This window comes from Schistocerca cancellata, chromosome 2 (genome assembly GCF_023864275.1).
Source record: "Schistocerca cancellata isolate TAMUIC-IGC-003103 chromosome 2, iqSchCanc2.1, whole genome shotgun sequence".
Lineage (NCBI taxonomy): Eukaryota > Metazoa > Arthropoda > Insecta > Orthoptera > Acrididae > Schistocerca > Schistocerca cancellata.
In genome coordinates this window covers 456,529,615-456,601,703 of record NC_064627.1, presented here as the reverse complement: position 1 = coordinate 456,601,703, position 72,089 = coordinate 456,529,615, and positions in this window count along the sequence as shown.

The following is a 72,089-nucleotide window of genomic DNA, read 5'->3' as shown; positions in this document are numbered from 1 at the left end:
ATCTACCCTTCCTACCAACTGTAACCCCACCTTCCTCCTGCCTCCTCCTCAGGGCTCCCTTTCCTCCTCCTTCTGAGTAGCTTTTCCCTCCTACTACACCTCCCTCTCCTGTGCTCCACTTCAGTGTCTCTGCACTCCCTCCTGCCTTGTCATCCCTCTTCATCTCCTGCCCCACCGTCTCCTGCCTCTTGGTGCACCCGCTGACGCCCCTACTCTTTTCATCCCATCCCCTCCCCCACTGCACCTTGCTCTCCCCTCTCTTTACATCCTCTCCAGCCTCTCACTCGGCAGGTCCTACCTGGCAGTTTTACTCTTCATTGTGTGTGGTCCAAGTGGGTTTAAAGTGTGTTGTTCTGGAGTGTTTTTAATACTGTGGCAAACTTTTAACCTGTGTGCATGACTTCAATGCCTTTTTTGTGTTCTACGAATAGCCAAACGAGTTTTTTAACTTTATGTCGACTTTCTTAATTTTTAATTGTGCCCAATGAACGTCTCTAAGTCAGTGTATTTTTACCTCCATTATCTCCCCTCACTCTCTTTTATGTCCCCTTTTTTATTGCCTTATATGTAACATTTTCTTCTAGTATTAGTTGTCATGTCACTCGTATGAAGAGCGGCGGATTGTGCCGCAGACAGCCCTCCCCTGTCCATATGTGGTAGGGGAACGAAATCACAATAAAGAAATACAATTGCTGTAACATCACAGATTGTTTCTAATAACGTCCATGGTAGGCCTAGTGCAATAATATCATGGTCAAGTAATGCAAAGAAATACTATTCAACGACATACATTGTGTCAATGTTTTAAAGCGTTTAGCGTGTACTAATCATGTATGCTTTTGAATTTGTATCGTACTGATTATGAGGACTTCTTATTCTGTAACTTACTGAAATTGTGTACATACAAAGGATATTTTGTCTTCTTGGGAAAAATATTTTATAATTTCATAAATTGTGCATCTCATGGTTTCACTTTTTTGCCTCATGACAGATCTGATGATGTCATCTAGGTAAAGTGCCTAATTAGTAACAAGAAATAAAAAAGTATAGCCAAGACAGAAAAATGTTGTGTGTGTGTAAAAAATTTGTTTCATCTAAATCTTTTTGATACACATAATTTGGTTTTGAAAACGTATTTTATTTGTGGTCAGTTACCAAAACTAATTTCTGTGCCTTCCCCTACTATAGCTTTGAAATCTGCCATGGTTATCAGATTTTCATTTTCCATTATATACTGAGTTAGCTGTGCTGTGTCTTTATATTTTCTATTTTTTCAGCCTCTGCTTTTGATGTCAGCATATATAAGTGAAGTGTTGCTGTAGGTGTTGGTCTGCTGTAGCTTCTGCTGAAAGTAAAGGTACCAATGACCAGAGTATCCCAATCTTTGCACTATCTTCCCATTCCTTACAAAACATTCGTGCTTTATACTTCTTTCTGAACTATGCTATCCTATATTCATGTGACCAGATATCTCCTTTCCATTTCATTTCATTGACTCCTGCTAGTCTAGACTGAGCCTTTGGTTTCCCTTTTCAGGTTTTACATTTCCCCTACCACATAAAACTTCTGACATTCCACTCTCCGACTTGCAGTGTGGTACAGCGTTGTTGGATTTTCAACCTACTTCTCATTGCCTCCTCTTCTGTGACAGTCAACTCCCGGATATCCTAACCTGAGGATTAAGGTTACTTGCCAACGTGGAAATGTAGACAGTTTTCCTGCTGCAGGAGATATATTTTCTGCGTTCTTACTATGTGTCTTTAACTGTGATTTTCGTTGCCTTCTGCATCCTCATACATCATCGCTGGTTTTTCCGTCTTTACTGAGTTTCCCACCTCCAGAGTAGGCCAGTATCCTGAAATTGTATCCACTCACTTGCTGTCTTTGCTGAGGCCACTGGCATAATGAGGGCGACTTCTTATATCTGAAGTTTTCGGCCACCATAGCTGCAATTGTTTTTATTCGTAATTCAGGTATTGGCTAGAATTTAAATCGGCACATTCTAGTTGGCAGTCGGAGAAGCTTCACGTAGACAGCCATTACATACTGGTAATTCGGAAAAAACAAATGAGAGAGGAATAAGACTCCTTTGATTCTGCAAGAAATATCCGCAGGTAATAACAAATACACTGGTCAAGAATCACAAAAGAAGGATGTATACTTCTAAGAGACCCGCTAACTCGGTAAGTCACTAACTTTATTGGTCAAGGTCAGACAGAGAATCAAAAATCAGGTATTGGAGAGCAGGGTGATCTAAGGGGTGATTTATATTCATAGAACAATTTAGTAACGGTGAAGAGTGGGCTGAAGTTCAAATGAACCAACGGAAAGAAGCAGTGCATAAGGAATTAGGCTACTGAAATAATGAGAAATGATTACATGCATTTGAGGTTCTCTGTGCGTGCAGAACCTCACATAGTGGAAGATATAGCAGATCATTGACATCAAAAGGAATGCGCGTCTCTAAAAGTAGACTATCATAGAAACTGGATACACGAATACAGGTAGAAGGAAAGTAATACGACTTACAGTTAGAAGGAAAGTATTTACGACTAAATCTGGGACAGCAAAAGAATTATATTAAGTAGTCAACGAAAGAAAAGCAAAAAATTTCAGTAAGGAAGGAAATACATTGTAGTAGGTCACTTAATTACAAATTCAACAGGAAGTGCAGTGAAGCTGAAGCTAAACGCTTGCAGGAAAACGAAAAGAAAGCGGTCATCGGATGAGCAGATTCATCATATAGAAGAGTCAAAATAATTCTCGACGAAATTATAGGGGTTAGATATTAAGAGCGCTAGAGCAACGTCTTCTTCGAAGATGTGCTTAGAGGTACTAACCAATCTAAAGAACATACTACTCCTAATAGCATTATTAGACAGCAAATGAAGTAAATACTGATGTAATGTTCTTCTGGTTGGATGGTTTGGAGAGTAAAGGGACCAAACAACAGGGCCATCAGTCTCATGTTGTTCCATACACCTTCCTCAGTCGCCAGGAAAAATATCTGCTTTTAAATCCATTACAACCATACATGAGCCACGGAGAACCAAAGTGGTCTAAGTCTAAAAATTTTAGTTTTTGAGCTGTACCACTCACTCCCACCGAAGCCATTTGAGAGCTCCTAATGATTTCTTCCTCTCATCCATGAGTGAAGTGCGTTCGCGTGAATAGTGACACAACTCAAGTATAAAAAAATCAAAAACTTATTTTAACATTGTTAGTAAGTACTGGCATTGTACGACGCATAGTGGCAGCGCGGTCTTGGGCCCCTTGCCACGGTTGGAGCGGCTCCCTCCGTCGGAGATCCGAGTGCTCCCTCTTGCATGGATGTGTGTGTTATTCTTAGGGTAAGTTATTTTAAATTAGATTAAGTAGTGTGTAAGTCTAGGGACCGATGACCTCAGTAGTTTGGTCCCATAGGAACTTACCACAAATTTCATAAATTAGCATTGTTTTCTTTCTTTAGATCTGTAATATCCAGACGTTATTAAAGCAGAAGTTGTCTTTGTAAGGGATGTTGGTACTCCATGTTGAAGTGTAGGTTAAGGCCTACACGAAGGAAGGAGTGATGTCTCACATTAAATACGTAAACCACAAAACTCGTCCCTCTCAACAGTGCTGCGCGACCTGTCACAGAGGCGAAAAGGACAGACGTGATGACACTTGTCCCGTACATCCGTCCAGTGCACCACGCTTTCTTCAACCAACTGACAACTACAAGATCGGCTCAATAATATGGACCATTTTACAGAGAAAGATGATCTGGAAGTAAAATCGAGTAAACAGACAACAGACATGCTCCATTATAAACCCTCTTGATATATCAACATGAGAGGAACTACATTTTAAGAAATTTTGACTTTTAGAAATAACAATTTATTTATAATCCGTAGATGAACGCACTGGCGAATAATTGGACGGACTCAGTAGGTAGTATTCTAGTAACTAACAAAAATAATGCAATTATTTTAGCTCAGTTTGTGAGAGAAAAATTCATAATGTGAGCAATAAGTGCTGACTCACATTTAATGTATCACCTTATGTCTATCTTTTATAAATAAATTGCAGTCATGGAGATTAAAAGGCAGCATATTCCTTCTCATGTGTTGAACTTCACCAAAACGTTTATACACTCCTGGAAATTGAAATAAGAACACCGTGAATTCATTGTCCCAGGAAGGGGAAACTTTATTGGCACATTCCTGGGGTCAGATACATCACATGATCACACTGACAGAACCACAGGCACATAGACACAGGCAACAGAGCATGCACAATGTCGGCACTAGTACAGTGTATATCCACATTTCGCAGCAATGCAGGCTGCTGTTCTTCCATGGAGACGATCGTAGAATGCTGGATGTAGTCCTGTGGAACGGCTTGCCATGCCATTTCCACCTGGCGCCTCAGTTGGACCAGCGTTCGTGCTGGACGTGCAGACCGCGTGAGACGACGCTTCATCCAGTCCCAAACATGCTCAATGGGGGACAGATCCGGAGATCTTGCTGGCCAGGGTAGTTGACTTACACCTTCTAGAGCACGTTGGGTGGCACGGGATACATGCAGACGTGCATTGTCCTGTTGGAACAGCAAGTTCCCTTGCCGGTCTAGGAATGGTAGAACGATGGGTTCGATGACGGTTTGGATGTACCGTGCACTATTCAGTGTCCCCTCGACGATCACCAGTGGTGTACGGCCAGTGTAGGAGATCGCTCCCCACACCATGATGCCGGGTGTCGGCCCTGTGTGCCTCGGTCGTATGCAGTCCTGATTGTGGCGCTCACCTGCACGGCGCCAAACACGCATACGACCATCATTGGCACCAAGGCAGAAGTGACTCTCATCGCTGAAGACGACACGTCTCCATTCGTCCCTCCATTCACGTATGTCGCGACACCACTGGAGGCGGGCTGCACGATGTTGGGGCGTCAGCGGAAGACGGCCTAACGGTGTGCGGGACCGTAGCCCAGCTTCATGGAGACGGTTGCGAATGGTCCTCGCCGACACCCCAGGAGCAACAGTGTCCCTAATTTGCTGGGAAGTGGCGGTGCGGTCCCCTACGGCACTGCGTAGGATCCTACGGTCTTGGCGTGCATCCGTGCGTCGCTGCGGTCCGGTCCCAGGTCGACGGGCACGTGCACCTTCCGCCGACCACTGGCGACAACATCGATGTACTGTGGAGACCTCACGCCCCACGTGTTGAGCAATTCGGCGGTACGTCCACCCGGCCTCCCGCATGCCCACTATACGCCCTCGCTCAAAGTCCGTCAACTGCACATACGGTTCACGTCCACGCTGTCGCGGCATGCTACCAGTGTTAAAGACTGCGATGGAGCTCCGTATGCCACGGCAAATTGGCTGACACTGACGGCGGCGGTGCACAAATGCTGCGCAGCTGGCGCCATTCGACGGCCAACACCGCGGTTCCTGGTGTGTCCGCTGTGCCGTGCGTGTGATCATTGCTTGTACAGCCCTCTCGCAGTGTCCGGAGCAAGTATGGTGGGTCTGACACACCGGTGTCAATGTGTTCTTTTTTCCATTTCCAGGAGTGTAGAAAGAGTGGCAAAACTCTTTATTTATGCCACTTTAAGTATCACTATTAGTGAATATCTTAAAGGAAAAGCATTACTACAACTTTTAGGGATTGTAAAAAGAAATTTAAGGTAAATATAACTAAGATGTCTGTAGTAACTACGATATTTCGTTCGTCAATTTCATCATATGAATCACGAATTACTGTAAAGCGTGAATTTACATGAAAAGAAACGAAAAATCTTTCATTTCTCAGAAATAGGAAAAACTGAGTAATACCACTTTGGCTCTTAGTGGCTCATATATACAGGCTCATTCTTATTAACGTCTGAAAACCTCAAAAGTAATGTGTATGATGCTGAGTCAAGCTCGTAATTGGACATAGACACGTCGGATCACAGATAACCGAAAATGCCCGAAAAGTGGATGACAAACGTTGAACATGTGGCATCATCACATGACGTCCCTCAGCTCAAGTGCTGCGGTTGAACCTATCAATCCGTTGCATTTGATCATCAAAACCAAAACCAAATGTTCACATCGGTGTGGCTTTGCGCCCTGTGCGACGCTTTACAGCGTGGAGCACAGGGTTCGAATTTTGCGTCTGGCAGGCATTATGTTTTTCATTGCGTTAGGCAGTTACGTGTTTGCACTGGGTAATGTTTATTATTTCTTATTTACCGGTCTCGCTGTCCCCGTTGGTTTATTTCAGAGTACAGTACAACGAAAACTACCGTATTGCGTCTCAAGTACGTGAGCATCACTTTCCGAATTACGTCTTTATCAAATAATGTCTGTACAAAAAAGAAAGAAGTAGTGACAAAAGAAAAGAAATACAAAAAGAATAGCTTTAACTTGGTTCAACGAGGATGATAATTTTGTAACTTCTCCGGGCGGGGACTACTCAATAGGACGTCGTTATCAGGAGAAAGAAAACTGGTGTTCTACGGATCGGAGCGTGGAATGTCACATCCCTTAATCGGGCAGGTAGGTTAGAAAATTTAAAAATGGAAATGGATAGGTTAAAGTTAGATATAGTGGGAGTTAGTGAAGTTCGGTGGCAGGAGGAACAAGACTTTTGGTCAGGTGAATACAGGGTTATAAATACAAAATTAAATAGGGGTAATGCAGGAGTAGGTTTAATAATGAATAAAAAAATAGGAGTGCGGGTAAGCTACTACAAACAGCATAGTGAACGCATTATTGTGGCCAAGATAGACACGAAGCCCACGCCTACTACAGTAGTACAAGTTTATATGCCAACTAGATCTGCAGATGATGAAGAAATTGATGAAATGTATGATGAGATAAACTAAATTATTCAGGTAGTGAAGGGGGACGAAAATTTAATAGTCATGGGAGACTGGAATTCAAGAGTAGGAAAAGGGAGAGAAGGAAAATTTATAGGTGAATATGGATTCGGGGTAAGAAATGAAAGAGGAAGCCGTCTGGTAGAATTTTGCACAGAGCATAACTTAATCATAGCTAACACTTGGTTCAAGAATCATAAAAGAAGATTGTGTATATGGAAGAATCCCGGAGATACTAAAAGGGATCAGATTATATAATGGTAAGACAGAGATTTAGGAACCAGGTTTTAGATTGTAAGACATTTCCAGAGGCAGATATGGACTCTGACCGCAATCTATTGGTTATGAACTGTAGATTAAAACCGAAGAAACTGCAAAAAGGTGGGAATTTAAGGAGATGGGAACTGGATAAACTGACTAAACCAGAGGGTGTACAGAGTTTCAGGGAGAGCATAAGGGAACAATTGACAGGAATGGGGGAAAGAAATACAGTAGAAGAAGAATGGGTAGCTTTGAGGAATGACATAGTGCAGGCAGCAGGGGATCAAGTAGGCAAAAAGACGAGGGCTAGTAGAAATCCTTGGGTAACAGATGAAATATTGAATTTAGTTGATGAAAGGAGAAAATATAGAAACACAGTAAATGAAGCAGGCAACAAGGAATAGAAACGTCTCAAAAATGAGATCGACAGGAAGTGCTAAATGGCTAAGCAGGGATGGCTAGAGGACAAATGTAAGGATGTAGAGGCTTATGGCACTAGGGGTAAGATAGATACTGCCTAAAGGAAAATAAAAAAGACCTTTGGAGAAAAGAGAGCCACTTCTATGAATATCAAGAACTCAGATGGAAATCCAGTTCTAGGCAAAGAAGGGAAAGCAGAAAGTTGGAAGGAGTATATAGAGGGTCTATACAAGGGCGATGTACTTGAGGACAATATTATGGAAATGGAAGAGGATGTAGATGAAGATGAAATGGGAGATATGATACTGCGTAAAGAGTTTGACAGAGCACTGAAAGACCTGAGCCGAAACAAGGCCCCGGGAGTAGACAACATTCCATTAGAACTACTGACGGCCTTGGGAGAGCCAGTCCTGACAAAACTCTACCACCTGGTGAGCAAGATGTATGAGACAGGCGAAATACCCGCAGACTTCAATAAGAATATAATAATTCCAATCCCAAAGAAAGCAGGTGTTGACAGATGTGAAAATTACCGAACAATCAGTTTAATAAGTCACAGCTGCAAAATACTAACACGAATTCTTTACAGACGAATGGAAACACTGGTAGAAGCCGACCTCGGGGAAGATCAGTTTGGGAAATTCCGTAGAAATGTTGGAACACGTGAGGCAATACTGAACTTACGACTTATCTTAGAAGAAAGATTAAGGAAACGCAAACCTACGTTTCTAACATTTGTAGACTTAGAGAAAGCTTTTTACAATGTTGACTGAAATACTCTCTTTCAAGTTTTAAAGGTGGCAGGGGTAAAATACAGGGAGCGAAAGGCTATTTACAATTTGTACAGAAACCAGATGGCAGTTATAAGAGTCGAGGAGTATTTTAGCAGTGGTTGGGAAGGGAGTGAGACAGGGTTGTAGCCTCTCCCCGATGTTATTCAATCTGTATATTGAGCAAGCAATAAAGGAAACAAAAGAAAAATTCGGAGTAGGTATTAAAATCCATGGAGAAGAAATAAAAACTTTGAGGTTTGCCGATGACATTGTAATTCTGTCAGAGACAGCAAAGGACTTGGAAGAACAGATGAACGGAATGGACAGTGTCTTGAAGGGAGGGTATAAGATGAACATCAACAAAAGCAAAACGAGGATAATGGAATGTAGTCGAATTAAGTCGGGTGATGCTGAGGGAATTAGATTAGGAAATGAGACACTTAAAGTAGTAAAGGAGTTTTGCTATTTGGAGAGCAAAATAACTGATGATGGTCGAAGTAGAGAAGATATAAAATGTAGACTGGCAACGGCAAGGAAAGCGTTTCTGAAGAAGAGAAATTTGTTAACATCGAGTATAGATTTGTCAGGAAGTCGTTTCTTAAGTATTTGTATGGAGTGTAGTCATGTATGGTAGTGAAACATGAATAGTTTGGACAGGAAGCTTTCGAAATGTGGTGCTACAGAAGAATGCTGAAGATTATATGGGTAGATCACATAACTAATGAGGAGCTATTGAATAGAATTGGGGAGAAGAGGAGTTTGTGGCAGAACTTGATTAGAAGAAGGGACCGGTTGGTAGGACATGTTCTGAGGCATCAAGGGATCACAAATTTAGCATTGGAGGGCAGCGTGGAAGGTAAAAATCGTAGAGGGAGACCAAGAGATGAATACACTAAGCAGATGCAGAGGGATGTAGGTTGCAGTAGGTACTGGGAGATGAAGAAACTTGCACAGAATAGGGTAGCATGGAGAGCTGCATCAAACCAGTCTCAGGACTGAAGACCACAACAACAACAACATGTTTCCAATAGACCACATTTACGAAAGGAGTTTGAAATTGGCATCGTTTGCTCTAATGCAAGTACTGCATCGCTCAGTCACCCAATCGCTGCACGCGCGGCGATGAGTGTCATATAGTGATATCACAGGTTAAACCCTTCTCATCCATTTTTTGTGGTATTTCCCGACATTTACGAACTCATGAGTCTTACATTAAATTACTTATCTCAGCAGAGTTTTTAATGGATAATAAGTTCCGCGTAACACATATGTAAATATGTTCTTAGGAGGAGGGTCAATATCCAGAGAAATATCAGGAACGCTCACATGAAGCAGAAAACATCATATGGACATGTGCCGTGTCCCGAGAGGTTTCCGAGATAGAAGGCATATAACGCGCGTTTGCTTCCGTGCTAGTGGCTCGTACGTATGTGTCTTGCTCTTATCACTTGATTGGTTGTGATAGTACAATTAACTGGCAACCATAATCGCCAGTCATTACACCTTTACATTTTTGACTATGGGGATGGACGACGTCTGACGTGTACAATCGAAAGGGGCATACGTGAGATGAACTACTTGATAACATCATGGGGGCTGCTGTCCTCATTAACGAACGTGCAGGGCCACTTAGATACGCAACAATTTCTCCTAAGAATGCACAAATGCACAGAAGTTGACGGTTGGATATTTAAATATTTATACTGATCTTTACAAGAGATGTAATATGACGTGCATCTTTCAACTGATGCTTTATACGAGGGACATTTCATAAATAATGCGCTGGTTGGTATTACTGCGGATTTTTGAATGGAACAGCAATTAAAACTACGTCAATTGTAGTTGGGAGTTTGATGAAGAAGCACGCGTTTTCGTTTCTTCGCTGTGTACTCCGACATAACTTTGGCGAGAAGTAGACATGGACCCTGCAGGGGTCTAGGGTACTTTGTCGTACATCAAGCTATATGTGACAAGAACAGGACAGAAATCCATCGTGCGTTAGTGAAGTTTGTGGTGAGTTTATAGTAGTGTGTAGTGCACTTTCACATTGGATTAATCGTTTCCGTGGTGGTCGTATGAGTACAGACGATAATCCAACACCCGGAAGCTCAAAAACGTCGACAGATGAACGAAGTTGTAACTTGTGGCAGATGCTCTTGAAAATCGCAGTGCGTCTCTTGATGAATTCTCTGAAGCTACGGGAATTCCCCCAACATCAGCATTCCGTATTCTGACAAATAATTTGAAGAAGAGAAAAGTTTCTGCCAGATGGATCCCACACAGTTTGACTTCTGAACTTAAGCAGAAACGCCTGAACATTACAACCTTGCTCAAACAAGAATTCGACCGCAGAGATCAAGGATTCATGTGTCGAAATATCGCTACTGATGAAACGTGGATTACAGACTTTGAACCGGAGTTGAAATCACAGTCCAATGAACGGGAAGCTTCAGACTGCCGTCGTCCAAAAACTTTTCGACGCGCTCGATTCAAGTAAATTATGATTCTTGCTTATGATCACCAAGGAATCATCATGACAGATAGAATCCCATGCGGAACAAGTGCGACAGCAGTGTTTTATCGTAACTTCAAATAAAGCCTACGAAGAAAAATACACAAAACCCGACCTTAGTTTAACGAGGATGGGCCACTCTTTCTCTATGGCAACGATATAGGCCAAAAACTGCGTGAATACGTGTGGGAAGTGTTGCCGCATCCTTCCTCTATCCCGGACGTGAGTCTACCAGACTTAGACTTGTTCCCGAAGCTGAAAAAGACATATAGCTCCTCAAGAAGAGCTTTCTACCAACGTTACCCGATCCATTCGACCGATGAAAGGAAGTGATGTCCTGGATGGAAAAATAGAGCTTTAGAGACTTTGGGATTCTGTCATAGAGAAATTAATGTGCATTATTTACGAAATTTATTACAATAAATAAAAATTCTGAACGCAAGTTCCAGTTTGAAATTCAGTAACGAAAAGTTTTGTACAAGACCAAGACCCAGGTCTCCTGTCCACAAACTTCTCTCTGTTAACTGTCCGCCCAGATAGCTTAGTGGTCTGCGTGACGGGTTGCCGTCCTACGGAACCGTGTTCGATTCCCGGCTGGGTCGGGGAGTTTCTCCACTCAAGGGCTGGGTGTTGTATTGTCTTCATCATCATTTCATCCACATACGGCGCGCAGGTCGCCCAATGTGGCGTCGAATGTAATAAGACCTGCACCAAGGCGGCCGGACCTGCTCCGCAAGGGGCCTTCCGCCTAATGACTCCAAACGCTCATTTTCATTTTTTTTCTCTGTTAACTAACCACTTAAGATCATAAATATGATTTCAGTCAAAAATGACTAAGTGTGCACATGTTGAAACATGAAATGATGAGCCCTAAAGTTATACTTTGGACTGGGATTCGAACCCAGCACCTAATCGATTTCTAACGAGGCACAATCAAAAATTAGATATAAAATTTTTTTACTATTCTGAGATGACTGAAACTGGAATGACGAGACGAGAAAGTTTTGTCTTACCGGAATGCGAACCCGGCAGTTGTCGTCGATGTTTTCTAGCCTTGAACATATGCTAAACTTCAGTGTGTTACGGCAGGAGAGAGAAATGCGTGTGTTTGAACTGAAATTAACGCGAAGCGACGCGACGAAAAATTCAGTGGTGACTGGGAGTCGAACCCGTACGTATCATCGCTGTTGACTGGCACGAATAGAACTGCCGAATTTTTTTTCACCAATAGTTAGGAATGGCATGCTTGAACCTGAAATGATATGACAAAAAGTTATACGTCTGACTGGAGGCCTGGGAGTGGATGATCGGCACCAGTCGTTTATTATTGACGACACAAGAAGACACAACAAAAATCGTAATTACTTTTCGCTCATAGTTTGGCGAGCGCATGCTACGGCTTGAAATCTGTATGAATAAAAATCGATTCCCGCAAGTATGAATGATCACCATATGACTTGATCGATTCTTTTTTTTTTATCGTGTTCGTTATTACCAGGACAGAGTTTGTATGAAGCAAAGTTTTGGAAAATCGACAGGAAAAGCCGGAAATTAAAATCTGCTGTGAAAGATTGAAGGATAATCAGTTGAGAGAACGGCTCGACCGACTTGGTTGATTTTGTTTTTAATCTGTTGTTCGTAATTGTGGTTGGGAATGGTATTTTTGGTATGAAAAAGTTAAAAGGATTGTCTTTAGTTTCATAGTTCTGCCCTCACATGTTTTCATAACAAAATGTCAGTTTGTCAACTAAATATGTTTATTATACACGCATCAAAAAAGTTTTGCATCACCTTGATTCCGAGAGTTCCGGAACCGGAACAGAAAATTGGAATACACATAAACATAAACATCATTTCCGCCCTTTTTATTGCTCATGAATACCACACATTGCATGTTGTACAATCATACAGCACGATCTTCTGAGGTTGTGGTCCAGATTGCTGTACACACTGGTACCTCCAATACCCAGTAACACGTTCTCTTGCATTGACGCATGCCTGTTTCCGTTGTGGCATGCTATCCACAAGTTCATCAAGGCACAGTTGCTCCAGATTTTCCCACTCCTCGACGGCGAATCGACGTATATCCGTCAAAGTGGTTGGTGGGTCACGTCGTCCATAAACAGCCCTTTTCAACTTATCCCAGTCATGTCCGATAGGGTTCATGTCTGCAGAACATGCTGGCCCGTCTACTCGAGCGATGTCGTTATCCTGGAGGAAGTCATTCACAAGATGTGCACGATCTGCACGGTGTTGTGGTTGCAAAGATGGACCTCGTCATGGACGTCGGGAATAAAAAAAAAATGGTTCAAATTGCTCTGAGCACTATGGGACTTAACAGCTATGGTCATCAGTCCCCTAGAACTTAGAACTACTTAGACCTAACTAACCTAAGGGCATCACACAATACCCAGGCATCACGAGGCATCGGGAATTAAGTTTCACATCATGAAGCCTATTGTGTACAGTTTGAATCGTAACACGACGTCCTGTCGCCGCACGAAAAGCAATATTCAAAATGGTGGCGTTGCTGTTAGGTTTCGTCCGAGCCATAATCCGTAGATAGGGGTCATCCACTGCAGTACTAGCCCTTGGGCGGCCTGAGTGAATCGTATCATCGACAGTTCCTGTCTATCTGTATTTCCTCCATGTCCGAACAACATCGCTTTGTTTCACTCCGAGACACCTCGACACTTCCCTTGCTGGGAGCACTTCCTTGCATAAAGTAACAATACGGACGCGATCGAACCGCGGTATTGACCTTCTAGGCATGGTTGAACTACAGACAACACGAGCCGTGAACCTCCTTCCTGGTGGAATGATTGGAGATGATAGGCTGTCGGACCTCCTCCGTTTAATCGGCGCTGGTCGTGCATGGTTGTTTACATCTTTCGGCGGGTTTAGTGACTTTTCTGAACACTCAAAGGGACTGTGACTGAGATACAATATCCACAGTCAACGTCTATCTTCAGGAGTTCTGGGAACCGAGGTGATGCAAAACATTTTTTAATGTGTGTACAAATACATATGTAATGTGTAAAATTGAACCGTGTTACCGAATATCTCGAAACGTTCTTCATCAATTTATCTTATGTATTTACACGACACACTAACGAACGTTCGGACGGACGTAGGCTATGTATTTCTTTTAATATATGTAAATATACGTATGAATGCAATATACAAAGTGGAAGCGTAGTTACCTAAAATCTTGGGAATTTGTTTACCAATTTACCGCCAATTTTTACACCGTACTCTAATGAACATATGAACGGAAATGGACATAGGAAGGGAGGAGAAGGAGATGGAGGTAGAGACAAGGGAGGAAGAGATGAACAGAGAGACGGGTATGAGAAGATGGAGAGAGAGAGAGGGTGGCATGGGCTTAGGATGTATACGCAATTCCCATACATATTTAGCGATTGAGAAGCATTACCAAGTTTGCTAGTGACACAGTGAAATCTCGATGAGTTTGAATCCCGGGGAAACAAATAAACAATGGAACTGTATCATCCCGAAGGGGGCAAATACCGTGAGAGGGGAGATCTGAGTTCGAATCTCAGTTCAGCACTAATATTTCCAACATCTCAATTTCAAACAGAGTAAGAGTAAGCGCCCTGCGACCTTAAGTTACGATTGGTTCATTAGTAAAATAAAGTTTCTGGTGTAAGACTGGTTACGGATTATACAAATTCTACTTGTCGCAACTTCTGCCTCTGTCATGGGCCATCCTATACCGACTGTCCTGCAGTTGGTATCGAAGGGACATCATATTTAATGTGGATCTGGACCCCAGTGGAAACCTACATTGTTCATTTGGAGTTATCAGAGGTGAATAGGTTCTTTTCATGGTTGTTAAAAATAGTGACTTGATGTGTAAATGGAATCCAGACCCTAAGCAAACAAACCTGCGTTCGTTCCAAACGATCACTGAACTGAACATCAGCCATACGCAATTTTCTTTTCTCATAACGAAGAGTCCTCCACAGTGGATCAGAATTCTGGCTCACTAAAGGTGGATTCTGTCTGTTCCAAGATTCATTTTCTTGTTCGTCCGCGCAGTCATCCAGCAGCTAGCTTCAATATAGTCATTGAAATGAAATTAGGTAACGGCCATCTGCACGAACTGGCAATATGATAGGTACAGTGCGAAATTTGTACATGAACTATTGCTTTCCGTTTGAGCTGCTGTGCTGCTGAATGTATTAGTGGTCTAATGGCTAGCGTAGTGCAGTGTATACGCAAAGCAGAAACAATCCTGCATTTGAAATCCGCATTTCGTCTGATGTAATCGTGTAGGTAACTACGCGTGCAGTATGTAATCTACCACTGCAGACAATATCGGCCCGAAAATAGTAGGATGATGCATAAGATTATAGAGATTTTGTTTGGCGACTTGTCGCTTAGGTTGCTATAAGTATGTTTATCAATTGTATTTTTTTTTAAGTTCTAAAATTGTTGTAGCGGTAATTTACTGGATGTGGCAAAGCTGAAAGTTATGAGGAAAGTTAAAAGCTTTAGAAAACGGGTTGTGAAGAGGAAAAGTGTCTAAAATTTACGAGATTTAGTTCTCTTTCGTGCCGGCCGCTGTGGCCGAGCGGCTCTAGGCGCTTCAGTCCTAAACAGCGCTACTGCTACGGTCGCAGGTTCGAATTCTGCTTCGGGCATGGATGTGTGTGATGTTGTTAGGTTTACGTAGTTCTACGTCTAGGGGACTGAGGACCTCAGATATGAAGTCCCATAGTGCTTGGAGCCATTTTTGTTCTCTTTCGTGTTTAATTGAGCGCTCCAGGCAGCAGAGGCAGCTGGAAACATTTATGCTGTGCATGGAGTAAGTGCGTGGAAGAAATCATGTCAGAAAGTGGTTCGCCGGCCGGAGTGGCCAAGCGGTTCTAGGCGCGACCGGTTCCAGACCCTGCCTCGGGCTTGGATGTGTGTGATGGCTCTGAGCACTATGGGACGCAACTGCTGTGGTTATAAGTCCCCTAGAACTTAGAACTACTTAAACCTAACTAACCTAAGGACAGCACACAACACCCAGCCATCACGAGGCAGAGAAAATCCCTGACCCCGCCGGGAATCGAACCCGGGAACCCGGGCGTGGGAAGCGAGAACGCTACCGCTCGACCACGAGATGCGGGCGATGTGTGTGATGTCCTTAGGTTAGTTAGGTTTAAGTAGTTCTAAGTTCTAGGGGACTGATGACCTCAGCAGTTAAGTCCCGTAGTGATCAGAGCCAATTGAGCCAAAAGTGGTTCGCTCGTTGCAAGTAGGATCGTTTCGATGTGAATAATTTTCCACATTCAGCAAGATCAGCAGGTTTTGATGGAGACATTTTCGCCGTTTACCAATGTGGTACACTCCATTATTGGCAGAAATAACGAACTTCGACCATTTAACTTTCGTTAAGGTACAGTGGGCGATGTTGGGAAAAAAAAGAAAGATGGACGATTAGGCTTAAACATCCCATCAAGGAGACGAAGCAGAAGCTATGGCTAGGAAGGATTGCGAAGGAAATCGCATGTGCCCATTGAAAGAAAATAACCCCGCAATACCTTAATCGATTTAACGTGATAACGCAAACATTAAATCAGGATGTCGAGATTGACATTTGAACTACGGTGTATTACCTTCATAAAAAGAAAATAATTGTTGATCCTAACAAGAAATATATCTTAAGCAAAAGCCAGTGTGAGCCCACAAAATGTAATTTTACAAAGTGCGTACCAGGAGTGTGTCCATCGCAGTTGGCATCTGTAGGCAATAACTGCGAGGCCTCGCGGTGACCATAAAAGAAGAATTGGCGAGTAGAAATAGCGCCACTGAGGGTTCCGTAAAAACCTTAAATATGTATAGAGACATTTCATCCATTCTGGCAACCAATAGTCTTGGCCAGGGGTTCCAAGATTTTCGAGAATGTTTAAATTCCAAATTTGATGTCTGATAACAAATGACCAAAAACGTATTTTTTCCGAGTTTTATAGTTGAGATCCACAATTTTCGAATTTTTTCCGGTACTTGTACTGTGAAATCATGTTTTTTTCTCAAATTTTATGATTCTAGGTTAATGGGGAATACCCTAAATGTTTTGATGAGTGACTTTCTGTTAACCTATGTGACATAAATGGCCGTAACTTTCGACTCGATTTATTCAGAAGCTTCATTTTTTTACTCCGCCAAGGGACCACAGAGCTTAGTACGCTACTTAAACTTCAGCTTGACACGTCTAACTCTTCCTGAGAAAAAGGGTCTTGAGGGATAAACAGACACTCTACAACAAATGAAAAAAAATTTCCATGTGATATAATAACAAATATAGTTTTTGAAATTTTTTCTTTACTTGTACTGCGAAACCTTGCTTCTAACAAAACGTTATGACTCTAGGCCAACAGGAAGTGCTCTAGAGATTCTGTTGAGTGAGTTTGCGAGTTTCAAAATACGTGACATATATGGGTGAACCTGTTGACTGGGATGTCTTACAAGCTGCAGTGCTTTACACCGCCAAGGCACTAAGTATGTGACAGACATTTCAACTTGATACTTCAACACGTTCATAATTAAAAAGAGTTTTACTAGACGGACAGACGAACAATCAGATAACAAATGACTTAAAAAATATCTAGTTCCGATAACGTCGCAGTTGCTAGGCGTCCCAATACGTAGTAAGCATGTATTGCTAAAAATGGCAAAAGTCACCCCTCCCTCCCCGCCCCCCCCCCCCCCGCACACACACCAGCAGCAGCAAGGTGTAAAAAATGAACAATTAACCACATCACGGAATTAGTCTTCGATCTCGTAAAGAAGGAGGGACTCAGCCGCAGGATAAGGTCGGTGGTGTAAACTGTGACAGAATTCCTGGTGAGCAAAGTAAGCTGATTCCGCAGCCAGAGACAGTACGCATGGCGACCACTGCAGGGAAATCTATGGAGAAGCGTGTCCAGGGGACCACACCGATAGCATGTAGCCTAGTCGTGTCGTTAAGACCATTCTATGTAGACATTAATTAGTAGGTATCAGCTTATTAATGACTTTGCACCAAAGGAAACCCACTTCCTTCGCGGTAATCGGAAAACTGATGTTGGTCCATACAACTTTCCAAAGAGCAGGTGGTGATAACAGGTCAGAGGGATTGTGGCAGACCACCTCGTCTCCGCGAGCAAGCAGGAATCGTGTCGTCATTACTTGCCAGTTCAGTACAACATAAAATTCTTGAGCGTGGCTCAATTTGACATCAATGTGACGTTCGTCAGAAGGCGTAGCAAGACTCTGCGTGAATGAGAGTGAAGAGTAGTAGAGTAGGGTCCGACAGTATGCAGTTCACTGGTAACAATCAGTATCATGCTTCAGACTTACTATGCAGATCCCTTGCACGTGATATCTCAGAGAGACAAGCCTCCTTCCACGTGCAGCTTCGTCAGAATCTCGGAACGTAGTTCAGACATATGGCCTTTCCCTATAAATCGGCGTGACAGTTGTCGCAACTTCTGCGCTACCATTCTGGGAAGAGGAAGGTTCTGCGTGATATAATAAGCCTTACACAAAATGTAGGTATCCAATATTCGTCTTCATAATGGTAAGCGAGCGTCGTTCATGTTCCAGTACGACACCCTGAATTTTGTCAGTGACAGATTTCCGATTCAAAGCCGCCATATTCAGTGGGAACAATCAGAGTAAACAACCAAAGTGTGTGTCGTCGACAAGACGTCCCCTAGAAAGGACAGCGTCCTTGAAGCTGCAAAAATTAAGGTTTATTTTCATTTAAGCTCGCACCTCAAATACAACAAAAACCGTCATTTCTCATCGTTAACAACAAGACTCTATGTTCACCACCTTGAAGCTCTCCGGCGCAAAAATCTAGTTAAAAATCGAAGTAACAATAGAACCCAAGAGATACAAAAAATGTAAATAAAATTCTTTCAGAAGGTCGTCTGGACCAGAGGATTTGTGGAATAGTGAAATGGCAATGAAAGAAAACATTTCATCCGTCTGGAAATTCATGTCGGGCTTGATCAACCTCACCATCTCATCTCGGAAGGTGGACCCAGGGTGTCATCCGCTGCGTACAACTGTGCATAGTATTGATGCAAAGCTTGAGTCACCTCATCTTGAATAGCCAACAGGCAGTAATCATGTGCTGTGAGGGAGCTAATAAGACAGCGACGACGAAGAGTGTGAAGGCGAAGCAACTGGTACAAGAATATCTGTTTCTTGTTAATGACAGAGCGTGGCTTAGATTTCACCCTCAACCCTCCCATCTGTTGCATTTTAATCAGTAGCAACTTAGCCATGATCTGCCGAACGTCAGTACAGCAAATGGTTCAAATGGCTCTCAGCACACACATCCATGCCCGAGGCAGGATTCGAACCTGCGACCGTAGCAATCCAGACTGCGGCGCCTAGAAACGCTCTGTCACTCCGGCCGGAAGCACGACAGTATTTGATGGGTTATTGGACTACATTGATAATCACTGCAACAGCACAGTCATCAGTGAAAGATGCTGGAATTACATCGTCTGCAAGTATCTGACGACACAAAACATAAAGCCTGTCATGTCTGCTACTGGACGCCGTATTATAAAAACGTGAATTTCACCAATTTCGGAAATTCATGTTCCCAAACATGCCCCAAACGCGTCGTACGAACCAGTTCTTGGAATTACAACTAAAACTAAAATCGGTCGCAACACTCACCTGAAGTCACAACCTGGCAGAAGGTTCCGAGGATTCTTACACAAAATAAGGGAGCTCCTCTTCGTAAAGTTCCGAGCGCACCACGATTTGACCAATGTCAGACGGTGCGTAAACCAAATCCAGGATAAGGTCAAAAAGACGACAACCAATCCACAGCCAGTCAGAGAATTTCGGTGTGAGGGACGGCATACCTTAATCAAAAAATTGAGCAACACCCGCTGAATCATCAGGCGTTACATTGAAAAAGGTCTGAAACTCGTGGAAAAAGAACAGTGGTAGACAACAAATATTTCCTGCAAGTGCAGGGTGATTCTAATTAAGTTAAACTTTCAAAACGCCGTAGAAATAACACCACAGGTCACAATAACGTCAAATTGCGACGGAGTATTATCGAAGAAAGGGGAAAACGTATGGCAAAAGAAAAAATGAAAGTGTGAAAACTGATCAATAGATGGCGCTGTATTGGATAAGAATACGTAAATTAAAACACCTGTCATGCGCACGACCCATTGAAGTTCTTATAAACACGTCGTTTGCACGGTTTTTCCTCCTTTCGCGTCTGCGACGTTCGCAGTGTCTTTCTCAAGGCAGGATCTCGCTCTGCTTGTAAAGCTGTATTACAAGAATGGTAACTTTGCACACGTCGCTCTGCACAAGTTTCGGACACTGAAGGGTTTGAAAAAAGGCGTTGGTCCGGTGACCGTCGCGTGTCTGGAGAAAATGATTCGGAAATTCGAAAAGACGGATTCTTCTGGTGTGCAACCTAGTAGAGGGAGCAAACGAATTGATTCGACGTCAGTGGAAGCAGTGGCCACAACAATACGGCGTGGCGTGCAAACGTGCAGTGCACGGAGAATACTCGGGAGCACGGTGCATAAAATCCTACGAAACAACCTTTTTTCTATCCATTCAAAATTACCCATGTATACGAATTGCTTCCTGTTGACCTGCCAGCAAGAGAGCTTTGCTTTATAATTTATTGCTCGCATGGAAGTGGACAATGATTGGTCGTGGAAAATTTTGTGGGCAGACGAAGCCTGCTTCCATATGTCAATACACAGAATTGTCGAATATGGGCAATCGAAAATCTACATGCAAATCAACCAGTACCACTTCATCCTGATGAAGGCACTGTGTGGTGCGGGTTTACGGCATCATTTATCATAGGGCCATATTTTTTCGAAGGGACAGGTGCTTGGGGTCCTGTTACCTCTACCTTCACTTGTAAGTGCTATGAGTGTCTTTTGCGCAACCACGTCATTAAAGCTCTCCAACAGCGTGGATGTGTGGGTGGGATCATTTTTATGCAAGACGGCGCACCTCCGCACATTGCAAATCCATTTAAGCAGCTGGTGAAGCCCCATTTCTGAAATTCTGGAATTATCAGCCGTCATTTACCTACAGACTGGCCGTCCGGATCACCTGACTTCTGGCTGTGGGGCTACCTGGAAGATGTTGTGTTCAGATTTCCGATTGTAATCCTAGCTGCACTGAAGGCACGCACTGCGCAACACTCTCTGAACGTGACACGGGAAACAAATGGCTCTGAGCATTATAGGACTTAACGTCTGAGGTCATCAGTCCCCTAGAACTTAGAACTACTTGAACCTAACTAACCTAAGGACATCACACACGTCCATGCCCGAGGCAGGATTCGAACCTGCGACCGTAGCGGTCGTGCGGCTCCAGACTGAAGCGTCTAGAACCGCTCGGCCACAACGGCCGGCCACGGGAAACACTTCGATCAGTAGTGGAACATGCTGTTTCTCGATTTCAACTTGATGCAGGAAACAGTAGACCGCATATTGAACATGTTTTGCGCGTCACATGGCATTTAATTGTCCGATTTGATTTTGATTGATGCTTTTTATGCGGTTTTCGGCCTCAGGAAAATTAAAAACCGACTTTTCCCATCCGATGTGATATGACCTTGCGGTGTTGGATGGGCTTACATCATACACATCATCACATCTGTACACGCAAGCAGACTGAGTAGTACAGTTTGTTTAACGTCAAACGTACACCTTAGGCATTGTTGAATGATTCATCTGTTATTTGCAGTTGACCACTATTAAATTATGATGCTTACAGCCCCATCTATTGCTACATTTTGTAAATATTTATTTTTGTTCTCCCATACGTTTTCCCCCTTCTCCGATAACATTCCGTTGCAATTTAATGTCATTTTGACCAGTAGTGTTATTTCTACAGCGGTTTGAAAGTTTAACTTTAGTTATAATCATCCCGTGTATAAAATCTGCGCTATAATTATAGCTAAACTTACGGAAAGCAGCGAGACGTAACTCATACTCAGTATGATTGACTTTCTAAATAACAAGCGTGTAAGCCTGAGTCATCTACCAAGTGGAACACCTTTGTCACATTCCTACCACTGGTGGAAAATTTCCATATCTAACATCTGATTGTGTTTAATTAACAATCAGTTATGTGCTGGGTTCGAATCCCTATTCGATACGCCGGTCGAAGTGGCCGTGCGGTTAAAGGCGCTGCAGTCTGGAACCGCGTGACCGCTACGGTCGCAGGTTCGAATCCTGCCTCGGGCATGGATGTTTGTGATGTCCTTAGGTTAGTTAGGTTTAACTAGTTCTAAGTTCTAGGGGACTAATGACCTCAGCAGTTGAGTCCCATAGTGCTCAGAGCCATTTTTGAACCTATTCGATACATAACTTTACGGCACATCATTTTGGATTTAAATATGTGCAGACTTAGTTTTTTGTGTCTGAAACCATATTTAAGATTTCACGTCGTTAGTTAAAATGGATATGAGTCCCAGGTCATGGTTGAGGACAAATTTTATTCGTTATGGACTCTCAAATTGGAACATGCTTTCAGGAATTTTGTTCATTGCAATAAATTTGAGTTTAGAAGTGTTAAATACTGTGTTATCTCCAATAACGTGCTTGCTGATATTTTCATTGTGGTGGTGTCAATTTCCATTTTGACTGATTGTCACACAGAGTTAAGTTATTTAGTTTCAGTTTTGTGTTGTGAAACGTCTGAACCTAAAAGAGGCTAGAGGATCTGCAAGACATTTATGTGGGTTGCACACAAATCAGGCGGAACACAATTCAGGTCGTTCGGATTTACCCATGAAAGATCTAAAAATAGAGTTTGGAGTGTAATCTGTTCTCAAATCTGTCGAATCTAAAGCCCTTACCGTCGTCCTAAGAAAACACTATGACGATCTACCCTGTCCTCAAAATAAAATATATGTATCTATATTTTGCGCACACAATTCGACAATACTGATTCTGGTACGTTGCAGTGGGTACACACATTAAGAAACTGCCTCTTGATTGTAAAAGTGAACGATTTCTAACAACAATTATAGACAATTTCCATTAGTTGGCAGAATGATGGTCGCTATACTTTTTGTCGCTTATCCTTTACGCTAATGACAGCAGCTTTCCAATATGTGTGCACTTTAAACATCACAAAATATGACAGACAACGCTGCGCGCATTTCCCGATCGTCAGGCAGTGTCACGACAGTTGAATATCCGATGGTCCACCGATCAGAAGGTGCTTCGAACAATTCTCAAATGGTATCCGTACAATATCCATATAGTACAGCAATTTCAACCACAGGACGCACACCGACGTGTTGACGTCGCTTTTTACTTTCTCGCAAGAATTGAAGTTGACCATTTTATGGACAGACGAAGCTCATTTTTCTCTGACGGGTGAGATGAACACACAGAATGGCCGAGTGTGAGGGTCATCACCTCCAGTCACTGTGCATGAAGTTCCTCTCTATCGTGAATGTGTGGTTTCATGGCTACATTCCTCAATGGCTCATTCGTTTTTGAACAGGTTGGCGCTCAAGCAGTAAAGAAGTGCAGTGTGGCTGCCCATTGTTAGTGTGATATGCTCCGCGAGCACGTCATCCTCGCCCTACAGGAAAGAGACCCATTGAACTCAACAGTTTTCACGCCAGATCGGGCCCTACCGCACATTGCTCATGAAGTTCACCTGCTTCTGCAAAACACCATTGGAAACGATCAAATTATCAGCCGATAGTTTCCAAATGCTTGACCAACACGCTCATCGGATCTCAGACCCTCTGATTTCTGGTTGCACGGCTACCTGAAGGACGGGGTTAATCAGAGGACCATTCACACATTTGCTGATCTAAAGCGTAGCATATCAAGAGAGATAGCCAGCATATCTACGGACATGCTTCGTTCTGCTGAGCACAGTCCAATCCTGAGCTTTCAGACTCTTCTGTATACAGATGGGCGCCATACTGAGCCCCTTTGAAGCAGTAATGGTACCGGTACGTAATGGTATGATGTACCGTAGCAGCCCATTAAAAGTGCTACAGTTGAACTGATTATGCATTATTTCTCTTCGCCATGTCCTTGACATTAATGCTACTAAGTTTGGTACTCTTTAGGTAATTAATCTCCTTGTTATAATGTTTTAAATAGGGAAGGACGGGGTTAACCAGAGGACCATTCACACATTTGCTGATCTAAAGCGTAGCATATCAAGAGAGATAGCCAGCATATCTACGGACATGCTTCGTTCTGCTGAGCACAGTCCAATTAATTATAGCCACGCGGTACATTAAGGACGGGAGAGGTGCTGCGATATATCAGCGCACATTGGTACTGGTTGAAAAAGAGTGATGCACTCTATTTTATCTATTGTATTTACAAAACGTAGCTAACACGAGGTCCCCATTCTGAATTCCCTTTTGTTCGAATAAATGCATTCTTTGCCTTAGAATTTCATTGCGTTTCTCACAGGAATTTGTTCGTAATTTCAGATGCTGATCTGTCTGCTAAGGGATCACGGAAGGGGGCTGTGTCTGCTCAGAGCTGGCTCGCCCTGCGTCCTACGGTGCAGGCGCTGCTTGTAACACCAGACGTGACGTCAACGAGAGGCGACATGACGCGCACCCAACACGGCTGCGGCTACTGCAGTGGCAGTTCCTGCAGACTGTGGAACGCCTGTGACTGACGTGTCAGCTGGTTGTTGTCCTTACAGGCTGGTGACATCTAGTCACAGTTGTTTACAGCTGAATCACCAGCACCAGAAATACTGCTGCTGCAAGGCCCTGGAGACGAATCATCCCGTCTAACTGTGACTGATGATAATCATGAGAGTGTGTAGAAAGATACATTTCCAGCACAGAATCTCATAGTGATGTTTCATAGAATCCTGAGATTGGGAGCCCTATTAACCATATAGCATTTTCGCGTGTTTCATTTTAATTTCTACTCATTGCAGATTAAGACAGATAACACTCATAACAAACGTTAAAGAGTCATTGGAAGGGTTTTTGCATACACAGCGTTACTAAATTACGTTTTACAACATTCATGACATTTCGGAAATCAAGAAAATTCAGGAAGAAATAACTAAAATTAGTGACACGATATATTTTCTGTCTGTATAAGTTTAATAATAAATTTTTTTCACATAATCCACCATATTACTGATTAGGGGTTAACAACAATATTTCTTATACAGTTCGGATCTAAATGTAAACATAAATTTCACAGTTTTGCTTTGAAGATGGTGGTACAGACTCACTGGTATCCGAGTTGCGTTTTGTAGTGGTGTATATTTGCTCTGCAGGTTTATTTTCATTAGGTATCATATTGTAGAAGCCCTTACAATGCTTTTATCATTGTCAGAGATTTCTTAATGTTTCCAACTTGAGCCTGTTTTTTCATCTGTCCACATAGCTGCAATTATTGATCACAATTCTCCGACTTATGCTTTAGAATCTGGAATAGCTAGTGAAACTAGAACCAAGCTTTTAATATGTTTCAGACACACTCGCCCATTGTGAAAATAATAATTTTGTGCGTTTTCCACTTTATCTAATATTTCATTTCATATTTCAATCCTGCAGTCTACAATCATAGTATTTACTTACACAACAATACTCTTCAAAGAGTTCTCTCTCATCCACAGTGAAGTTAATGACACTAAATTTTACAAAACAATATCACTCTTTATCACTAACCCAGATGACCGTGTCGGCTGAGAAAAAGAAAAGTGGAGGCATGATTCTGGTTGATACTAGTGTGCGATGCTGTCAAATAATTCTATATGTGGAGTCTGTTCTTTGGGACATATACGAAAGAACAGACACCACAGACGTAGCTAAGGTAAAGACAACCAGTTAATCACTTCAATGCGGGTACACACCACGCTCGAACACTTACGGGATAGGTGAAATGCCGCGAGTAATGAGGGCAATGAACTAGAGGCACTACATCAGTAGTGTGCGAAATGTTGAGAATTTGGGTGTGGTGGGAGTGGGATAGACCGTTCACCATTGATTTAAATTAGTGCTCACTGGCAGATAATGTAATTAATTCCTTTGTGTCTTAATAAATGATTTGCACCATCAAAAAGTGCTTCAGGTTTACATTCTAAGACTAATTAACGACGAATTAATACCTGCTTATTGAGACTGTAAGGCTCTCATTTGCAGTAACTACAAATTAGCTTCTAAAATTTAGAGTAGGTTTCTATCTCTCCCATAAGCAAATGAAAATTAAAAATAGGGATTTGATGTTAATATGTGGGACTGTAGTGCTGTAAATGTTTCGTACGAACAATATCGTTATACCCTCATCTTGAGTATGTTGCTCCAAGTAGAACATCCTCGTCTTTCGAACAACCCACTTACGTTTGTCTGTATAGTTTTCACAATAGCTGAAAAGCCCTCATCGATTGAATGAAAGACTCTTTCATTTCACGTGTCTCACATTTCACACAGTCTATTTTCCTCCTCAGTACGCGTGGAGACATCACGTGATCCGTTTAAGATTCGCCGCTGTCTCTCTCATAGAGCTTAATTATTACAACCGCCACGTCTTGATATTTTACTACGCACTAGCTACGTAAACACGCTATTATTGCCAAGAGAGTACACTGTAATCACAGAACCGTAGGTATACGTTTACAATCACATATGGATCAATAAACAAATGATTCGCGTCCAAAACTGATGTAGAGAATACTGCGAGTTGACTGCTGAGCGCACCCCGAGGGGCTCGTAATATACAAGAATCAAGTCTCTCGTAATTATTATCCATGGATTAAAATCCTATTTCTCTCTGTCTGCTTCATGTCTGGGCATCGCCACTACATACTACTACCGAAGATTAAAGTAATCAGTATTAGTAACAGTAGGAGACAGCTTTAATACGTTTAGTTAAGAACACAGTCTGTTGATTATATTAGATTTCAGCTTCCAGTTGCATAAGCAAAGAAAATTTACCCAGGTTTCGGCTATAATTATGTAGCCTTCTTCCAAAATGTCACAATATAAAATTAAAATTAAAACATGCCATATGTTGGCCTTACCAAACTTAAAATGTTAGTACTACAGTAAATAATCGTAAGACTGCGTCACTTGTACCAATATTATGCCGATAGGCCACACAAACGGACCAGACAAGTGGGTCGCGCGCGCTGAGTCGTAACTGGGCGCCGCGGAAAGAGACGCAGCGAGCTTAGCTCGTGGTCGCGCGCATGCGCGGGCGGAGTAACACAAACTTAAAACCAGAAAATGTTAACTCAGATTGTTATGGAAAATAGTTTATTCTCCTTTGTTTGTCATCCGATTTTTTAATGTTTGTACAGGTGCTGCCTCCTCAACTTTCCTATTGGCGGCATATGTCTTTCAGCTAATCGTGCATCCTTCGACAGGTTCGCATTTCTACTCCAGTTATTCATGCTTCGCCATTTTTCACTTTCCAGGAGCAAATATAGGCCCTGATCACAATATGTTGGTTATTAACTGCAAATTAAAACCGAAGATATTGCTGAAAGGGAGGACATAGGAGGTTGGACGTGAATAGGTTAAAAAACTAGAGGTTGCTGAGAGTTTCAAACAGTGCATTAGACAATGATTCAATTAAACAGGAGTAAGGAAGACAATAGAAGAAGAATCGGAAACCATGAGTGTTGTGGTTGTGACCTCTTGTAATGCTTCGCGGTTCCTGGCTGGATGAGGAGTGAGTGGTATGATAGGAGGGTTGGTCGGTTTCATCTCACTACATCACAAAATGCACACGTGGTTAAAATACAGTTTATTACGGGAACCAACTGAGTACTCAACTTCAATGACGTCCAGTCTAGTGTTCTGTGGCTAACAGCAATCAAATAATGTGTACTAATTCTTTAATCTTGTCCGTGTCCATATCACAATTATATACAATGACTAACGAGGCGACGACTGTCACTGTGGAAGACTAGACCACAGTGCGACGTATTGAGGTGCAATGCGAACTGAGTCCCTATGCGACGTACTGAGGTACTGAGATTGAGCGACTGAGACAGGGCGGTCGGCGGCAGAGGCCTACATACATGTTACCCAGGGGGCGTTGTCGGTGCTGAGCCTGGGGGCGTGTTTTGGTCATATCTTGTCATAGCCGCGCTTAGTTCAGCGCCTGCTATACAACGTTTCCTACCGCCGACCGGTGCGCTGGCGAAGGCGTACGCAGCACACTGAGAAATGAAATAGTGAAGGCAGCCGAGGATGAAATACACAAAAAGACAGTCTTCGATATATTGAACTTAACAGACTAAAAGAGAAATAATAAACGAGCTCTAAACGAAGCAGACGAAAGAGAAAACATGGCTAGACGATACATAAATATGAGACGGCAGCAGCATGTTTGACTGTAGGGGTGATAGATGCAGCATGGGGGAAAATTTAAAAAAATTAAGCAGACCTTTGGAGAAAGGAGAGCCATATGTGTAAATGTTGAGAGGTTAAATAGCAGGCCCATAATGGAGCGGATCGGAGGGCTGAAGATTGGAGTGACTTCGTGGAGGGTGTGTATAAGAGAAACAATCTAGAAAATAATGTTACAGGAAGAGAAGGAGAAGTAAATAAGTATTTTGTGCGAGATACGGTACTGCGACAAGAATTCTACGGAACACTGAAAGATTCAAGTTGAAACAGGACAACTGGAGTAGACGACAACACCTCAGTATTGAGAGAGCCACTCACGACGAAATTATTTCGGTGGATGTACAAGATATATGAGATAGACGAAATACAGTCAGACTTCAAGAAGACTGTAGTAAGTCCTATTTCAAAGAACGTATAAGTGCTAACAGGTGTGGACATTATCTGAATATTAGTTTAGTATTGTATTGAATGTCAATCGGGAGCCTAGAAACGATGGAGAGGCTCCGACCCCACCGCAGCCGCAGTGGTCCACAGCCCCACCACAACTACTGCAGTACACTTCATCCCTCCGGCCGCCCAACACCGAACCACTCTTTCAGGGTTATTCTGCGGTTCGGCCCTCAGTGGACCCCCCCACCCGCCAGGGAACGTCTCACACCAGACGAGTGTTTGCGTGATAGTGTGATGGTGGTGTACACATATGTGGAGAACTTGTTTGCACAGCAATCGCCGACATAGTGTAGCTGAGGCGGAAGAAGGGGAACCAGCCCACATTCACCGAGGCAGATGGAAAATCGCTTAAGAGCTATCCCCAGACTGGCCGGCTCACCAGACCTCAACAGAAGTCCGTCAGGCGGATTCCTGCCAGGGACTCTCTAACAAATGAAATTTACTACGTGCGTCTGTGGGGGTAAGTCCAGATGCGATACAATGTGCTTTATTGTCTCACAAGAATACCTAGTAGCAGGCTTCAATACTGTATGTCAACACATTGAGCACTTCACAAGACTGTTGTAATAATAACCACAAAAACCATAATTAAGTGACATCTCTGCTGATAAAGTTCGTCAGACTTCTGTGGAGCCTCTTTTTCTCACTGCTTTTTGGTGCTTCACGGCGCTGTTATCTCGTTACTACTTGATCAAGATGCAGACATGTAATGTCACAGGACAACACTTCGAAGGTTATTTCTGGCAAACAGAGAAAGACATATAATTCAATTAAAAATCACAGTAATAACGGTGCAGGTGAAACTGTTAAAAACTGCTCATCAGCTGAGTTCCTTCAGTTCTTAAATAGCCTAGTTCGTTATCAAAAATTAAAATCTGTATTTCTGTTTTGGCATAATCTTCGCTTCAGAAACAAAAATTTTGCACTGGCGTAACAGGGAAGTGTTACATTATGAACGCTATCATGTATGTGGGTAATGTTGATTAAAATTTCATCTTTATTCGAGTTGACCTTATGTATTTTCAGCACAGAAAAAAGCCATTCTTACGGAACAAGAATGGTGTGAATACATGTTAGCCATTCGGTTGTCAGGTGGCAGAATAAATGGTCAGATTCGCACCTCATATGAGATCTTTACAAATCGCAATTAGAAGATGAAGATGACACCTAACGTAAATCGACAGTTATGAGAACATTTGCCTACCAATATGTAACGCAAAAAGGGATGACAATCGACAGTAATTAACACACCATTCCTATACAATGCATGTCTTTGAATGGAAGGCAGAACAGGGAGCACGAGTCGAGTCGCTTTCAGTTTTGAAAAGCCAGCTCTACAAAGGCATAGCGAAGCCGTGCTGTGGGAGTTACACAGCAACCACTTAAAGGGGTCGCAGAAAGGAGGACAGCGATCCTGGGCCAGGTGATTCAAACTGGAGGGCCGCCTGTAGCGAGGGCATCGGTACAAGAGCAGAGAAGAAGCTTTAGAAAACTGCGTTTCGATATTCCAACGGGATACGAACAAATGCAAGTGACGCATTTTCGTCCAGCGAGTGCGACACACAGAAAGATCAATGTACTAACTTCTAGAACGGGCACAAAACGTCCGATTGGCGGAAGCTCACTAGGAGGGAGAAAACTACTGAATTTTCGACGCAGTTTGATGGAAGGTACGTTGTGATTGGTAGAGGGTGTTTCTACAAAATAAGAAGAACGCTCCTATTGGTCGAAAAAAGCCGTGACGTGAAAAAGGAACCCAAGTGGAGAAAGGCAGTTCTGCCATGAGAGGACAAGAGAGAAATTTTGGGGGAACTGACGTCAGGTGCAGAACGGAGCGCTTAACGCTCCGTACGATGCAGAGAAGAAATTGGTGTGTACACTGCGTTCACAGCGGCTGCACTCCATATAAAATTAGCTGTAGCAATGTTTAGCACCAACTGTGGAGAAACGAAGCTGCCAAATTAATTAATTGTTCCTGCAAAAACTGAGAGGGCACCATAATATGCACACTGCTCCAACCATGGGCGTGTATATCGCCACATAATAAGACTAGGGCTGAGTACACGTTTTCTCGCATAACGAGAAACATAGGGAAAGTTTCGGCTGGAAAGTCCAGCAAAGGCCAGATTAGTTTTGTAGGAATTTCAGTGGGAGAGAGCGGCCTTGCAGACAGCAGCACGTCGCAGCTTAAGGTAAATACCGTTTGTAGAAGCGTAAACTAGGTTGGTTCACCAGCTTGCGTCCACTGTAAACTTGAGCGGCCTTGGGTAATCTTGGCCGTGCTGGATTAGCCGAGCGGTCTCAGGCGCTGCAGTCGTGGACTGTGCGGCTGGTCCCAGCGGAGGTTCGAGTCCTCCCTCGGGCATGGATGTGTGTGTTCGTCCTTAGGATAATTTAGGTTAAGTAGTGTGTAAGCTTAGGGACTGATTACCTTAGCAGTTAAGTCCCATAAGATTTCACCCACATTTGAACATTTTGGGTAACCTTGCGCTCAAATTTGTCACTTGACTAACCATCCACCATAGACTTGATTGTTATCCTAAACAGTACCGAACTTTGAACCGGAATCAGACGATTTTCGTAGTACTGACCAACATCATAACGTATGTGTTGGAGCAATATTGTAAAGAAACGTCCAATTAAAGTTTCATATTATTGTACTTAGGATTAATGTAAAGAAACTTCCAACTAAACTTTCATAATATTGTGCTTAAGATTAATGTTTTTTCAGAGAGTTAATATTTAAAATTGTTTTGTATAAGCTTATTTCACTTTTTGATGTTGGGAAGATGCATTATCCATTGCGCTGTTTTTATGTTGGCGAGTTGAAAACTGTGTGAAAAGCTGTCATTTGGTGAGAAATATTGCGACATTAAACTTGTCATTTCACCTCACACAGTTGCTCTCAATTCAAGAATAAGCAACCAAAAACACAAAACCCCACCCTTACACGTTGTGTGACGTAACTGGAACGACTGAAGTATCGCAACATGGCATCTACCTCTATATCTACAACTGCATCTCCATATGTACTCCGCAAGCCAGCGTTGTGGAGGGTACTTTGTAGCGCTACTAGTCATTTCCCTTCCTGTTCCACTCACAAATAGAGGGGGGGGGGGGAAGAACGACCATCTGTATGCCTCCATACGAGCCATAATTTTGTCCTTATGCGAATTGTATGTTGGCGGCAGTAGAATCGTTTTGCAGTCAGCTTCGAATGCCCAGAGATCGTCCTCGAGCAGCTTATCTCCTTCTTTCAGACACCGAGAAAACTAGAATCATTAAGGTGAAGCACTTGGGAACTTTACTCGTATATAAACAGATCACACAGACAATTAGCTATAATACAACGACTATAACAAGGTGTAAAAGCGTGGCAAGAAGAGTAGGTATGGGTCCTTCATGAACAAAACAAGACAATCGAAGGATTGTTCAACTGGCTCGGACAAATACACTACTGGCCATTAAAATTGCTACACCATGAAGATGACGTGCTACAGACGCGAAATTTAACCGACAGGAAGAAAATGCTGTGGTATGCAAATGATTAGCTTTTCAGAGCATTCACACAAGGTTGGCGCCGGTGGCGACACCTGCAACGTTCTGACATGAGGAAAGTTTCCACCCGATTTCTCATAAACAAATAGCAGTTGATCGGCGTTGCCTGGTGAAACGTTGTTGTGATGCCTCGTGTAAGGAGGAGAAATGCGTACCATCACGTTACCGACTTTGATAAAGGTCGGATTGTTGCCTATCGCGTTTGCGATTTATCGTATCGCGACACTGTTGCTCGCGTTGGTCGAGATCCAATGACTGTCAGCAGAATATGGAATCGGTGGGTTCAGGAGCGTAAAACGGAACCCCGTGCTGGTTCCCAACGGCCTCGTATAACTAGCAGTCGAGATGGCAGGCATCTGATCCGCATGGCTGTAACGGATCGTGCAGGCGCGTCTCGATCCCTGAGTCAACAGCTGGAGACGTTTACAAGACAAAAACCATCTGCACGAACAGTTCGACGACGTTTGCAGTAGCATGGACTATCAGCTCGGAGACCATGGCCGCGGTTACCCTTGACACTGCATCACAGACAGGAGCGCCTGCGACGGTGTACTCATCGACGAACCTGGGTGCACGAATGGCAAAACGTCATTTTTTTTATGAATCCAGGTTCTGTTTACAGAATCATGATGGTCGCATCCGTGTTTGGCGACATCTCGGTGAACGCACGTTTGAAGCTTGTATTCGTCATCGCCATACTGGCGTAACACCCGACGTGATGGTATGGGATGCCATTGCTTACACGTCACGATCACCTTTTGTTCGCATTGACGGCACTTTGAACAGTGGACGTTACATTTCAGATGTATTACGACCCGTGGCTCCACACTTCATTCGATCCCTGCGAAACCCTACATTTCAGCAGGATAATGCACGACCGCATGTTTCAGGTCCTGTACGGGCCTTTCTGGATACAGAAAATGTTCGACTGCTGCCCTGGCCAGCAAATTCTCCAGATCTCTCACCAATTGAAAACGTCTGGTCAATGGTGGCCGAGCAACTGGCTCGTTACAATACGCCAGTTACTACTCTTGATGAACTGTGGTATCGTGTTGAAGCTGCATGGGCAGCTGTACCTGTACACGCCATCCAAGCTATGACTCAATGCCCAGGCGTATTAAGGCCGTTCTTACGGCCAGAGGTGGTTGTTCTGGGTACTGATTTCTCAGGATCTATGCACCCAAATTGCGTGAAAATGTAATCACATGTCAGTTCTAGTATAATAAATTTGTCCAATGAATACCCGTTTATCATCTGCATTTCTTCTTGGTGTAGCAATTTTAATGGCCAGTATTGTAGATATATGACAAAAGCTCAAGTCTGGGAAGAAGTTACAGGAAGAGCCTCATCAAGAAAAATCGGCTACATTATTGAAGCTAGGTTAAGATTTGGAGTTGCTAAGCGTCGATTACCGTTGACGCCGCACCAAATTAAACAGAGACCTATGCAATGAAGAGCAATGATGGGCAACCTTTGCTGATCTGCGGCTCGTATTCATATACTTAGCTCAGCTCGCGGGCCTCCTCATCACGTGACGTACAGAAGCGCTCCTAGCGCATAGGACTGGGTTGTTTTGCCGGCCGTGGTGGCCAAGCGGTTAAAGGCGCTCTAGTCTGGAACCGCGCGACCGCTACGGTCGCAGGTTCGAATCCTGCCTCGGGCATGGATGTGTGTGATGTCCTTAGGGTAGTTAGGTTTAAGTAGTTCTAAGTTCTAGGGGACTGCTGACCTTAGAAGTTAAGTCCCATAGTGCTCAGAGCCATTTGAACCATTTGACTGGGTTGTTTGTGCAACACTGAATAAATTAAGCCATCATTACTTTGATCAGTTTAAAACTTTAAAGTCTAATTCACTTGAACTTAGCATATATCGGCTGCCATACACAACAGCCCAGCTAGAATAACGCGAACCACAGAATGGAGGATATCCGTAAATGCATCACGGCGGCGTACAACAGGAGCGCCTCGCTCTCTCTCCCACAAATTCCTTCGCGGCCCGGATTGCTAGCGATCGCGGACCGGATCCGGCCCAAAGGCAACCGGTTGTTCACCTAGAGCTAGGCAAACGACAGCCGCGTTCGAACTCGTTCTAGATTTCCCGAAACATCGCAGCTTTCGATACAGTGTTGTGGTTGTTCGAACAACCACGAGGCATTTGAGTCGCGCCGTGCGAGTGCAAGGGATACGCAAGAAACTTCCATCTACCTTAAACAATAAGCTATGCCTCTGATTAAAATTTGATGATTTCGAGAAAGACTGTAGCAAATAGCATTAAATTCTGCACAAACTTCAGCTGTGTTCGAAAAAATTTACAATATGAGTTCTCATACAGTTCGAATATGTGTGAATATATAAACGTGCATGCCGAGTTTTAAGTAAAGACACAAAGACGAAAATATTGCCTTCCAAAAATATTTCTCTACCGAACCCAGAGTAATATTTTATTTGTTCCTTTTAATATATTACAGTAACAGATAAAAACGGTAGAAACTTTAATCGGTTAGAAAACTATATAGAAACATTCAGATGAAACAATCAAGAAAATTAATCAGGAATGTACGTGTAGAGTCGGAGTGGCTTGAATTCAAAGAAATAATATCGACAGCAGTTGAGAGTTTACACCTAATAAATTAACAAACGACGGAGCTGATCCCCCACACGACAGAACACTGTTGTAGAAACAAAGAAAACAGCATGTCAAATTTAAACGCAAGTAAAATCTCCAAGTTTGGCTTTCTTTCACATAAATTCGAAATTTAGGATGGACTTCAATGCGAGATGCTTATAATAGTTTCCACAACGAAACTTTATCTTGAAACCTGGCGGAAAATCCAAACACGTTCCGTCTTATTTAAAATACGCTAGCTGCCACACACAATCATTGCCTTCTCCGCGCGATAGCAATTGAAATACTATCGATGACAGTGATGCCAAAGCAGAATTAGAAAACACAGCTTCCCGAAATTCATTCACTAAAGGAGACAAAGTAAATATTCCAGAATTCGAATCCAGAACATCTGTCAACTTCAGTAACTTAAAAGTAGGCATTCTCAGAGTAGCGAAGCAACTTAAATCGGCTAATAAAAGAAAGTCCTCCGATTCAGACAGTATGCCAATTAGGTTTCTTTCAGAGTAAGCTGATGCAATAGCTGCATACGTAATATTATTTACAACCACTCGCTCAATGAAAGACCCACACCCAAAGACTGGATAGTTGCACAGATCTCTCTAATATTCAAGAAGTGTAATAATAGTAATCAAATAAGTTAGCGGCCCATATCATTGACGTCGATATGCAGCAGGATATTGAAACATATTTTGTGTTCGAATATGAAGAATTACCTAGAAGGTAACGGTCTACTGACACATAGTCAACACGAATTTAGAAAACATCGTTCTTGTCGAACACTACTAGCTCTTTACAAGGGACTAGGCTTCCAGAATGCTTTTGACATCGCGCTTCACTAGTGGCCTGCAATCATATTCCGTTGTATGTAATATCGTCTCAGTTATGCAACTGAATTAGTGATTTCCTGCGTGAGAGGTGACACTTTGTAGTAACTGACTTAAAATCGTCGAGTAAAACAGAAGTTATTTCTGGCGTTCCCCAAGGTAGTGTTATAGGCCCTCTGCTGTTCCTTGGGATATAAACGCTTTAGGAGACAATCTTAGCAACCGTCTTAGGGATTTTGCAGATTTTGCTGTCGTTTATCGTTTATTAAAGTCATCAGAAGATCAAAACAAATTTGCGAAACTGTTTATAAAAAATATCTGTATGAGGCAAAAATTTGCAGTTGATCCTAAATGATGAAAACTGTGAGGTCATCGACATGAATGCTGAGATTAATCCGTTAATATTTGGTTACACGAAATATCAATCAAATGTAAAGGCCGTAAATTCAACTAAGTACCTAGGCATTGTAATTACGGACAATTTAATTTGATAAGAACACACAGAACGCGTTGCAGGGAATGCGAACCAAAGACTGCGTCTTATTGGCAGCTGATCTACTAAAGAGACTGCTTACACTACGCTTGTCCGTCTTCTTTTGGAGTACTGCCTAGCGGTGTGGAATCCTTACCAGACAGAATTAATGGGGTACATCGAGAAATTCAAAGAGGGGCAGCACGTTTTGTACTATCGAGAAATAGGGTAGAGAGTCTCGCGGGGGTGATATGTGACTTGCGGTGTACATCATTAAAACAAAGGCGCCTCTCGTTGCGTTATCATCTTCCCACGAAATTTCTGTCATCGACTTACTCCTCCGAATGCGAAAATATTTTGTTGACTTCTACCTACATAGGGAGAAAAATCAGTAGTAAAATAAGAGAAATCAGAGCCCTCACGGAAAGATATAAGAAGTTGTTTTTTTCAGCGCGTTGTTAGGGAATGATATAATAGAGAATTTATTAAAAAAACTAGAAACCCACCTCGATTGCGAAAAAAGTACCTAGTGTTAACCTAGGTTTCGGCGTAGATAACTACACATTCTTCAGAACAATAAAACCCACAAGTGCGTAAGAAGACCTTTGTCAATGATTAAAAGAACACCATAGCTATACATTTATAAACGAAAAAAAGGAAACACAAACAGTACACACGTACAAAGTCTAAACCGTTACTTAACTTAATGGTGTAACCTCCACCTCACACCGGCCTACGTTCGATGGGCCATGAAGGTTCTTAATAGAGAATTACTGTGAAGGTGGTTCGATGAACCCTCTGCCAGACATTTAAGTGTGATCTGCTGAGTGCCCATGCAGCTGGAAATGTAAATGAAATGTCACATGCCGAACAAACGAAATATATCGTAAAAAATGAATGTAATTTTTACCGCGATAATGGAACACAGTGGTGAGACCCATCTCTGAGTCAGTAGATCGCGGGACGAGCGTATTTCGACAGTTTGACTGAACCATGTTGGCAATCTTTTATTTACTTACTAGTTGCAGTTGTTAGGCATGACCTGCACCCTAGAATGCATTTCAGTCGTTGTTTCACAGTTATTTGTACTATTGATATCCGTAATGGGACAAAAACACTAAGACAAGTCGTTGTGATAGTCCAAGCAGAAGTCACTAGATCGCAGACCGATCAGAAGATCGAACTGAACGCGAGATTTCCCGAACTGTAACGTGAACTGTCCGATTTGTTCGAGTCATGTTTCAAATGCTTCAAATGCAGCCCTATGCCAACTCGCAATGTAGAGCAAGGGTCGATGTTGACATTGAATGACATTCTGTGGTGAAATAGAAACGAGCGTTTGGCGTCATTGGCCGGTAGGCCCCTTGCGGGGCAGGTCACGGCGCCTTGGTGCAGGTCTTGCTACATTCGACGCCACACTGGGCGACCTGCGCGCTTGATGGGGAAGAAATAATGATGAAGACAACACAACACCCAGTCCCTAAGCAGAGAAAAATCTCCGACCCAGCAGGGAATCGAACCCGGGCCCGTAGAACGGCAATCCGTCAAGCTGACCACTTTTTTCCATTTTTCTAATTTTTTTTTCTTGTTGTGTAATTGATCAGAGTCCTTCTGCGCCCCGCTGCGAATATGTTGAGTCACCTCTTCTCGAAACTGATGTGTTCCGTTCAATTGTTCAGAAATGTTCGTTAGTTCAAACAGGAAACCTTATTCTCTCTTGGCTTAACACATTCCAGCTACGAGGCGGGTCGTGGAAAGCACTCCCAAGGAAGTTCGAGAAAAATTGTCTGTATTTTGGGTGACGGACAACGACATAATGACGGTCATTGAGGTATGTCCAAAATCGAGTACAGAGTCTACAGTTTGTCCAAAACTACTCAGCTATCGTGGCGGACACATTCTGTGGTGTTCCGTGACGAGTGTCATTTCTGTTTGTGCCTCTCAGATAAATATTAATGTTTCCGCAGAGGATCTGCTGAATGATTATAGGACGTAGCTGTCCTCGAGACCACCCTTATTGAACTTCTCATGTGGCACCCATTGAGTAGATTTGAGATGTCAGTATTCATTCATGTATGGCATAATTTCATTAAGATAATATTCATAGTCTGTTCGCACGTATGGTACACCTCATACTCACATTTTTGATTGACATCAGTTAGAAACAGAATTAAAATTTAATTACTTAATACATTTTATGTGACAATCATCTGCACGAAGTTTGGTAAATATCCCACTGGTGCTTTATGGTATAACTCTTACCATTTCCGTCACTGTACTCAGCTGTGAAAGACATACTAATTGGTTCGACGCCCCTTATAGTTGCAGAGGCCACACTGCAACTACTACGAGCGCCGTTCAATAAGAAATGCAACACTTTTTTTCTCAATCAGTTTCAGTTGACATAATGCGAAATATGTTTTGAGACATCGTGGAATATTCATGCTTCAGCGCCTCTAGTTTCATGAAGTTCCAATAGGTGGTGGCGCTATACCAAGTCTTCAAACGGCGGTGCGTTCCAAGCAGAGAGCTGTCATTGGGTTTCTTTTGTCAGAAAACCAGAGCATCGCAAATGTTCATAGGTGCTTTGCAGAATGTCAACGGAAATGTGACAGTGAACGAAAGCATAGTGAGTGGTTGGGCGAGGAATCTGTCGTCATAGCAATAAATTCGAGCAAATCTGTCCAGCCTCCCGCGTGCCGACCGACCGCACGCGTTTTTACCCGCAGCAATGTTGAAAAGTGCGGACACTCTCATTTGACGCGATCGACGGATCACGCTGAAACACATCACTGTACAAGTATTTTTTGTCCTCCTTCATGGTGGAACAATCATTTCTGAAGCGTATTGTTCTACGCTCAGAAGATTGAAGAAATGACTTAAGCGTGTTCGTCGCCACGAAAATCCGAACGAACTTTTCCGTCTCCACCACAATGCAAGGTGTCACAAATGCTTGAGCACCCGAGAGGAGCTAACAGATCTTCATGGGCCTGTTTTTCCTCATCCACACTAGAGCCCGTACTCGCACCTTCCGACTTCTATCTATTTGGCCTAAAGAAGGATCACTCCACAGGAAGCAGTATGTGGAAGTGGTTACTGATGCAGCAAGACATTGGCTCCGACGTCGACCATAAGAGTGGTACCATGCTGGCATATAGGCCTTCCCAGGAAATTCGGGAATAATATGGTGTATTGTAATCCTGAATGAAACCAACATGATGTGAGAAAAAAATGTGTTGCTTTACTTATTGAAAGCTCTTCGTCCCTTTGGAAACTGGTGTGACAGTTCACTGAGGGAGTTCTGGAAGAGATGGAGGTTTCAACCTGCCTGGCATCCATCATAATGGTTTCTGTGTTAACCTGTTAGAATATGGCACTCAAGTATGGTGATTGTCAAAGGAAAATGTAGGAGATGAGCGGTAATAAACACTCGAAAAATTGGGGTAAGCCTGCCAGAGAAATAAAATTACTGGGAAGCAAAGGTTGTAAGGACTTCCAACCCAAGAGTACCCATCACATATAGGAACAGAAGACAAAACTTGTACTCTAACGTGAGTAATATGCTAAATAAAATGAAGAGTGGAAAAAGTAAACATATGCGTATGTTAAACTTGTTTGCTGAAGATAATGGAAGTTTTATGTATAATAACAAAAGTTGCCGTTGTCAAGATTAAGTCACAATATATCTCATCAGCATGAGATAGATCTAGTGACGCTTTTGGCACAGGTTTTTGGAACAGAGAAAATATCATTTTGGTGATGAACTACTGGAAGGGAACTAAGTAGGTCTACTGTAAATGGCAAGTAGTCTTTCCATTCTGGGTACCTCTGACTTAAAAATCGAAATTCCTTACAGATTTATTCCATGGACCTCAGATACGTCAAGCACCAGTATTACTATTCGCCTGCACCACATTTAGCATATAGAATGTAGCCTTTACCGTTAATGCTCGACACACTGTAAGCAGCGGCAGCAGGTGCAAGAGAATTAGTCTTCCATGTTCTGAAAGCATATTTCAAAGCTGGCCAGATATGACGTACCTAGACAAACCAAACCTGAGAAGTTGGAATATCATGGACATTTTAACCAAATATTAATTTCTTTTATGTCCTAATTTAATTTTTCTTGTATCCTTATATGTTTTAATTAATCTGGTTTAGTGAAAGAATATTACAATATTTATTAACTCTTGACCAAAGCAGTCAAAACAAAAGCAACTGTAAAACTCATTCACTTTTACGTAGATTCCCAGTGCTTACAGTGGCATATGTAACAATACGTCTCATATTTATACTCTATTTCGTCTCTCAAATTCAGTCAATGTGTAACATATCGCTATGAGAGTAAACGACTAAATGCTGAAACCGAAATGTTCCAATGTTCAACAGTTCCTATATTGACAACAGATCCTTGAAAATGAAATAACATATTTTTTCTTTCTCACTTGTGACATGACATTTCAGTAATTTGTTTGACTTTTTTAATAACTTACAACATGTATGACTCTTCCCTGTTATTGTCGCCTTTACTAATTAAGTTCATAACCCTTGTTTTTATGTTTACTGCCATCAATAGTTTGCTTATTACTTTATTACGCTCATACTATACATTTACATGTCGTGTAGGCCTAAAGTATTCCAAGAAACCCAGTATTTTTACATTAATTTCTCTTTTGTCCTGTGCAGTGAGGAGTATGCTCCGAAGCAAAGCTGCAGAACTATTTTATGAAATAATACATATTTCATAATCACCAACAAAAAACCCTTGCCTTCTTAAACACATTACACATTAGTGTGAGTGTTGGGAGGACAACTGGTGATAAGTGTGATGTTTGGTGATCCATAATTGACACATGTCTTAGAGCACAGAGGTATTACACAAAATGAAACCTCTGTAAATATCTTGATATTAAACTCAACCCATTAAAGAGCTTTTTTGAAAGGACTATAAGGTTACCCATCTTACTGATACTCCGCCAAATTTTTTCTTAGTTTTAGTATGAAGATGAAAACTCATTCTTTTTGAGCCACACATAAAGCATTCTGACTGGCACAATAGGCTTATCTTACACATTAATTCGTTTGGAGATTATTGTTTTATAATCAGGACTGTTCCATGTCATATCAACAAGTGCTACAACCTGACCCTCTTAGATTTATTTGAAATTAAGCATGGATGTAATATTAATAAATACTAGCAAAAAACTATTTTCTTCACATTTTTCCCATGAAACATTACTGAGTAATAAGTGCCCAAAAATGTAAAATAAAAAATCCAAGTTTTGCCTTGTGGAACAATATTGATTTGTTCACAACTTGTGTTCTAATGAATATATATTCTATATAAAAACATCGTTCTTGAAATTACTGAATTTTGGAAGGGCTATACGTTTAAAATTCTCATGTATGTATGTGAAAGGTACTGTTTTCATCTAAATAGTCTGAAAGTCTCAGCTTGGGATGCATATGGAATCGCTACTAAAAATAATTTTATGTCTATCTTGAATCTGTTAAATATCACTCAGATCATGGTCTGTCATTTTTATTTTGCTACCCATGACAATTTTATAGAACCTCAGTTGGAATTATTATCTGGACTACGAAATTGTACTTTTCAGAGAAACAGCTCCCCCAGTTTTGTGAAATGCTGAATCTGTACATTTTTTTTTTTTTACAAAAAGAGGGGTTATCATTTGGCTTCTAGATTGTTAGCGCCGGAAGTGTCCTGATGTTATTTTAATAGTAATACTGGACTTGTAAAAGTTTTCTAAATAATGGCCACCTTCCTTGTTTGAAGTTTACTGTCTAATGAGTGGTTCCCCTATTGTTATGGTAATGCTCTTTCCGTAATTGTAGAGAGGTCAAATTTTATGGGTGCCCAAGGGGCCCTCGAGTTGTATTTTTATGAATTTTAAAAATGTTATTTCAAAGAAGCATTAGTTGCCCTGAAAAACAAAAGAAAATATTTATTGTGCGTTTGGTCTTCCTGGTTTGTCACCCTGAAATCAGTTACTGTTGATTTGTTTGTTATTGATGTTTTAAGTATATCTTGTTAAATAAACGATTATTAACTATTGTGAAGCAACAAATAGCTTTCTGTAAACTCAGCCTGCACCTTCGTCTTACCTGCTAAGTTTTTGTCTTATCCTGGGGACGTCCACTGAGATCTCACTTACAATAGTTGCTCAGCTGTACAATACACATAATTACATTTTTCCGAGTTTATTTAAAGGTTATTTAGGATTTCTTAGTAAAGAACATTAATATTGTTGATTTTAAGACAGGAAATGTAGGGAATATGATTACAAATACCAAAAAGTTTCAGGGAGTGAAGTGAGGAACTCTAATTATTTGATATGTTTACAGTGAATTTTGAATGGGAAACTGTTGCTATGTCCCCTCTCTTAGACAACAGTCTTTCATAAATTACAGATGAAGCGACCATTGCTAGATTTTTACGAGCCACATTATGCAGTACATTATATGCTGCCTGATTGTCTTTCCAGTATTGTAGAGGAGATGATGTTCAGTTGACTGCAGAATGGTGTAAATAGAGTCAAACTTCAGAAACTTAATCTTCGTTAATTGCTATTACTGTACTGTGATAGAACTCCTCTGCTTCTGCTGTAATCAAACTAATGTCTCTAAACGCTACACCAACCGTATACTGTAGTAGTCAGCAACTGTACTTGTGACTCTTCGACTTTGGCTCCTTTCTGTGTTTGTTTCTTCTGAACAATATCATTTAACATGCCAGTGATAACAGACACTGCTATGCAATCTTGAAAAAGGAGCTGGTATTACTCTTGCAGATTCTTTCAGACATTTACAATCTACTTGGAAATATTTGTGTCCATTAATTTTCTCGATAGGACATAATTAATTGAAAGGACAATCGATTATGTAAAATTGATTGTCATTAAAGAAATATTGGGATATCCCTAACCAATTACCAGAGTAATTACTATTAATTGATTAATTCCAATTAATGAACCATCTCTAGTAGGGGAGGAGAGGATGTGGAACATGATAGAAATGGAGGTGATGAAGACAGGGTGAATGTGTTCATCTATGAAGCACACTATCTGAGGAGTAGAGTTTCTTGCAACATCTGCTGAAATCCCCGTGATGTGTGTACCACTGTCTCATAAATTACGTACAAAGGGCGTTCAAAAAGTTTATGCACAGTCGTCTCTAATTGTTTCATTTTTCACAGGAGGAGAATGAAATTTTTGTGAACATTCTTGGAACATTTAGCTATAATTTGGTGTATAAAATTAGTTTCTTTTATTTACAGGTGAGTCATAGTGGACCGTGAAGTAGACGTCAGGTTTGTGACAACGGTCGTGATGGAGTTCCTCTTCATCGCCGGCGATGACTCTGCCACATCGACTGACAGGAAGTTGCTCCCTGTTTATGAGGAGGACACAGTGGATCGCAGCAGTATCTAGCGGTGGTTGCAGAGGTTTATAGAAGGTGATTTCTCTCTAATGGACAATCCACGATGCAGTAGACCACTGACAGCAGTGAATGATGTGAATAAGGGGACCATTGATCAAATTAACCAAAATGACATGTGTGACGATACGACAGCTTGCTGAAATGACTCGTTTGTCATTGGGTAGTGTGGTATCATTGGTACAGTCACTAGGGTACAGAAAAATCTGTGCACGTTGGGTGACAAGATTACTGACAAGAGAAATGAAAAGTATGAGGAAGAGTGTGTGCAAGGGTCACATGAAGACCTTTACCGAATAGTGGAAACAGTGTTTTGACGTCATTACCCAGGTTGTAACATGGTTGATTTCGTCCGAAACTAAGAGCAAAACCCAGTCCACGGAGTGACGTCATCTGGGCTCCCCTCAGAAGAAGAAACCAAGACTTTCACAAACAGCAGGCCGAAAGGTGATGGCCTCCTCCTTCTGGGATCAGTGTGGTGTCATTTTCCTTGACTTTTAGGAACCTGGCTCCACAATTAACCAGGACCATTAGTGTTTGTCATTAGACATGCTGCAACATGCCATCAAGACCCACAGACCAAAGCTTCAGGGTCAGCTCAACAGACTGCATCATGACAACGCCAAAGCACATACAGTCCTTACGACGCAGGAGAAAATCAGGAAAATGGGTTGGGAAATTGTTCCTCATCCTCCCTACAGTCGGGATTTGGCTCCGTCTGATTTTTACCTTTTTGGTTGTCTGAAGGCCCACCTGCACGGTGAAACATTTGATTGTGAGAAAGACCTTATTTCTTGTGTCAAGCGATGGTGTAAAAGTCATTTCCAGAATTTTATCAAAGCTCATTTACATCACGGAAAGAACGTTGGGCCAGATGTGTCACAGCTGATGGAGGCTACATTGAGTAGGCTCAACGTATAGCTAAATGTTCTAAGTATGTTCACAAAAACTTTTATTGTCCTCCTACAAAAAATATAAAAATTAGAGACGACTGTTCAAAACTTTTTGAAAGCCCTTTGTGTTAAGATCTTCAAATGTTATCTGTGTGAAGCTGTTATATATTGGCACTGGATTGGGAAAGAATATTATGCTGTTAATGCAAATCATCAATTAAATAGTAGCCATTTCTTAAGTTTCTTCTGTCTTTTATAATATTCAGATCATTGGGATATGTAGTACGAGACATAGTGGAGGAGAAGTACTACTGTCGAGAAAATTAACAATAATATTGGCAGCACTGCATAATGTACTAACTGATTATTAATCTGCTTCACGATAAGTTTTTTCCGTTAGCTTCCTATGATAACAAATAATGTTGTTGTCACTTCATAAACCACATACAACGAAAACAACCCCAAAAACGTAATAAAAATGCCGCTAATCCTTTTGCTTCATATGACATAAACTCCTTGTGGTATCTAATATTCTTTAATCCAAGAGTTTAATATTTATGAAACAGAGTCGCATAAAACACAAAATATGTCTAGAGAACAATACTGAAAGATATCGACAAATCTTTACAATGTCACATCAAACGTGTTACAAAGTTCACTATTACGTGTAAATTAAGTAACGTTTTCCACATAGTTTGTGTTTCGTACATATCTCGTATTCAATCCAGTGTAGATACCAGAAATCATGTACATATTTAAGAAAAAAATAATCTGATTGAATTTGCTCAGCATAAATTGAAGTCACAAACTGTGTGAATAACTAACAAATACATTACCCAATTTTACAAATTCTGTATTATTGAAGATGTGCATTTGTTGTTTATCATAGAAAAGATGAATCAGACACATCTTGCAGATGGCAATAAGTGTCTTTGTCGAAATATCGTGAAAAACGTAAGTTGTGTCCCAATCGGAAACGCGAGAATTCTACAAGTTAGAAATATGCATGGAAAACTTCAGGTTGTTAAGTCAAACACTTATAGGCCTACACATAAAAACTGCATAAAAGACTTTTGTTTCCAAGAGGACTTGCTTGTTTTATTATTCAAATAATATTTATTGTACAGTGAGATGCTTACATTTATGAAGTATGTGATTTCTGTTTAGATTCAATATCTTAAAGTTAATATTAAAATGTTTGTTTGTAACCAAGAAGTCAGAAAACGTAATTAATCCTAAACTGCTGCATTTTACGATTTAATTTGGTAAATATTCACGGTTCCTGCCAATCTGGACACATGAGCGATACATTCTCTTCAGAAACTTATGGCAAACATTGTTGTTAAGAATGGTTGAATTATTTATTGCCTGACTCCAACTGATTGTTGACGCTAGTGCTCTTGTCATAAATATTATGAATGTTTAATAATGGTGTGTCTGTTTTGTAATAGTAGTCATACTTGAATATTATCCATAGTGCATGCTGCTGAACTCTGTGACTGTTCCTTTACAGGGTGTAGAAAAATTTCCTCTACAAGTCACAATAAAATGTTATTTGTCACACGACTTTTTTGCGGTTGCGCCCATCCTCAGGTGTTTATACATTCATATACATGTTTATTTCGCTGGAGATCACTGTATAAATACAAAAAAAAAAAAATTTTCATGTGACTAAACAGGTACAAGTGGGACAACTGTAAGTGGCAACGCAGCATTTGTCGAAAATATATCTGTACTTACATAAAGATGAAGGATCATTATTATAGTTATGCTGTGGTGACAGTTTTTCCACTTAGTTGCACACTTATCATTTTCACGTCCATATTTCAGGTTTATAAAGTTTAGATGCATATTTCACTATTACGATATGCACTGGTGAAATACACTGTGTTTACATACAAACATGTGGTCTATGGTCAAAGAACTTAGACATAGCAGGTGTAAAGATGTTGCTCATACAGAAACATGTAGGTTATGGTCAAAGAACTTAGCCACAGGAAGTACAAGGGTGTTGCACATATAGAAACTTAAAAAGCTATTGTAGACTGCGAGGTTTTCTGATACACATTATGAAATGTTTTGATCCACATTTTTGTCAGAGAACTTAGATCTTGGAAATACAATGATGTTATATATATGAAATTGCTAACAGCTATTACAAATTTAAAAGTGACTGCTAGAACTGTTTTGAGCGACACTGTCGTCAGAGAACTTAGATCTAGGAAGTACAATGATGTTAAACACATGAAATTTTGAAAGCTATTACAAATTATACAATGACAGTTATAGCTTCTGTTTACAATATGACTTTTACGAATTACGATGACACTTGGGCTGTTGTATGACTGCTACATCTAATTTCCATAGAATATTACTTTGTTATTATATCAGAGGATAATTAGTTTTTGGTTTTGAATATTTCATGAAATATGCGGAGATTAGATTTGTTTGCAAGCTCGACTTGTTCGTTGAGAATAAAGCCTGGTGAGTTAGAGCTGTGGATATAAATTTCTAGCTCTTCGAGCAGATTCATTTTCTTTCCTTTCTTCTTTGAACGTTGTCTGTAATGGCTGTGGCTGCGTGACCACGGTCTTTTAGATGCATTGAAAAGGTGGATTTATCAAAGTTATTTAGCCTGAAGGCATTCATATGCCCACAGTATCTTATGCTGAAATTCTTTCCAGTTAGGCCTCTGTAGAACTGTGGGAAATTGTATCATAAAAGTTTAGAAACACCTGATTTGTGGTGGCATTGGTTACTTGTCTTACTGTTGTGGATGATGTGCTGTTGTAGATTGCTGTTAGTGCTGAAAGAAATTTGAAGAAATTTGAATACCTGTTTTCTGAAAGAGGTCGGCAATTTGGTATGAAATTTTACCTATGAAGGATATGCGAGCGAATGTGATTTTTCCTTCTTGTGAATCTTATTTAGTAGGTATGCATTGTTTCTTTTTGATTTTGTTGTTAAGTTTGTGAATTACATCTGGGTTGTATCCGTTTCTACATGCAATTTCTTTGATAATGTTAATGTCCTTTTGTTCATCATGGGGACTGAGTGGGATTTTATGTATACGATTAAGTGTGGGTCTGAAGAATGCCATTTTGTGTTGTACTGGATCACATGAGGAGTTGTTAATGACAACGTCACTAGTGGTGGGATTTCTGTAAATTTGGAAGGCATGTTCGTTGTTTACATTAGATATTGTAAGGTCAAGAAAATTAATACCTTTATCTACTTGATGTTCTACAGAGAAGTTGATGTTGTTGCGCATGCCGCTGAGGCCTTTAGATAGTTTCTCAGTCTCCTCAGTTGTACCATTGTACAAAATAATAGTATCATCCACATATCTTTTGTAGTATATTATTTTGTTTTCAAGTGAATTATCTGATCTGAAAAAATTATTTTCCATGTGGTTAATGTAACTATCTGCAAGTATTCCTGCCAAACTACTGCCCATTGCAAGACCATCTTCTTGTTTATAAATTTTGTTACTTTTTGAACATCAAGTAGATAAAGGCATCAGTTTTCTTGACCTTACAATATCTAATGTAAACAATAAACATGCCTTCAGAAGAGTGTTAGTTTATAGTTGATTGGGCCTCTTCAGTGGTAAACCCGTTTTCTGCTACCGAAATCATCACAAAATGGATGGTGTTGAGTGTAATTTTGACACTAACAAATTAAGTGATTAATAACTTGTACCAACTGCATCACATAAATCATGACTTCTTTTTCCAATAACATTCTGAGCAGTAAAATTGTCATTGTAAGTTTCAAATGGTTCACATGGCTCTGACCACTACGGGACTTAGCTTCTGAGCTCATCAGTCCCCTAGAACTTAGAACTACTTAAACCTAACTAACCTAAGGACATCACACACATCCATGCCCGAGGTAGGATTCGAACCTGCGACCTTAGCGGTTGCGCGGTTCCAGACTGTAGCGCCTAAAACCGCTTGGCCACCCCGGCCGGCGTCATTGTAAGGACAGATATTTTGTACTCATTTTATACGTAAAATACCATTGGAGATCTAACAATTGTAATTAGCCCATAAATTAGTAAGTCCTGTAAATAAAATTTGGAATAGTAAAATTTCAGATGATTTAGTATCACTGTACCGTTTAACACCCTTTATTGTTTGTTCTAAGGTAAAGCTGAGTTTTTGCATAACAGTTCTCTGCAGGAAACCATCTGATCTTTTAATAGATATTAAGGTCATCGACTGATGTACGGCAAGAAATAAAATCTCTCCAACTGACATGTATTTTAGAGTATTAGGAGAAATTTTCTCCGTGTCGGAAGTGTATGTGGCTCAGACGTCCACAGTTTCGTGTGGACTTACTTCCTGCAAATGCCAACAATTTCCAACGATGGCTCAACGTTTTGCGTGTCAGTATTTGATGAAAAACTGAGTGAGAATAACAACGTGGGTAATGACGGTTGCCAAGGCGAACGCCGTTGCCGCCCTGTGCAGCAGGACTCCCGTCCGGCGTTCCTCGTCGCACGCGGCGGTGCAGCACATGGACACCGCCACCAGCTTCACTCCGTGGTAGGCCAGCCACAGGGAAGAGCCGAGCAGGGAATGACTCAGCACACCGGGGATCCTCTCGACGTCTTCCATCACCAACATCAGAACTATATCATAGGAACTGCAGATGAGGCCTAAGAAAGCACTGGCCACCATTATTGCCACGGCGGACCCATACTGTTGCTGGAGCGCCTCTGCCGCACGGTGGAGAACAGCGTACGCTGCGCGGAGGTCGTTGACGTTTGTGTCTCGTGTCCTCTGAAACAGCTGAGGTTCGCCAGTAAGGACCTCTATGAGGTATTCATCTGCAAGTCCTGCCGTTCCAATATCTCGCCAAACTGCCAAGACGATTTGTCTGTTCAGTTCTCTGCACCACCGCAGAAGCCTAGCACCAAGACTGGAAAAAGTGGAGCAACAAGTGTACAAAATAATGGGTAAAACACATTTAAAACTGACGTCAAGAAAAGAATGTGTCGTGACAGGTCGTTGTACAGGATCATAGCGGGCACACATAACAGAACTAATGAACTAATCATGCTCACAAGTAAGACTGCGCTTACACCTTTTTCTCTGCCATCATTACTCAATTGAAGACGCTGGTCTACATATTGTAGAGTCCGAAGAAATACCTTAATGTGCCCGAGCTTGCCAAAAGCAGCTCTCCCGAAGAGGACTATGTACTCTGACCACTGCACTAACGTGATGGCCATGTCAGGGAGGGCAACGACGCCTGTGAGGACTTGAAACTGTACTGATGTGCCATACAAGCAAATGAACATGAGGCAACACGCGATCAGAAACCATATCAACGCCAGTAAGTCAAATACTTTATAGCTCGTGGGTGTACGACCAAACGCTCCCCACAATAAATACAGTGGTCTACAAACGATGGACAGTTCATTATCACTGTTCCTGTGCAAGAAAGCAACTCTGACTGAAGGACTTAAATGTCGATTCATTTTCATGCCAAAGCACCTGATTGTTAGTTGCCTATCACGATCACTGACATTATTGTACAACTGCATCTTTTGCTCTGAAATGGCCTCACTTGAATTCTGCCTCTGCCACCACTCGAAATTGTGTTTAGCGCAACCTTTTAACACTTCTGTGTTCGATACTGGTTATTTATTATTTGTTATGTAATGTTCCTTTAGTGTCATCTAGTAACAAAATGGAGAGAGATTACCGATTTTCCCAATGACATTTTAATCTACAACTTTCTCACTGATAAGCTGCAATTCCATTAAGGAAGAAATAAGTCAGCATTGCATTAATTTTTGATTTTAAAGCCAATCGTTACACTGCTGAAATAGCTTTTACACTTATTGCGATTTCTAATCACAGAAGTCTTAAAAGAGGAACTGTAAGCGGCTTAGTGAACTCGATAGCCTCGCCACACCGTCGTGTTTACCCCCAAAAACGGGAAGGGGAAGGAATTTTTCTTTGCAGTGTTTTCCTTCAGCACTCTCTAGCCTTTCTCTTGCTCGTAGCCAATAAATTTAACGGTGTGAACAGAAAGCGCCACCCCCCCCCCCTCTTCACCGACTGCTTGCGAAAGCGTTGTCTTCGATCACTTCCCGCCTGGCACTCCGAATTAACAAGGCACGCTAGTGAAAAATGGTTATGTGTACCCGCATGCATACACTAATTCCTGCTTCGGGCTGGTGTACGTTGACTTAGTCTGTGTCCAACAGGAAGACTAAAATTTAGCTTCAACTACAGGATGTACAACGTTAGTGTGCTACGACGAATAAAAATGCTAAGCGGATCTAAATATTAAATGAAAGATATAGTACGTCAGTTCGCAACATAAAGGGTTTCCCAGGAGGAACGGCCAGTATTCACGTTTATGACAGCAACGATCACATGAAGCAAAAAACTTCAAATGGACGTAAATTATGCTCTATTCCAAACGGTTGCCGAAAAGGAACATATTTAATGTACTTTGTTACTTATTTTTTGTATTATTCAGTATTGTCAGGTTTACACATGGACACACGAACAACAATTAGTTAACATAAAACAAGAGCTTTAGAAAGTATCAACTGAAAAATTCGTATTTGTAACACAATCACCTCTAAGCGTTATCGTACATAATAGCTGTTGTTCAGGTTACAAGTGTTCGAATATCCCGCCGTCACCTTCAATGCATCTGTGCACTGTTAGGTTCAAATGGCCCTGAGCACTATGGGACTTAACATCTGAGGTCATCAGTCCCCTAGAACTTAGAACTACTTAAATCCAACTAACCTAAGGACATCACACACATCCATGCCCGAGGCAGGATTCGAACCTGCGACCGTAGCGGTCGCGCGGTTCCAGACTGAAGCGCCTAGAACCGCTCGGCCACACCGGCCGGCCGCCACTGTTAGGAGCATATGCAGTGCTGCATGTCTGACTGCCTCTGCATGTTCCCTAATGAGGGCAGCTGGGCCCATGGTGCTACCAAGCAGTTCACCTCACGTATTCAACATCGTTTGCACACCTCAGTCTTGTTCCAACCCCACAAATAAAATTTTAATGGCCTAAGCTCTGGTGGTCTATGTGACCAGTTAATTTTGCAATCCCAATCAGTCCAGCCATTAGGGTAAGAGCGGTTGCAATGTTGCCTCACACGTGTGGTAAAATGTGGACGGGCTCTGTCACATTGGTACTATACTGCAGTCAGGGTCGCCAAAGGAATGTCTTGAAATTGTCCAAAAAAGGCAAGTAATCCTGTACCGTCATTCGCTCTTCTAAAATGACAGGACATGTCAACATGTCACAGAACATGCCACACCAGACGTACATGAAATGTGTTCTGTCTAAGAAACCATTCAGAATAGAGTATATGTCCACACGAAGTTTTTTCTTTCAAATGAGCAAATTCCGAATACTGTTCTTTCCATCTGGGACACCCTGTATATTTAGTACTTGAGTGCTTTTGCGCCTCTGGAGAAACTTATCTAGAACTTGATGCAGAATGTAAAGTAGATGCTAATTTCTTATCAACGAAGTTGGATGCAACGCAGCCCTCTAAAAGAGATACTGCAGCATTATGTCATGCTGCTAGCAATACCGCGGACTTAATGTCAAATGTGGTCCGTTACTATCCATGACGTCTGATAAGTAGATTGGGAAGTGTTTGTTGTTCACAGACGATTTGTAATAGGCATGAGTAATGTCTTATCCAATCCTGCAGGAGAAAGTGTGCTAACTTGGAACACATTTCAGTACACAGACATTTTGTAACTGGCGTGAGTAATGTCTTATCCACACGTATGGGAGAGAGTGTTCTAACTTGGAACGCATTTCAGCTTTTCATCTCTACCCAGCTCCTAACAGATTTTTAATATACTTTGTTACTTATTTTTTAAGATGTTGCACTCATTGTTGCGTCCGTCAGTCCATATCGATGGTGTTTCGTTGAATGGTTCGCACACTGACACATGATGATGACCAAGCATTAAAATCTTCAGAAACTTACGGAATGGTTGCACTCCTGTCACGTTGAACGATTCTCTGCAGTCATCGTTGGTCCCGTTCTTGCAGGATCTTTTTCCGGCTGCAGCGATGCCATTGATTTGATGTTTTACCGTATTCCCGATATTCACGGTACACTCGTGAAATGGTCAAACGGGAAATCCCCACTTCATCGCTGCCTCGTAGTTGCTGTGTCCAATCGCTTGTGCGCCGACTATAACGCCACGTTCAAACTCATTTAAATCTTGATAAACTACCACTGTACCAGCAGTAACCGATCTAACATCTACGCAAGAGACTTGTTGTCTTATATAGGCGTTGCCGACCGCAAGAATTCTCAGGAAATATGATTTTAAAAGCGTCCTTATGCCTTTGGCCAAAACTAGATCCCTTCTTGGATCGGTGAAAGATGATTTGGGACTGAGGAAGCCTGGGGTACACAAGATTCCCTGTCACTGTGGCAAGGTCTACATTGGACAGACTATTCGTAGAGTTCAAGGTCGATGTGTAGAACATCAACGGCATACACGTCTGCTCCAGCCGGAAAAATCAGCCGTTGCCGAACACTGTCTTAATGAAGGGCACAATATGTCCTTGAAAGAGACGCAAATTATTGCCTCGGCTACCCGTTACAGGGTTTGTGTATTGAAAGAATATATTGAAATACGTCTGTCTGATGATATTATTAATAGAGACAAAGGTTTTCCTCTAAGCAAGACATGGAATCCTATTTTGTTACAGATAAAACAACAACGGTCTGGTTTCCGACCGGCTGCATTTTAATTTTGCGATTCCTCGCTTTTGACAGATTACACCGCTGGCGCCGCTGCAATTCTTCGCCTCACAGACGGCAGCTCATCCGTTGCTCGTGCACGCTCAACGGCCAGTACCCGCGGTATAAAGGAGCCGCCGAATCTGAGGTCTCTTCATCTCCGGCGATAATTCGTTTGAATACCGCCCTTCGATTGTGCTATTACGGTACCAATCGAATCGATAGGTGTTACAGGTGCCAGCCAGACCGTCTACGTGCAGCAGTCCAGCCAGCATCGGTCCTCACCAGCAGCGCAGCAGCCAGCAGCGGTTCCTGCCAGCAGCCAGCAGCGGTTCCTGCCAGCAGCCAGCAGCGGTTCCTGCCAGCAGCCAGCAGCGGTTCCTGCCAGCAGCCAGCAGCGGTTTCTGCCAGCAGCCTGCAGCCAGTGTCCAGCAGCCAGCAGCGGTTCCTGCCAGCAGCCAGCAGCGGTTCCTGCCAGCAGCCAGCAGCGGTTCCTGCCAGCAGCCAGCAGCGGTTCCTGCCAGCAGCCAGCAGCGGTTCCTGCCAGCAGCCAGCAGCGGTTTCTGCCAGCAGCCTGCAGCCAGTGTCCAGCAGCCAGCAGCGGTTCCTGCCAGCGTCCAGCAGCCTGCAATCAGCGTCCAGCGGCCAGCTGCGGTTCCCGCCAGCGTCCAGCAGCGTTTCCTGCCAGCAGCCAGCGTCCAGCAGCGGTTCCTGCCAGCAGCCAGCGTCCAGCAGCGGTCCCAATCAGCAGCCAGCGTCCGGCAGCAGTCCCAGCCAGCAGCTAGCGTCCAGCTGCGGTCCCAGCCAGCGTCCCCACTGGCCGGCCAGCCAGGTCGCCTCCATTGCCAGCAGCAGCAGAGAGGGGCTTCGGCCCCAGTCTCCTACATAGTTTCTCCGTCCCTTCTCCTCTGTGTTTCTCGTCGCCTTCTTTGTCCTGTCCTGTGCTTTTCCTCTTCTCGTAATGTCGACCCCCACCACCGCCACTACAGCCACCACCACTGCCATCATATACACATCCCCCTCCACCGCCGCCACCACTATCACGTGGTGTGCCGCATCACTCCCCCCTCAGTCCATCTCCCCACTCCTCACTCTCCCATCTCCCTCACTATTTGTCGCCCCATCCCCGGTTCCTCCCTCCCGTGCCTCCTCTGATCCCTTCCCTCCACTCCCTCCCTTTGCTCCTTCTGTTTCTGCAGCCCCCGCTAGGGTGGTCGCCCAGATGGCTATGGCCCACGCTCCACTCTCCCCTTCGTCTTCGTCTTCATCGTCATCGTCGCCTCACCGTCTCCGGCGCCGCCTCCAGCACCGGGACCTGCCACTCCCCATCACCTTCCAGTCGCTCCCATCCCCCACACCTCCTCCGTCGCCGTCAAACGCCCCAGTGGCACCCCTGCCTCCTCTACTCCCTAAAAGGCTCTGCCTCGTCCCCCTTCCCCCACCCATGATGCCATGGATGTCTCCCCGCCTGTTCCTGCCCCCTCCTCCTCCTCCTCGACATCCTCCTCCTCCTCGACATCCTCCTCCTACCGCTACCTCCTCTCCTGTCCTGATCCCTCCCTTCTTGAAGCCCGGAACCTCACCCTCTTCCTTCGCCAGAATTTTCCTGGTGCCCCCATCTCCCTCCTCACTCCTCGCCGTGATTCGGTGCTCATCTCCTCCCCCAGCCCTACCCTCCACACAGACCTCCTTTCCTGCATCCCTGTCACTCACTTTGGCCCTAATGCCTCCCTCACCCCTGCTCCTTCCCCGCCTCTCTCCCACCAACCCCAACCCCCACATTGCCCGCCGACCCTCACCGCCGTGATCACTTGGCTTAGTCCGACAATCACGGAGGAGGAGGTGTTGGCGGAGCTTCAGGCCCATCCCCATCTGGAGGTGTGTGCAGTTCGTCGCATACACAACACTGCCGGCCCCACCCGCCTTATGCGGCTTGTCTCCGAGCACGCTCCCTCCATAGACCATCTCCTGAAGGTGGGTGCCCTCCTTTTTAACCAACGTTATAAAGTTGACCCCTCCCGTTCCCCTCCTCAATCCCTCCGCTGCCAAAGGTGCTTGCAGTATAATGCACACCCGACATCTGAGTGCTGTGAGGCCCCCACCTGCCCGCACTGTAGCCAAGCCCACTTTTTATGGCAGTGCACCAATCTCCAGTCCCCCCCCCCTCCTGTAATACCTGTAACCTCCCTCATCCTACCTACTCCCAGAAATGTAAGGCCCGACCCCCTCCTACCACTTCAGAACTCACTGTTCCTGTCCGCCCTCTGGACGCCCCCACCCCTCCCGGTAATTCCCTTCGCCCACCCCCTATCGCTGAGGACATCATCAGATTCCTCACCATTGTCCTTCAGAATGTTCATCCTTTTCAGCGCCCGCACACCATCCAACAGATCTCCCTCGCCGCCCGTTCCGTTTTCCAACTCAAAATGTACGCCACCTACTCCAACAACCAGGCCCATTTCACCTTCTCCCGTCTTGACACCCTCGTTTAAATCCCTGTCATGGCGCGACAGCACTGTATCCTTTTCAACAACAACCGCTCCCTTCCCGCCAACAAGAACCTCTTCCTGCACACCCTTGCCACCCACCACGTGGATGCCTTCCTCCTCAATGAAACCTTCCTCCAACCCCACCACACCGTCCACACTTCGCCCTACCTCCTCCACCGCTCCGATAATCCGCTCCCGATTGCGCGTGGCGGAGTTGCCATTGGTTACCACCGCTAGATCCCTGTTCGGCGCCAACCTTTCCTTCCTGACCCCACCGAACACCTGATCCTTAGTCTCTTCTTCCCTGGCCTTACCGTTACCTGCGCCACCATCTATGTCCGCCCTAACGCCCCTATTCCCTTCGACTTCCTCTCCCACATTGACCGTACCTTCTCCTCCTACGTGATCGCCGCCTACATCAACATCCTTAGTCGTTCCGCCGCCCAGTTACAGCGGTGGCATCGGTTCCTCTCCTCCCTTCAAGGCGACCTCATCCCCATCCCCCAGCACACCCGTCCCGAATCCAACTCCACTCCCGATGTTATTCTTTCCTCCCCCAACCTCCTTGGCCGCATAACGGTGGATGTCCTGGAACGTATTGGTAGCGACCATCTCCCTGTCCTCCTTACCATTTCAGACGGTCATTGACCCCGCCCTGACCCTCGTCATGACCCTCCCCCTAAGTACATCCATGACTATTCCCGTGCCAACTGGAATGCCTACCGGGATACCCTTTCCACCCAGGTCGATAGCCACCCCTTCACCTACCACCACCCTGACGATGTAACCCATGCCGCATCCTTTCTCCAGCAGACCTTGTCTGAGGCCGTGGACGCCCACGTCCCTACTGTCGCCGTCCACCCCCACCATCCTACCTTACCCCCACAGGTCATCCTCCTCCTCCGTGAATCCCGCCGTCTCTACCGCGCCTTCCTCCGCATGCGTGACCCAGACATACTCCGACGCCACCGGCAACTCCAGCGACACATTCGTAATTTGCTCGCGGCTAAGAAACGCCTGGACTGGCGACAGACATGCACCCGTTTAAATGCTACCCTACCTATCAACTCGTCCAAATTCTGGTCAGCCTTCCGTCGCCTTACCGGAACTAAACCCTCCCCCTACTATCCTCTCCTCCATGATGATCACCCCTTCCCTGACTACCTTAGTAAGGCCAACCACTTTGCCTCTTACCTCTCCAATGTCTTTTCCATCCCCGATGATCCCCAGTTCGATTACTCCCTCTTCCCGGATGTCCGCGATCGAACTGACACCTCTGTCCCTCCCCTCGCTCCTGGTTTCCAGTACTTGGACAACATTGCACACACGGAACTCAATGCCCCTGTCACTATACAGGATCTCATTGCTACACTCCGCACAAAACGCAACACCGCTCCTGGTCATGATCGTGTCACCTACCGTTACCTTCGTGAAGCTCCTGTCTCTTTCCTCTCCACCCTGGCCAGGCTCTACAATGTAGTCCTGTCCACTGGTTACTACCCCGACCTGTGGAAAACCTCCCGTATCCTGATGTTCCTTAAACCTGGCAAACCGCCGTCCGCCGTCTCCTCCTACCGTCCCATCAGCCTTACCTCGGTCTTCAGCAAGGTCCTGGAATCTATCCTCACCTGCCGCATCTACCAGCATCTCTGCCAACACTGCCTCCTTCCCGTTACCCAGTGTGGCTTTCGGCCATCCCTCTCTTCTGACGATCTTCACCTCACTCATCTCCTTTCCGACCAGCTTAATTCCCGTCGCTCCGCAATCTTCCTCTCCCTGGACCTGGAACGAGCTTATGACCACATATGGCATTCCGGTCTCCTCTTCAAGCTCCAAATCTTCACCCTTCCACTTAACTACGTCCGTCTGATCGGCTCCTTTCTCTCCCACCGTCCGTCCTACGTCACCATCCATAACACCGACTCCTACACCTTTTTCCCCTCCGCCGGTGTGCCCCAAGGCTCCGTCCTCTCCCCCCTTCTGTACCTTTCGTATACGGCGGACATGCCGCCGCCGTCACCTCCTGTCCACCTCCTCCAGTTTGCCGATGACAATGCCTTCCTTGCCCTTGCCCCCACCCTGCAGCGCTCCCAACACCATCTCTAATCCCATCTTGACCGGTTCACTGCTTGTTGCAACCAGTGGTTGCTCAAGGTCAATCCCTCCAAAACCCAGGCGATCATTGTAGGCAAAACCACCCCTTCCTTCCGCCTCCTTGATTTATATCTTACCATCTATGGCTGTCCTGTCGCCCTCACTCCCACCTTTAAGTACCTTGGCGTCACCCTCGACCGTCGCCTCTCCTGTACTCCCCATCTCCGGACAATCCAATCCAAGGCACACTCCCGACTCCATCTCCTCAAGCTCCTTTCCAGCTGTACATGGGGTCTGGACCCCTCCACCATACTCCACACCTATAAATCCCTCATCCGCCCTATCCTTTGTTACGCCCATCCGGCCTGGATCTCCGCCCCCCCCTACCTTTTATAAATCCCTCCAAATCCTTGAACGCCATGCTCCTGCCTCACCTACTGCATCCGTCTCCCCTCCCCCATGCGGATCCTGTACAACCTCATTCCCTTCCCCCACCTCCTCCTTTTCCTTGAAAGGATACGGATCCTGTATACCTCCCACAAACTCGATCCTCCTCACCCGCTAGTCTCCCCCATCCTCTCCCACCCCCGCCCACTGCCGCGCCTGTATTCCCGCGTCCCACCCGGTCTCCATCTCTCCACCCTCCTTACCCTCTCCTGAGGTGGCTTCCGCCAGCTCCCCCTCCCTGATGATGTCCTCCTCCCCTCCATTTACCCCTTCTATCAACATTGATCCTCCCCCCAACTTCCTGTGTCCTTTCCTTTAGGCACCCTCCCTCCCTTCTCTTTCCTTTTTCCCCCGTTACACTTCCTCCGCCCCTCTTCCCCCGGGCTTCCCCTCCCCCTTCCTCCCACCCCCACTCTCCCCTGCCCATGGCATCTCTGCTCTCCCCTCTCCCTCTCCCACTCCCCTTCCTCCTCCTCCTCTCTTGGCAGGTCCCCGGACTCGCACATGCTCAGTGAACATTCGCGCGCCGGAGATCATCGCCATCAGTGTCTCGTGTGTGTGCCTTCGTTTGTGTTTAGTGTTCTTTCGTCGTGACTCCTCCACTGTTCACGTGTGCCGTCGCAGTCGTCCGTGTTATGTGCGCCGTGTCAACAAGTGTTAGTGTTTTTTTCGTCCAGCGTGAACGGCCTCATGTTTATTGTTTTTGTATCTACATTTTTTGCCCGCCGTTTTTATTGTATTGTTTGTGTCACCTATATGTCATATTATTGTACCACTTAAGGCTGAAGAGCGGCGTAATATGCTGCTGACAGCCCACCTTGTATGAGGTGCTTAAAATTACAATAAAGAAAGAAAAAAAAGAGGTCTCTTCAGTTCCGGCGTGATTGTGCACTCAATCTCACCTGAAGATGGCGGCCAGATGGTCCGCCGAAATATCGTGTTGTCGCCAGGACGATGGAACCCGGCTGCAGACCCGTGAAAATCATCAGTATTTGATACGCCGGGAAAATCTACGCTATCACACTACATTCTGTAGTTAGTTCGTTCGTAAAAGATTTTGTCAGCTGGCTGCTTGATTCCGTCCGAATCGACTGCGCCCTGCATCCCTCCATCACCCTTTCGTCCAAAGCCTGTTTACACTCGTAATTCTACAGTAATGGCTGAAACCAGCAAATCCTTGCACAATTAAACCGTAAAACATGCATGCACTCATGCACTGTCAGATGACTAAACATGCACAACTAAAGGAAACACATGCTGTTTCGGAATTCGATGTTTTGATGTGCTGCATTGTTTTAAATTTTAAAACAGTGTACACCAACCAGTTTTTTCCAAATTCTCCATTTATTGCGTTGCCATTAGCGTGAGGCAATGCCTGAAATTTGGTATTCTGGGCACACTCTTGACACTTTATATCTAGGAATACTGAATTCCTTAACGATTTCTGAAATAGAATGTCCCATGCCTCTAGCTCTAACTACTTTTCGCACTCAAAGTCTTAATTACTGTGGTGCGACCATAATCACGTCGGAATCTTTTCACACTAAAAACAACTTCAGTACAAATGACAGCTCCGCTAGTGCACTGCCCTTTTATACCTAGTGTACCCGATACTACCACCATCTATGTATGTGCAAATCGTCATCCCAAGGCATCTGTCACCTCAGTATATCCCTGGTTGCGCAAAACTCCAAGATCGTTGTAGAATAAAATGGTTTATCGTTGTCTACAGAAATTTTCGTAATAAATATAAAAGGTCATCTTTAACAAATTGGCGTAGCTTTTGACAAAACCCTTGACACGGGCACGAACCATCTCTTCGTGACACAAAATTACCTATCTGTGATAAGATTGCGTCCACACAATGCCTTTCTTCTGTTCGACTTCGCGCATGCTCCTAAATTTCCAACAGTGCAGCTAGGCGTGCGCATTTGGGTGAGGCTATGATGTGAAGCGATTTATGAAGAGTAATGTCTGTTGACTCCAAAGGAGGCACCCTTAAATGTATAGATGACAGCAGACAAAGTTATGTGGAGTGCCTCTTCTATACATTATTAGAATAAATATTTGAGATATTCTGCCCTGAGTGTCAAGTATTTGACAAAAAGTCTCTTTTCATATTGCTGCTGTCCTCTGTCCAGAGACTGGTTTGATGCAGCTCTCCATGCTACTCTATCCCGTGCAAGCTTCTTCATATCCCAGTACCTACTGTAACCTACATCCTTCTGAATCTGTTTAGTGTATTCATCTCTTGGTCTCCCTCTATGATTTTTACCCTCCACGCTGCCCTCCAATACTAAATTAGTGATCTATTTTACTCATATAATCTCATATATTATAGTAGTGGAAATATTTTTTTTATAAAATAAAATACAAATGACGCAATGACGTAACCACCAAGGACCTCCCTTAAGTATTTCTGTTTCAGGAATAATCACTGAAATGCTTTGTTTTGAAACGCGAAATAAGCAGTTCAGACTAACTGATACGTAAGTCGCTAAGGAAAAGTTATTGCCAGCCTTATCGCTGCAATTTCCCAAGCAGAAAATCTAAAATCTCGCTGTGACCTCCTACTGAAGTTTGCAAACAAGAAGTTGTTATCACTTTGTATTTCTCGGTCCTCTATTATTTAGATACTTCTTTACCTACAGCCGCTTTTGCGTTTTCTATTTCATCGCAATAAATGCAGCAAAAGCTCCCAAGCAAAGTAGGGGATCCGTAGCAAACTGTTTGCTTAGAGAAGCAACGCATGAACACGAGAACGACCATACTTTCCTTCAACCATACCTTGGCAATAGGGTTAGGGGGTCACGTTCCTATCTTCCTTAACTGACGTCTGTTGACCTTATCTCCCTAAGTCCCCAGATTATTTTGCTACCATTCTTAACTTTAATCCATTAATGATGAACGTCGCTCTTGACGGTACATGATTCACAATATCAATAGTAACTGACAATAGCGCTTTGCTAGGTCGTAGGAAATGACGTAGCTGAAGGCTATGCTAAACTATCGTCTCGGCAAATGAGAACGTATTTTGTCAGTGAACCATCGCTAGCAAAGTCGGTTGTACAACTGGCGAGTGCTAGGCAGTCTCTCTAGACCTGCCGTGTGGCGGCGCTCGGTCTGCAATCACTGATAGTGGCGACACGAGGGTCCGACGTATACTACCGGACCGCGGCCGATTTAAAGGCTACCACCTAGCAAGTGTGGTGTCTGGCGGTGACACCACATTCCTCCCCCGCAAATCGGCGTACGGTTGTGGTATAAGGCTTCCGCCCGGCGTAGGGAGGACCCCATGTTGACGTATGCGACGAGGTGGGGAGCCTTGTGCCACCCGCACCCTGCTATTCGGACCGCGGGGAGCTAGGAACGCCTGAAAGCCTGCTCCAGGGTGCACGCCAACATGCGGTGTTTGCGCCCGTAGAGAGACAGGAGGGGCCGAAGGGTCGACCTCCATCGGGTCGGGGCACCCGACGGGCGAAGACGACACATGGTCCGGAGGAGGACAACTGGTCCCGGGAAGCGATCGGCGGCGTGTGACCCAGGGAGGCGCCCGGCGGCTGCAGCGAAGCGTCCACTGCGGGCGTTGCCGGCGGGAGAACAGGCGACGGCGGCGGCGCGTCGCCGTGGGGAAAAATGTAAGGCAGCGTCGGTAACACCTGGGGCTGAGGCGATCCAGTAGATGGGTCCCCAGGGCGCTGACCGGACGGCACCGTCACTGAAAGCAGACGGGGAGCGGTAGATCCCGTCCGACGACAGAGGCGCAGCTGATTGAGATGCCGACGCACCTCACCAGAGGCCCTCAAAACCAGATACATAGCGCGGCCGAGGCAGCGAAGAATGCGCCCTTCGAGCCAACGCCGTGAACCTCGATAGTGGCGATAGTAGACAACGTCACCTGGAGCAAAAGCAGGTTTCTGCCGCTGCACAGGAACCTGATGCGGCGGATGTAGCAAAGACATCAAGGTGCGATGAGGGCGACCGTGGAGCAACTCAGCCGGCGAGCGACCATCTCGGGGCTGAGAGAGATACGAGGACAAAAAGAGCAATAACTCGTCCTCCCGGGAATGCGACTCTTTCAACTTCAACATCTGTGACTTGAAAGTCCTGACCAATCGTTCAGCGGCACCGTTTGACTGTGGCGAAAACGGCGCGGACATCAGATGCTGAACAGCGTTGGCCTTGCAGAATAACAAATTCTGCGGACATGAATTGTGGGCCATTGTCGGAAACAATAGTCTGTGAAAGACCTTCAATGCAAAAGATAGCAGATAACGCTAGGATGGTGGCAGATGACATCGTGGAAGACATCCGGACAACAAAAGGAAAATTACTGAATGAATCTACCACAACCAGTCATCGAGCATTCAAGAATGGACCAGCAAAGTCGATGTGTAAGCGTTGCCAAGGGGAAGTGTCTTTTGGCCATGCAAAGAATTTCCGCGGTGGTGCTGATTGTTGTTCGGCACACACCATGTAAGAAGAGCACATATTCGTAATCGCGGCATCGATTCCGAACCAAGTACAATGCTGACGAGTATGTTGTTTCGTTCTCACTATACCCCAATGTCCTTGGTGGAGAAGCTGTAAGACAGAGGACTGTAACGAACGTGGTACCACGAACCTGGACTGATCATTATCAGAACGCAACAGCAAAACACCACGTCGTACAAAAAGTGTCTCCTGGTGAGCAAGAAATCGGCGAACCAACGGATCCCCGAGCCGTGACTTTGACAAGGGCCATTGCGTAGCAACAAAACGCAGAACGGTAGCAAGGACAGGGTTGGCAGCTGTGGCTGTAGCTACACGACAAAAATCAATCGGAAACGATTCAACCACGTCATCGGTTTCCGAATCAATGAACATGCAAGCAAGTTTGGAGGAATCGAATGCCCTATCCTCAGCTACAGGCAAGCGGGACAACGCATCGGCGTTTCCGTGCTTAGCAGTGGACCGATACAAGATATCATAGCGGTACTGCGAGAGGAAAATAGACCAGCGAATGAATCTCTGCGCTGTACGTGGAGGTACAGGCTTGGTCGGATGAAAAAGCGATGTCAAAGGTTTGTGGTCTGTGATGATGGTAAAGTGACGACCATACAAGAAATCATGAAACTTTGTAACACCAAATACGAGAGCCAATGCTTCTTTCTCGATCTGTGAATAATTTCTTTGCGCAGACGAGAGCAATTTCGACACAAAGGCAATAGGGCGATCGTGCGAACCATCTTTGTGCGCAAGCACAGCACCGATCCCGAAATCCGATGCATCCACCATCAACAAAAGGGGCTTCTGGGGATCGAATGGCGTAAGGCAAGTATTGGAAAGCAACGCCGATTTGAACTGGCGAAGGGCGCGTTCGCATTCTGTCGTCCAGACGAACGGAACACCTTTACGGCGTAAGCGATGAAGCGGAGCAGAAATGGAAGAGGCATGTGGCACATATTTATGATAGTAATTTATTTTTCCCAAGCACACTCTGTAGCTGCTTCAAATTCTGCGGCAAAGGCAAGTCTTGTATGGCACGGAGGTGCTCGGGACTGGGATGTATGCCTTGGGCATTGAGTACATGTCCCAGGTATGGCAAGTCACGAGCAAAAAATACACATTTGTCCTTCCGCAAGCGATGACCATTTTGTCACAAGACCTGAAATAATGTTCTGAGATTGGCCACATGTTCTTCTTCCGTCTTTCCGGAGATCACAATATCGTCCAGATAATTTGCTGCAGTATGGACCTACGCACAAACAGTTTGTAGATATTGCTGAAACAATGCAGGGGCGGATGCACACCCGAATGGCAGTCGTTTGAATCGATACAAACCAAGATGCGTGTTAACCACCAAAACGCGCTGGGATTCTTCGTCCACCGGTATTTGCAAGTACGCATCTGCTAGGTCCAACTTCGAAAAATATTTACCCGGGCACAGTTTGTCAAAAAGATCTTCCGGGCGGGGTAAAGGAAAAGTTGCAATCACTAGTTGTGGATTCCCTGTTGCTTGAAGTCCACACAAAGTCTCAATTTTCCGAAAGATTTTGGCAAAAATACAAAGAGTGATGCCCAGAGAGAAGCCTGCACACGTTCACTTACACGTTGTGATTCCAAAACGTGTAATGTTTTTGCGACCTCATCACGCAATGCGTGGGGAACATTGCGCGCTCTGAAAAATTTCGGTTGCGCTTTTACTTTCAGTTCCAAATGTGCTTTATAGTTCTTAGCGCAACCGAGGCCCGGTTCAAAAATGTCTGCAAATTCTTCACATAGACGAGAAACACTGTCTGAAGGCACAGTCTGGTTCACTGATAGGACCTGATTTACTACAGACAAGTTAAACAACTGAAATAAATCGAAACCAAACAAGTTCACTGCAGAAGAAGAAATAAGGACGTAAAATGACACAAGTTTTGTTTGTCCTTTGTATGTTGCAAGAAGGCTGCACTCTCCTAACACAGGGATCTCTTGACCTGAATAGCTAGTTAACATTTGTGGCAATCAACGGAGGTGTGCCCTGCAGTTTGTAAGTGTCTTGGTTGATCAGTGAAACTGCAGCCCCGGTATCGAGCTGGAATGTTATCACTTTGCCGTTAATGCCTAAGTCCACAAAAAGTTTATTGTTCTGCTGACGACAAGAGCGACTGTCTCGTGCAATGTGAACTGACACTGGTACAAAATCGCTTGCGACTCGACGGGAGTTCCGGCGATGTCGACGCACACTATTTGTGGGATGAACACAGTCACTGTTAGATAGAGTGGCACTAGGTGGAGTGGAATGAACTACATGAATATGCATGGGTGAAGTTTCACGCGCCTGAGTATCCTTGGTTAAAATCCGATTCCAGCGTGAAGTAAAGGGCCTGGAATGGTTTTGAGTTTCCGATCTGAGCTTTTTCTGGCAAACACTCTAAACATGTCCTTCTTTATTACAATAAAAGCAAATAGCTTGGCGTGATGGGCAATTGTCACGCGAATGTCTAGTAGCACACTGTGGGCAGGATTTGAGCACTCCATTTGCTTGCCGGCGTGGAACACGTGGCTGAGAGCCTGGCGGCAGCGGCGCTGCCAGGCGCGAGGGCTGTTTACTGCTCTGTGCAGCTCGCCCAGCGGGCCGGTTAACCTGACACACGGTTGGTGAAGTTTCAAATGATTCCTGAGCAAAGTCAAGTGTGTCCCGCCGATCCAATATGTCCATCACTTGTTGAAGGGAGGGATTGACTAGTTTCAAAGTCTGTTCCCTTATACGTACATCAGAAACGTTCTGTGCAATTGCATCACGTACCGTAGTATCTGAAAAAGGGAGTCCACATTGACACTCAAAAGCACAATCCCTAGTAAGGCCTGGCAAGGTTGCAACCCACTCCCGATTAGTCTGACCTGCCGTACGTTTTGTTCAAAAGAACGTATACCTTTTCGCAACTACATTTACTGATTCTTTGAAATATGCATCTAATGGAGACAAAATTTCATCGTAGACAGAGTTGCTATGTCGCGTTGGGGAAATAATTTGACTATCTCACGGTACGTGTTCACCCCGACTGATGATAACAAAAAAGGCTGCCGCTCGTTACCTTGAATTCTGTAGGCGGCGAGATGGAATCCAAATTGGCGTGACCACTCCGTCCAGCTTTCCAGTGCAGCATCAAAAGGTCAAAAAGTTGGTGCAACAGCGTGTTGTGGCTGCGTTAATGGTGGAGCGGTGGCTGCCGCATGGTTTTGCATTGCACGTTGACCCTGGACGAGCTGTCCAAGGGCATCCAGTAATGCCTGCGTCTGCTGATTCTGTAAGCGATAAAATTCGGACAGTACATCTGGAGATTGTGGCGAAGCCATTACAAAGGTAAATAAGGGCAGTTTAGAGAAGAACGCGGTTTTGCCTCATGGCCAATATTGTGGTTGGCAGGAGAGCCAACACCATGTTACTAGAGGAGGCCGAAATGCACGCCTTTTTAGCTCACGCAGGCTGGCGTGAGGTCTGGAACAGGACAAGGAAATTAGAATTTAGAAAAACGGACTTAGCTGGTGGAATACTTAACTTTAATCCATTAATGATGAACGTCGTTCTTGACGGTACATGATTCACAATATCAATAGTAACTGACAATGGCGCCTTGCTAGGTCGTAGCAAATGACGTAGCTGAAGGCTATGCTAAACTATCGTCTCGGCAAATGAGAACGTATTTTGTCAGTGAACCATCACTAGCAAAGTCGGTTGTACAACTGGCGAGTGCTAGGCAGTCTCTCTAGACCTGCCGTGTGGCGGCGCTCGGTCTGCAATCACTGATAGTGGCGACACGCGGGTCCGATGTATACTACCGGACCGCGGCCGATTTAAAGGCTACCACCTAGCAAGTGTGGTGTCTGGCGGTGACACCACATTAAGAGTTGTTGAAAATTTCCCCGCACCTTACTCACATTGTTTTTCTCTCTATTGTGAGAAATATGATTTTAGACAAGAGTAAAATGTTTCACTAACATTTCGCTTTTGAATAAAACACAAAATATTTCCTGTTTTTATAGAGTACCACAAGGTAAGTATAGGGTGCACAAAATGTCCCTAATATAATTTTTGTATCTTCATTCCAGGGAACTTGAAAGAGTTGATCACAGAACAACCTATCGGCAACTTAAGTTAAAGACTCAGTTCACAGCCCTTTGCTGAGATTCAGGAACGGTTTCGCCGACGTTCCCGTACAGAAGCCCCAGTGCAAACAATCATTAGAGGTTTGTTCAATAAGTTTCAGCAAACTGGCAGTGTTTGTGACGGAAACGTTCTGAGCGGCTGCCAATGTCGCAGGAGACTGTGGAGACAACACGACAGGCAGTCGCGCAGAGTCTGAAAGCGTCGACGTCGTCTCGGCCGGAAACACGGTATCCGAAATTCCTCTGTATGGCAAACATTAAGCTTTGTACTGAAAAAGAAAGGCTTATCACATCTTGCAGCTCCATCGTCTTGAACCAGGGGACTATGCGACACTTATGACCATGCTACATGACTCAGTTGAGGCAGTAAACGATGACCATTGTTGACATGCGTCCTTTTTGGTGAAGAGGCTGTCTTTCACACTTGTGGCCTCGTCAGTTGCCACAACGGCAGGATATGGGCCGATGAACAACCACGCGCTGCCATGGAGTACGGACGTAACGATCCACAGGCAAATGTGTGATTAGGTCTCACCCAACAGCGCTTTTAAGGACAATTCGTTTCTGCTGAAGCAAGAAAAATTTCAACATAGTACATGGACATACATGAGAAATTCCTGCAGTCCCAATTGTTAGCCGACAACATTCTGAATTCGGAGGCTTTCACCAGGGTAGCATGCCATGGCACTTTGCGCACGTTGTGCATCATTACGTCATCGAAACGTTTCAAAGACACTGGATTCAATGAGACTCGCCACGGCTCGCCTGATCTAACGCTATTGGACTTCTCTTCATGGGTTCACGTAAACAGACAAGTCTACAAAGCTAAGATTAGGGATCTGCAGCACCTGCATGAACGCGCTTTGGCAGCTGCCCATGCAATTAGCTCCGCATGGATGCTCTGTCTGTTCGGATGCACCGAAGAGAGATGGCAGCTCTGCTTGGATGCCGAGGCTACTCGCTGTCTTCATGTTCCTTCATACTGCAAACATTTCATTTGAACTAAAGCGCTGGTTTCCAGAAATGGTTAGGGTATTCTCGGGTATCATGTACATTTTCGCTTAAAGCAACAAATCTGACTTAAATAATGCAGTGTCATATAGCAAAAATGATTCCACAAGTAAAAAGTCTAACTCCAGCACAGTCTCGTTCTAGTTTCTCTGTCAAGAGCAACGTAATCTTCAGCTGTAGATTTTCACTGCCTTTTATGTGTATGAATATCAAGATGGAATTCACTATCAGAAATGACTGCTTCAAATGACACAGGACTTTGCTCAGCAATCCTACATATTTTGGACACACAATTTATTCATAGCGCAACCAAAACATCACCGTAATCAAGAAACACAAACTTTTCCTCCTTTCTCGTACTTACCTTTGCATGCACTGCAACGTCAGTAACCCATTACTGCTGTTATAAATAAACAGATTGTAAAAATGCAGCCGATAGTCCATCATTAACGTTTCTATCTTTATAGAAAGGATTTACAAACAGCGGTACCCGAGTCCGCGTGACAATGCCAGTTCAATGTTTACAACCTATGCACAACGCAACACTCACTCAAGAGATATTTCTACCCTATGACTGTGACACGCCAGGCAGTTATGGCGTTATGGAAAGAAACAAGATATTCATAAAAAATACACATTACTACAAGAAGTACTTTGGTGAGTTAGCAGAAGCAGGTTATCAGAACGCAATTTTCACGCTGCTGCGGAGTGTGCACTGATATGAAACTTCCTGGCGCACAGTTTTAATCTGCCATGAAGTTTCAGAAATAGGTTATCATTATCGTGCAGCTGAACTAAGTCCAAAATTATACTGCAGACCACAAAGATGTGAATTATACAGTATAAGGATTCTGCGCATATTTTAAAATTAGAAAATTAAATTAAATTTTCTTACGGTATTTTCATCTTTTTGTCAGATGTCTGTAACAGTTTATATGGTCATATTAAAATTTCGTATGGAAGCCACCAGAAGTCAGCCAATGGCGCCTTTGACGCAGAACACACGGGCGTTGCTCTCTGAAAGCAGAAATCGGCCGGCGAGGCGGCTGCTTTAGTAAAGAGTCCGAGTGTATGAGTGAAGTTCAGTCAAAGAAATTTCGCTAAGTAGCAGGAAAACCGTAAAATGTAACAAGCTGCGAGAGGGGCTCCTGCTTTCTTCGTAAGCCAGCTTCGCTATTCCTTGGCCAGGGTATCCGGTTTTATAAATAAACTGAAATGTTTCATTTAATTGAGAATTATAAACCGCATTCAAATTCCGACATCCATCAAGGTGAGGGTACTTCACTGCAATGGGCACCTCGTAAGATAGTTTACTATCTGCGAGGTTATTAAAAATATTTACTGCATGAGGCTCCGCGCTTTTATAATAAGATGTTTAGAACATCAAAGAAACAGTTATTCAAACATCCCAGTAATACTAAACAAACGATACTAGTATGGTAGACGTCCTCTGTACACTACTTTTTCAGAACTACTTTGCTCAGATAAGTCCATTAGAAGTGTGCCTGACATGCGTTGCAGCATCTTAGACCGAAATTTAAATATTCAGGGGAGGGGTGATTGAAGCACTTATGCTGATAAACAGCTTGTACTGATACACTTCTGCCATTACACTCAGAACGAGCGTGGACCCCTGAATGAATCTAGTACCTTTCTCAATGCGCGCAGAGCTTGAATTCACTTAGGACTTTCATTACATATGCTCTCGTAAACAACGAGTTTTAGTTTATTAAAGAATCGAGATTACATTGATTGATTCTATTTTTATCTTCATACTAGCTTGGAGCCCGCTGCTTCTCTCGAATATTCTCTATGGCCTGCAGTTTTTTAAAAAAAATTTTAATGTTGCTCACAGACTTCAACACCCTTTAAGTATTTTACGCTGATTAAGGCCGTATAAGCGTGGCCTTTTCCGAATGTACTTGTGATCAAAAAGCGATTCTGTACTTCTTTATATCTAACTGAGAAGTGAAATACTAATTTTCATAAATTTATCTTTATAATTTTTTAACAAAACGAAATGTTTTCTTAACAATTTTCATACTCTTTTGCACTCCCTTAGGGGTTAAATTTATATAAACACTGAATCACGTATTTTATGGCCTTAAACATCTTTTAGTAGTTCTTTAGTACTCTTAATTATTTATTTTCAAATCACTTTCACCCCCTATTTTATCGGCTTAGTGGTTGCATTTCCAAAAATGCTGAAACACATATTTTTCATTTCATGACTGAGAAACCAAATACCAGTTTTCGTAGTTTTAGCTTCAATATTTCCTTAACAGCAACAAACTTTCAAAAAGTCTTTCATTCCGTATTTCACCTCCTTAGGAGTGGAATTTCGCCGAATCTCTTCTTAAACGATGCCTTCGGTATAAGATGCACACCCTTTCCTAACTTAAAATTTCTTTCCTTGCGTGTTTAGGCCGGGCGACAATAAGTCAGTGAAACAGTCTGACCCTACTTCATCCATTTAGGGACTGAGTTTCCAAAAACAGTGAAACATCTGTTATTTCATCTCTAACCGAGAAGGCAAACACAAAATTTCAATGATTTAGCACTAAAAATGCTTTTGCAATGAAATATTTCCATAAAACTGTTCACCCTTATTTCACCACCTTAGGGGTTGAATTTCCAAAAACAGTGACATGTGCATGTTTTATTTCTAACAGAGAAGCGCAAATACATATTTTCATAGATTTAGCTTCAAAAATGCTTGCAAAATAAAATATTTCTATAAAAGCTTTCGTCCTCCATTTCAGCCCCACAAGGGTTGAAGTTATATATATATATATATATATATATATATATATATATATATATATATATATATATATATATATATAAACATCGAAACACCTATTCTTTAATTGAGAAGTTAAATATAAATTTTCATAGACTTCTCTTTAAAAGTGCTTTCGTAATAAAGTATTTTCACAAATAACCTTATCCCTTATTTCACTCCCTTAGGGGTTCAATTTCCTAATACAATATTTTTTATTTGTAACTGGGAAGTCAAATACCAATGTTCATAGATGCAGCTTTGAATATAATCTGTAGTTCTGTAATAATGACTATTTAAAAAGAACACTTTCGCCTTTCTTGTCCCATAAGGTAAATTTTTAAAAAATAGATTAAATTTCTAAAAATGCTGAAACACATATTTCTTAATTTCTGACTGATAAACCAAAAACTAGTTTTCGTAGATCTAAATTCAAAATTGCCTTAATAACGACATTGCCTCCAAAAATCTCTTCAATCCCTATTTAACCTCCTTAGGACCCGAATTTCGAACAATCCCTTCTTACACGACGCCTACTCTCCAAATTTTAAGTTTCCATCCTTAGCGGTTTGGGCTGGACGACGATGAGTCAGCCAGCCAGTCAGGCCATTGCTTTTTATACACAGAGATTGGTATTTCACGACTTGTTTCCGTTTTATTATAGGTTTCTGACGTTATTGCATTACCATCAACAAGTTATTTATGTTTTATTCTAAGCGCACGTGCTTATTGGTAACTGGCACTGTATGGTTTTCATCGGTAGCAACTGCACATTGTTCCCGCAATCAGTGTCTACCACAAACGAACATAATTTAGAAGCAGGTAGTTTGATGTTTACTGAAGTTCGTTGAGCTAGAACATCAACGTTATTCCTGTCTCTTGATTATGCTTCTCTACTCAAACATTTTTCGGTATTTAGAACAGAATTTTCTGTGTAATCTCCATACGTCGATGAATAGACTTCATATTCATCCTTGGGGACCGTATCCAGGATTGAATCATTTAATTAGAAGTATATATCAATACCTTCAACTGCTGACGGGCGTTGATATATATCAACGGGGACAGGTGAAAATGTGTGCACCGACCGGGACTCGAACCCGGGATCTCCTGCTTACATGCCAGACGCTCTGTCCATCTGAGCCACCTAGGTCACAGAGGATAGTGCGACTGCAGGGACTATGCCACGTACGCCTCCCGTGAGACCCACATTCTCGCCTTGTATGTCCACACACTACATTCGTAATGTCCCTACCCAACACATTCATTACTCGTGGACGACATTCTTACCAAATCCCGTAAGAGACATGTCCGAAAGAACAGACATCATATCCATATAAGTACATGAGTCATTTAACGTGTCCTAGATTTCCCACAGTCTTTGTGTGTCAC